Source organism: Mobula birostris, chromosome 10 (genome assembly GCF_030028105.1).
Source record: "Mobula birostris isolate sMobBir1 chromosome 10, sMobBir1.hap1, whole genome shotgun sequence".
Taxonomy (NCBI): domain Eukaryota; kingdom Metazoa; phylum Chordata; class Chondrichthyes; order Myliobatiformes; family Myliobatidae; genus Mobula; species Mobula birostris.
In genome coordinates, this window is record NC_092379.1 from 30,304,784 (window position 1) to 30,376,872 (window position 72,089).

Sequence of the window (72,089 nt, forward strand, 5' to 3'; positions counted from 1 at the left end):
GCCTAGAATCCGTTGGACGCCTTGAAAAATCGGTGACAATTGCCAAGCCAAGAGTACTTGCTGTGCTACGAGAGCTTAGGCGTTTTAATGGTAATTCCAGAAACACTTCCTTTCACGTTCAAAAAGTGGGTGTGACCAAAGTCCATTGGTAATTTAATGCATCATTTATCCATTTTTAAGAGTCGTCCCCGGAACGTTTGTTGTAGAGAATGTTACTGTATCAGAAAGTCGGTGTAATATTTTGACAACAATGCGAGGTTCGGAGTATCCAAATGCGTGCGTTTTACACGATGTTCCATCTCTTTATTACAATATTTGACCTGATTAATCAGCTCTTTATCGAGATTAGATGACTGACAATTGGATAAGGCCCCATATTCCAGCTACTTTATGAGCACGATCGTATTAGCTACCAATATTTCCCTGAGGAACTGTTGGAAACCTGGAAGTCAAACATTTTATAGTACTAGTTGTGTGTCATCGTACTTGTTGAAATCTCTCTTTTGGACCACTGTTGGACCAATGCTGTTATTGGGATTGCTGTTCTCGAAGTTCGAAAGGCAATTGAAGATTTTAACCCCATTCGACTTAAAGTAACCACTGGTAAATTACCTGAAGAGAGGTTATCACGTATCTACACAATCTTCAAAGGCTCGTTTACCATCTTCATTTTTTTCGTATACGACGTGTTTTGCTGCTACTATCAACTATTCGATCAATGCGTCCTCTCTTTACCATGCAGAAGATACTTCAGTCTAACAAGGTAGATAAAAACACAGTTTTTGTTTCAGTAATAGACGGTTCAATACAAAGAATGCGTTAAACTACATTTAAGACTCACATGGGATTTTTATAATATCACAGCTCTATTTATACCTTTAATATCTTTTTCCCGTTCTCGGGGTTCACCGACTGGCCGCTATTGGACATGCTAAGGGTTTGGCCTGAGAATCTCGATTGTGTTAGGAAGCCTAAGTTTACTTTAGTCAGAGGGTGGTAAATCTGTGAGATTTGTTGTCACGAGCGGCTGTGGATACCTAGTCATTGGGTGTATTTAAGGCAGAGATAGATAGGTTCTTGATTACCAGGGCATCAAAGGGTATAGGGTGAAAGCGAGGAGTACGGATCACGTGGTGAAGTGGATCAGCCCATGATCAGCGGTTTGTTGTTATGTCTCCCGCTCGTTGCGAACATAGGGAAAACCTCCCTTTTCCTTGCCAGGGAAAGAAATGCTCAGCACACACTTTGGCTTGGGTGATTGTACCGATGTGCGTGTTTTTTTGCTGGTGGGGGAAGGGACTTGTTGCTCGCTGCCGCTTACGCGCGGGAGGTGGGAGTGGGAAGCTGGGGATTCTGGGGTTCTCACGTTTAACTGTCGTTCATTCTTGGGGCACTTCTCTGTTTTCCTAGATATTTGCGAAGAAAAAGCACTTCATGATGTACAGTTGAAGTCAGAAGTTTACAGACACTTCGGTTGAAGTCATTAAAACTATTTGTTTAACCACTCCACAGATTTCATATTAGCAAACTATAGATTTGGCAAGACGATCAGGGCATCTACTTTGTGTATGACACGATTATTTTTTTCAACAATTATTTACCGACAGATTATTTCAGTTTTAATTGACTGTATCACAATTCCAGTGAGTCAGTTTCCAAACAAAATCAAAAGAAATCAGCCAAGGCTTCAGGAAAAAAAAATGTGGACCTCCACAAGTCTGGATCATCCTTGGGAGCAATTTCCAAACGCCTGAAGGTACCACGTTCATCTGTACACACAATAGTACGCAAGTATAAACACCATGGACCACGCAGCTACCATACCTCTCAGGAAGGAGACGCATTCTGTCTCCTAGAGATTGACGTACTCTGGCGCGAAAAGTGCAAATCAATCAATCTCAGAACAACAGCAAAGGACCTTGTGAAGATTCTGGAGAAAACAGGTCGACAAGAATCTATATCCACAGTAAAACGAGCCCTATATTGGCATAACCTGAACGGCTCTTAGAAAGGAAGAAACCACTGTTCCAAAACCGCCATAACAAGCCAGGCTACAGTTTGCAAGTGCACGTGGGGACAAAGATCTTACTTTCTGGAGGAATGTCCTCTGGCCTGATGAAATAAGAATTGAACTGCTTGGCCATAATTACCATCGTTACGTTGGGAGGAAATGGAGTGAGGCTTGCAAGCCGAAGAACACCATCCCAACCCAGAAGCATGGGGGTGGCAGCATCATGTTGTGGGGGTGCTTTGCTGTAGGACGGACTGGGGCACTTCAGGGAATAGATGGCATCATGAGGAAGAAAAATTATGTGGATATATTGAAGCAACATCTCAAGACATCAGCCAGGAATTTAAAGCTCGGTCGCACATGGTTCTTCCAAATGGACAATGATTCCAAGTGTACCTCCAAAGTTGTGGCAAAACTGCTTAAGGACAACAAAATCAAGGTATTGGAGTGGCCATCACAAAGTCCTGACCTCAATCCGATACAAAATTTGTGGGTGGAACCGAAAAAGCGTGTGCGGGCATGGAGCCCTACAAACCTGACTCAGTTATACCAGTTCTGTCTGGAGGAATGGAACAAAATTCTAGCAAATTATTGTGAGAAGTCTGTGGAAGGATATCCAAGACGTTTGACACAAGTAAAACAATTTAAAGGCAATGCTACCAAATACTAACAAAGTGTATGTAAACTTCTAACCAACTGGGAATATGATGAAAGAAATAAAAGGTGAAATAAATCATTCTCTCCACTATTATTCTGAAATTTCACATTCTTATGATAGTGTAATGACCCTAACTGACCTAAGACAGGAAATGTTTTCTAGAATTAAATGTCAGGAATTGTGAAAAACTGAGTTTAAATCTATTTGGCTAAGGTGTATGTAAACATTTGACTACAGCTGTATATTGTATATATTTCTCTGACACTAAATTTGACCTATGAACCCTTCAATATCTTGAATCCTGAAATATTATGAATTGCTTCGAAATTAAAAAAAAAATCCCAGAACACAAACAACACAACACAACACAACAGTAAACAGCACAAGGCTCCTTTTCATTGACTACAGCTCTGCCTTTAATGCCATGGTTCCAAATAAACTGATTCCTAAGCTCCGGAACCTGGGACTTAGCACTTAGATATGCAGTTGGATCTTGAAATTCCTCACAGACAGGACCCGGTCTGTAAAAATAGGGAAGAAGCTCTCCTCTACAATGACTCTGAGCACCGGTGCCCCACAAGGCTGTGTACTCAGCCCCCTACTGTACCCACTGTACACCTATGATTGTGTAGCCAAGTTTCCATCAAACTCAATATATAAGTTTGCTGATGACACAACAATTGTAGACCGTATTTCAGGTGATGTTAAGTTTGTGTACAGAGAAGAAATTAAGAACCTTGCGAAGACAACAACCTATCCCTCAACGTCAGCAAGACGAAGGAATCGGTTGTTGACTTCAGAAGGAGTAGCGGACCGCACGACCGAAATTACATCGGTAGTGCGCAAGTGGAACAGGTCAAAAGCTTTAAGCTCCTGGGGGTCAATATCACAAATGACCTGACTTGGTCCAACCAAGCAGAGTTCACTGCCAAGAAGGCCCACCAGCACCTTTACTTCCTGAGAAAACTAAAGAAATTTGGTTTGTCCCCTAAAACGCTCACTAATTTTTATAGATGCACCGTAGAAAGCATTCTTCTAGGGTGCATCACAACCTGGTATGGAATTTGTCCTGTCCAAGACCGAAGGTAGCTGTAGAAGATCGTGAACACTGCGCAGCACATCACACAAACCAATCTTCCGTCGGTGGACTCACTTTACACCGCACACTGTCGGAACAATCCTGCCACGATAATGAAGGACGCGACCAACCCAGCCAACAGACTTTTCGTCCCTCTTCCCCCCGGAAGAAGGTTCAGGAGCTTGAAGACTCGTACAGCCAGATTTCGGAACAGCCTGTTTCTAATTTTGATAAGACTGCTGACCGGACTCTGACCCAGATCTGGGCCATACCCTCCAAATATGCCTCTCGGTTTTTTGCAATGCCTTACTTCACATTTTTCTCTTTTCCATTTATGATTCATAATTTAAATTTTTAATATTTACTAATTTTAACTATTTTGAATATCTTTAATTTATTATATTTGTAATCCAGGGAGTCTGAAGCGCAGAATCAAATATCGCTGTGATAATTGTACGTTCTAGTACCAATTGTTTGGCGACAATAAAGTATAAAGTATAAATTTCCAAAATTTATTTCTTCAGCAGTTTGAACGGGGTTCGACTGCACACGCGCGTGGACGTCAGCCGGTAAAAACAGCGAGAGGGGTTTAAAAAGAAGACAGATTTATACAGCGGGCGTCGGAGGAGACGGCGGCGGAGTAGAGAGAGACAGAGTACGAAGGCTTTGGATCAACAGGGCTTCGAAGCTAAAGGGTCGAGGCGATGTAGCTTATCCGGGTAAAATGCAGACGTAACGTATGTGTTTTTTGCTCGGTGTCAGATGTGGAAGGTCCTGGAGACACCTGCATCTGCACCAAGTCCTGGAGACACCTGCATCTGCACCAGGGCCGTCGAGCTGCAGCTCCTTAAGGACACGCTAGGGAAATGGATATGCAGCTCGATGAACTTCGTTTGGTCACTGAAAGTGAGGAGGTGATAGAGAGGAGCTATAGGCAGGGAGTCACTCTGGGGCCAGGACAGACAGATAAGTGGGTAACAGTCAGGAGAGGGAAGGGAGGAATCAAAGGCTAGGGAGCATCACTGTGGCTGTACCCCTTGACAATAAGTTTCCTGCTTGAGTACTGTTCGGTGGAGGGGGGGGGGGGGGGTACCGTCTAACTGGTGGAAGAAGCAGTTGTCCCGCCTGTAGCTCAGAGTTGGCTCTGCGGTTCAGAATTGTAGGGAAAGGAAGTGGACGGCAGCAATGACAGGGGACCCTATAGTTAGGGATTCAGACTGGCGATTCTGTGGACGCAGGAAAGAAACGCGGATGGTAGTTTGCTTCTCATGTGCCAGGGTCCGGGTTGTTTCTGATCACGTCCATGATATCTTGAACTGGGAAGGAGAACAGCCAGAGGTTGTGGTGCATATTGGTACCACCGACGTAGTTAGGAAAAGTGATGAGGTCCTGAAGACAGATTACAGGGAGTAAGGAAGGAAGGACCTCAAAGGTAGAAATCTCGGGATGGCTGCCCGTGTCACGTGATGATGTGTATAGGAATAGAGTGAGGTGGAGGATAAATGCGTGGCTGAGGGAACAGAGCGATGGACAAAGATTGGAGATTTCTGTATCACGGGGACAGGTGTGACCTATACAAAAAAGAATGAGTTGCACTTGAATCCCAGGGGACCAATATCCTGGCGGGAAGGTTTGCTAAGGATATTCGTGAGCGTTCAAACTACGGTTTTCTGGGGTGGATCGAAACTGAAGTGACGAAAGAAAGGGGGGTTAGTTCACAAATAGAGAAAGCTTGGTAGGTGAAAGAGAACGGACGCGGTCAGGCCGATGGTTTGAGATTTGTCTATTTTAATGCAAGGAGCATTATGAACAAAGCGGATGAGCTTAGAGCGTGAATCAGCACTTGGAGCTATGATGCTGTGGCCATTATAGAGACTTGGATTGTGCAAGGGCAGAAATGGCTACTTCAACTGCTAGGCTTTAGATGCTTCAGAAAGGACAGGGACTGAGGCAAAATAAGTGTGGGTGCGGCACTGTTGATCAGGGACAGTGTCACGGCTGGAGAAAAGGAGGCAGTCATGGAGGGTTGTCTACGGAGTCTGTGTGGAAGAATCTTAGGAACGGGAAGGGGTCTATAACTCTACGGGGTGTTTTTTATAGACCACCCAATAGTAACATGGACACCGAGGAGCACAGAGGGAGGCAGGTTCTGTGAAGGTGTAGTAATTACAGGGTTATTGTGGTGGGAGATTTTAATTTCCCAAATATTGATTGGCATCATCAATGCGTGAGTTGTTTAGATCCGGTGGAGGTGGTTACGTGTAATCAGGAAGGTTTTATAAAACACAAAATTTAGATAAATCTACAAGAGGAAAGGCTGTACTTGATCTGCTTTTTGGAAAGGAACCCGGTTATGTGTCAGGTCTCTCAGTAGGACTGGATTTTGGAGATGGTGATCGCAATTCTATCTCCTTTACTATAGCAGGAGAGTGATAGAAACAGAAAAGTTATGGAAACGTTTAAGTGGAGTAGGAGGAAATATGAGGTTATCAGGCACGGACTTGGACACCTAAATTGGAAACAGATGCTCTCAGGGAAACGTAAGGAAGAAATGAGGCAAATATTCAGGGAATATTTCCGTGGCCTTCTGAAAAGGTACGTTCCAATGAGACAGGGAAAGGATGGCAGGATACAGGAACGGTGATGTACAAAGGCGGTTGTAAAGAAGTTGTCAAGAAGAAAAGAAGAGCTTAGGAAAGGTTAAAATATTGGGTAATCATAGAAATCTGGAAGATTATAAGGCTAGCAAGAAAGAGCTTAAGAATGAAATCAGGAGAACCAGAAAGGGCAATGAGAAGGTCTTTGCGGACAGGATTAAGGAAAACCCCAAGGCATTCTAGAAGAATGTGAAGAGGAAGATGATAAGACATGAAAGTAGAGGACCAATCAAGTATGAATTTGGAAAAGTGTGCATGGAGCCCGAGGAGACAGCAGAGGCACCTAATGAATACTTGATTCAGTATTCAATACGGAAAAGGATCTTGGCGATTGTAGGGATGACTTGAAGCGGACTGAAAAGCTTGAGCATGCAGATATTAAGGAATTAAGCTAGAAAACTTGCAAATTATCAAGTTGGCTGTCAGCGGGCCCAGACGGGATGTAACCCAGGCTACTATGGGAAACGAGGGTGGAGACTGCCGAGACTCTGGCGATGAACTTTGCATCATCTATGAGGACGGAAGAGGTTCTGGAGGATTGAAGGGTTGTGCAATTTGTTCCCTTGTTCAAGAAAGCGAGTAGAGTTAGCCCAGGAAATTATAGACCGGTGAGTCTTACTTCAGTGGTTGCAAAGTTGATGGACAATATCCTGAGAGGCAGGATTTATGAACATTTGCAGAGACATAATACGATTAGGAATATTCAACATGACTTTGTCAAAGGGACGTCGCGCCTTACGAGCCTGATTGAATTTTCTGAGGATGTGTCTAAACACACTGAGGAAGGTATAGCCGTAGATGTAGTGTATATGGATTTCAGCAAGCCATTTCATAAAGGACCCCATGCAAAGCTTATTGAGAAAGCAAGGAGACATGGGATACAAGGGGACATTGCTGTGTGGATACAGAACTGGCTTGCCACAGAAGGCTAAGAGCGGTTGTACGTAGGTCATATTGTGCATGGAGGTCGGTGTCCAGTGGTGTGCCTCAAGTATCTGTTCTGCGTCCACTACTCTTGGTAATTTTTATAAAAAGTGACCTGAATGAGAAAATGGCTGGACGGGTTAGTAAATTTTCTGATGACACAAAGGTTGGGGGTGCTTGGAGAGTGTGGAGTGCTGTCAGAGTTTACAGCGGGACATTGATAGGATGCAAAGCAGGGCTGAGGAGATGGATCCCAACCCAGAGAAGTGTGAGGTGGTTCATTTGGATTGGTCAAACGTAATGACAGAACATAGCTTTGATGGTAAGACTCTTGGCAGTAAGGAGGATCATAGGAACCTTGGGGTCCGAGTACATAGGACGCTCAAATCTGCTATGCAAGTTGGCTCTGTAGTTCAGAAGGCATACGATGCATTATCCTTCATCAACTATGGGATTGAGTTTAAGAGCCAAGAGGTAATGTTGCAGCTCTATAGAACCCTGGTCAGAACCCACTTGGAGTACTGTGCTCAGTTCTGTTCGCCTCACTACAGGAAGTGGAAACTACAGACACGGGTGCAAAGGAGCTTTACAAGAATGTTTCCTGGATTGGGGAGCATGCTTTATGAGAATAGATTGAGTGAACTGGGCGTTTTCTCTTTGGAGCGATGTACGATGACAGGTGAACTGAGAGAGGTGTACAAGGTAATGAGATGGATTGATCGCGTGGATCGTCAGAGGCTTTTACCCAGGGTTGAAATGGCTTAAACGAGAGGGCAGAGTTTTAAGGTGCCCGGAAGTAGGCACAAAGAAGATGTCAAGGATAAGTTTTGTTACGCAGAGAGTGGTGATTGCGTGGAATGGGCTGCCTGCGGCGTTGGTGGAGGCAGAAACGATAAAGCCTTTTAAGAGACTCCTGGATAGGTACATGGAGCCGTGAAAAAAAAACAGGGCTATGGGTAAATCTATGTAGTTCTAAGGTGAGGACATGTTCCGCACGGTTTTGTGGGCGGAACATGTCCTTACCTTAGAACTACCTAGACTTACCCATAGCCCTGTTTTTCTCTTTTTAGGTACAGCACAATAACTGCCTGTATTGTGCTGTAGGTTTACTATGTTTCTGTGTTTTAATGATTTGAGTACAGAAAGGATAAAGTAGATTGATAAAAAACACACATCAAAGTTGCTGGTGAATGCAGCAGGCCAGGCAGCATCTCTAGGAAGAGGTACAGTCGACGTTTCAGGCCGAGACCCTTCGGCAGGACTAACTGAAAGAAGAGTTAGTAAGAGATTTGAAAGTGGGAGGGGGAGGGGGAGATAAGAGATTTTCGAAAACAATGGTCCCATTCCTGAGAATACATACGTATTTATATATATATACAGCAAAGACACAGACAAACACGTTTGGAAACATCTTTTGGGAACATAGATATTCGCAATATACTAATATTTCAGTCAAACTAACTCTGTTGAGTTGAGACACTTTTTCTCCTATAAATATATCAGTTACTGGTGTTCGATATTATATTACGCATTTGTTCTACGATCATGCTTGAACGAAGACACTTACGAGTCTGTTTGTCTGAAATAACCAAAGTTAAACAGATCACTGCCTTATACTTTACTTATGCTTTAAAGCAAGTGCAGTGACTCTCAACAAATATACAGCTAATTTGCAAAATCGTTTTCCAAAGAGGGCTTTGATATCTGCCAGCTGCTACCCATTTACATTTTAAAAGCTGTAGACGGACTTCTATTTGAAACCACAAGTTACAGAATGCAATATAGTTCGAGTTTACTTACAACTTTCCAATGGCAGCTGCTATTGAGAAAGCAAGCTTAGCAAACTTGAGATAAAACAAATATTTTCCACGTCACATACTCCAATGGCATACATCATAGTTTCAGCCACATCTGCAGCTTTTGTGCTAAGGAATTATCTATAATTATTAGGGACATTGAGGACACAAACTATTGAGTAGGGAAATTGAAGTCCCAATGTTATCAACCATGCTATTTTGGCAAATTCCCAAAAACTACCTGCTTATCTGCTCATTCCTATCCCGGAGGGCACAAGGAGGTCTTTGGCAGCTCTGGTCGCCTCATTACAGGAATAATGTGGAAACTATAGAAAGGGTGCAGAGGAGATTTACAAGGACGTTGTCTGGATTAGGGAGCATGTCTTATGATACTAGGTCGAGTGAATGTGTTGTTCTATTCCAGTTCCCGACTTTTGCGCACAACGGTACATTTTAGGTCTCTTCACTATTTCCGACAGCATCAACGTTTCTGCACATATATTCAGATTCACAGTCTGAAACCTTGGGCCCTGAACCAAATCGTGAGCAATGCATTTACCTATGTTACAACTATATCCTTACCATTACCGGGGCATTCCACAAACTTCAATTAAGAGATTACTACTCACGAGATCCTCTGCTTACTTCCTTTCTCGTTAACCGCCTCCTCAATTCAGAACAACATCCTTTATCCAATTTATGCCGCTGCTGCTAATGCATATATGCTCTCTTTCTGATCCCACACGCCTCAAGAATGCAGTGTCATGGACCCAATATATCCCTGACCTGAGACCTGAGAGCAATATACTGTTTGGAAGATTCGTGACCGTTCATCGAATCTGTTCCCAGAACCAATGAATCGTCTAATACTGTTGGTCTTTCCTCTCGTATTTCCACTTAGCTACACAGCCGGAGTTAGTGCCAAAGACCTGACTACTATGATACTCCTCTATATGCTCGCGAAAGTTAAAATAACATGTTGAGCACACATTGTGATTATTGAGTGCTGTTACTTTATGGCGAAAGGAATAGAACAATCCATGAGCTGTCTCTGAAAATTATTTATTTTGTTTTTGTTGCACTTGTGCACTGGATGCCAGAAAACACGAAGAGAGTCGTGGTTAAAGAAACCGAACATGTGACATAATTCATGGAAAAAATGGACTTATGTGTGCATGTTATAAAGATTTAATGAATAACTGTAAAGTTGCAGTGATGAACATTCCAGCTTTTAAACAGGAATTCAGTCCATGGCTTTGCTAGCTTCAAATGGCGGTACATTCTTGCATGTTATCGCAGATGTGAATAGTTCAGTAAGAAAAATCCGCTCCTTCCTATTTTCGAGCGATCACTTCACCTGTGAATACAACAGAAATAGAGAAAACACAAATGCAGCAATGGCCTGAGATTTTAGCCCCCGCAAGATGTTAACGTCATCGACATTTAGTCATCATCTCCAAATGCAGGAAAAGATAAGTGAACTAAATGTTCTCACCTTCACTAAAGTTAGGGCAGCGCTGTAGGAAATACTCAGGAAGAATAAGATGATGAATGTGGAAGTAGTTGTCCATAAGTTCTTTGTGTCTTCCCCATAGTCTTCAATCCGGATGTCTTCTGCAAAATCTACCGAGAGCAGAAATGACATACATTCAGGTTGTTGTCCACTGCAAGATCTCATTTATTTCTTATTTTGCTTATTTTTCACACGATATAGTTGTATTTACACAATTAATTTCCCATGAAATTGCAGTATCAATGTAATCATTATTAAAAATTGTTAACAACAGTTATAAAGTGATATCTGAATTGCAGTGAAAATGCACGAGTTGTTAAATTTCCAAAGTTTATATTCTTGTATTTGTATAACATTGTGTATAAGAGTTAACTCCGGTTATTTGTGAGCTGTATTTGAAAGTAAATAATGTTGTGCGCAAGGGTTCATTGGTTTATTAAGTTTGATAATATTAGTTTTCAAAATGCACACCTGAGAAATCGTTGACACAATTTAATGGACAGAAATATAGAACGAAATAAGGCTGACAAAACCTTATGATTTAAAATAGATATCAGAGAGAATTTGTAAAATATTGCGACTTGGATAATTCATTTGCTAATATAAGTTAGTGAGATTTCATGTATACTATCAAATGTTTGTGTTGCTGCTGTAAGACTCAGTCCGAAATCCATCTGTCGGGAATTGCGCTGAAGTATTTATTTTAGTATAGGTTAATGTGAATATTGGCATTTTTTTCATAGAGTTGCATGCTTCCATATTTATTCACCGACATCTCTCTGTACGTGCGCATGTGCAACTACTGGCGGTCTTGTTTACGTGTTTCCAGACATGTCCGCTGAAGCGATAGACCCTCCAGCTTGATAATTTATGAATTTCCTCTCTAATTTATCTGTTGATTTACAACCGATGTGATAATTTTGGTTGTGTGTATGTTATAATTAAGAGATTACGGACACGATTATCTGTTGTATTAATGAAATTTTAAAATTAGGATTTCGGTAACCCTAATGCTGATATAAGCTTAAACATACTTATGTATATGTCTCAACTAATGTTTCTGTGCTTGCATTTTACTGAAGTTTCATTCATTAATGTGTAATAAAAGAGAATAGTGAAATAATGAATGATAGAAACCTATATAGGTATATTCTTTCTCCTACACTTGCGAGAAAATCATGTTAAAAGAAAAGTGGTCAATCAGACTAATCTAATCAGAGAGCTGATCTTATGTTGACCGAGTTGGTACTTGAATCTTACCCTAGATCCTTACTTAAGTTGCATATATTTTGCCTCCACGGATCCACTAATACTATGATACAGACGAGTACATTTACCTAGTAGAAAATTAAATGCGCAAGCTTGAAATTCCTCCCAGATAGGATCCCTCGACATTTTTTTCTCAACTATTGGCCCATTTTCTTTAATTTATATATCTTGGTTATATATTCATGAAAACGAATTGTCAATGGTTACTCTGCTCCAGACTTACATAGCAATGCCGTATATTCACTTTTATGCACAATTTAGGAATACAATATTCTCCCTGTTTATTGATAATTATGTATTTACGTGCTTGCTAGTGACTGCGTCCAAGTTCAGAGGTATCTGAGTGATGTGCAGGTGTACGTCGTTGACCTGCTCTTGAAACCACATATCTGCGACTGCCCAGTTGTGCATATATTTCAGTTGTTGTAAAGAGCATTTTGGGAAACGTTCGCCTCAAGAACTTGGCGCCCCTTTGAGTGTACTCTTTATAATCAGGCCAGGATGATCATTTATCTGATTCCGACCGTGTGTGCTTTTTTTTGAATCCAGAAGTGCCTTTCCATTCTATTGTATGTATGGGAAACTCGTCACTGTATAGTGCAAAAATTGTGAGCTCCTCTCGGGTAGCAAAATGTGTTACACTTTTTCCCAGGACCGATTTTCACTGCAAAGCTCAATGACTGACGCTATTCTACAGTTGTGAATCTCAATGGGACGCGAGAAAACGGGAATAGGTAGTCCCAGCACTCTAGATCTAAATCTGGAGAAATTGTGTTCTAACGTGTCTTGTAATCCTCTGATGACGGAGGTATAAATTGTCTTATAACACCTGGTGTATTAGGGTCCATGTTTAAAAAAACTCGAAACCCTCTAAGGTCTTATTTTTTCAAACTTCGGTAAACATTAGGTGCTCTTGGGGACAGTTCAAAATTTGCTGGAAAAAATATTTATTGATGTTTATTTAAACATTTAATTCAAGTAGTAAAATTATCAGTGACAATAATCGACAGTATCCAACAGTACAAGGGATACGTTGACAAAGCTGGGTTTACCACTGGACCGATTAATGGTTCTTGTGATGATCTTCATCGGGAGGGTTTCATGTGCTACAACACAGGAGAAAGAAGCACCTCGGGACCATTGTTCCGAACGAACAGACAACAGGCTGTACATGAAGAATGAATTGTTGCTCTTTTCTGCCGCAACTGCGGTATTCGTGTAGTTACGTGAATCCACCCGCGTGTCATCGACCGTCCACATGACGAAAATCTCCCGAGGCGAGAACCCTTTCACTAAGCAGGTGAGGATGACGGTTTTCTCTGTGGACTCTTCACTTGTTGGCGGAAGGAGGACAGAGACGGATGGTTCCTGAGGATGTGGAGCTGCATAAAAACGGGGAGAGGAATTATTATACCGGGAAAATGAGATGAAATGATGACAGTTTAGACGGGCAGAAATGGTGATTCGGCAGAAATATTAAAAGTATACAGCATTTCACTTCTGTGATGGTTTTCAGTATTCGAGCTTGTGTTTTGGGACTAGAAGAAGGGGTCACGAAAGACTGTATCCCTTTCCTGTATCAGGTTTTTGAAGTACCTGAGGCGCATTACGAGAGTATTTGACCCCTCAGATGAATATTAATCTTTCTACCACTTGGTTCTGTGCTGAGAGTTTAACCATATGCTTTAATAGCATTCTTTATCTTTTGGGACACGGGAATTAATCCCGGGGGAACCAATTTCCCCCGGGAGTAATGAAGTATGACTATGACTACGACTATGACTCTGGGAACCCTTCAGTTATCCAGGCCAGATGAATTAAACTTTCGCAGTTCCTTGATGTGTCACTGAACATATTCGCAAAGGGTAAAACTAAGTAAAGCTTTCACTGGAAGATTGTTCCTGCGACGTGGTGAAGGACAGCTAAGAGTTGGTGAAAGAGGAAGGTATCGGAGAAAGGAGTTTGGATATTCATGGAGTGGTAAGGTAAGCAAAGCAGATGTCAGCAAGTTCACTGTGATGTATCTGGTTTCCTGCACGTCTTACACACCGACTAAATAGCATGGAAGAACAGCTCATATTCCGACGATGGCGTCAGCAGATCAGACAGAGTCTACAGTGAGAAGTAAGAAGCCAGCATGGTTTGTCGAGACTCTCCAGCCGGGCTATTTTCCGCAGATATTGGCAACCTGCTGAGTGGTCTCCACCATTTGTTTTGATTAACCCAAAGAAAAAGTGAAGCAGTGCCGCCCCCTACCCCCCGCCCCAAATACATACGTTACCAACCCCAGCTTACGTTTTCCCTTGCGGATGTATGCTTTTTTTGGTGTCGGCATTTCCTCGTGGCTAACCACGCATTCGAATAAGTCCCCACTCAGCCAAGCTTGTGTCGAAATATTTAGTTGGCTGATCACGCTATGAGGGGGATCTTCTTGCTGGTGGGCAGTCTCTTTTTTCAACACATTCTCTCCTCGCCTCCAGGACACTTCGACGCCGTAAGGCGCATTGGTGATGACGCAGGTTAAGGTGACGCTCGCCTCCAGTAAGACCTGCTCCACTGGTGGTGGTTGAATTGTTACTTGTACTTCTTCGCATGTATCTATGGCAAATGAACATCAGTTAAGAATCCACAACTGAATCGAAAATATAACATTAATCTTCCGAGATTGAAATAGGGCAAGAACATTTCCGATCTCTCGATCTCTGGACTGTTCCCAGAGAGCGGCTGTGAACAACTCTAATGTCACTGATCAGATGCCTACATTATGAACAAAATAATATGCTGTTCTTTGTTTGTCCTAATGTCAATGAAGTTCTAACTTTGGACTGGTGTCGACACTGACAGTGACATGTAGACTTTCGCCGGAGAGGTCTCTTACCTGGAGGTTGGCTGATATTTCGGCTTTGCGTGTAATTCTTGTGCGTAACCTGGCAGGTATAGACAGAGTCTGCGAACCATTCCTTCGCCGTGAAATCCACCTGGCTTGTCGCTGAGAAGTTCCCATTCACCTCAAAAGCAGGGGAGGTGAGGACGCCGGAATTCACCGGCTGTCCATTTTTCAGCCAGGTCACGGTGAATTTCCCCGGTAGGAAGTCCGTCATAGAACAGATTGCGGTCCCTTTCCTGCTCCTCTTAATATCTTCAGGGGAGTTCACGGCGATAACGACGTTTGGATGATGCACCTTTATATCTTGAGGAAAATAAATGTATTTGAAATTAGTTTTAATATGTTAAACAGTTAATCATCGATGATTGCACAACACAAGAAAGAACGGAATTCAATTGAATTTTCCTTTCTTCCGACGCCATATCTGCACATGCCACGCCATATTCAAGTAAACAGCTGTAGTACAAATAGGTATTTAGTTGTGGAGAGTTGAAGATATTTTTCATACAATGCATTTTCCCGTCTCCATGATTGTGGGGTTCCCCCCACCCCAAGGCCCCTAAAGAGGACGCTTAAAATGTGCACTGAGCTAGACAGTTCAACATTTCAGTTATATTTGGTGAGATAATCTCGAGTCCCTACTGGTAAAGGGGTGGCCACAGAGGTGCCGCAGGGGATGGGTTGCAGATATGTGGAGAACTGAAATCTTTTACTGAAAATTTTGGACTGTACGAAAGGGAAGTGTTCAACCAGAAGTCATAGGGGTTTTTTTTTAGAGCTGTCGGTTTAGGTTAACTAATGTTCGCTGGGACTGGGCGGACAGAGATTAAAGAGACTATGGGAAAGATAGTCTGTTGAATAGGTTGAAAGGTAATGGATTCTCATGAAAAATTATCATATAATCTGATCATGTATCAGATCTTGGAAAAAAAGATGATGTTGCAATTACAGAAAGTAATCTGCCACGAGGGCAGAAATGGCAGAAAGGGAGAGAGACGGAGTTAAAAGAGGTGGGGGAGTAGCTTTGGTGATGAGGGATTTTATCACAGCTGCGTCTCGAATGAGGCCATGGAATGACCGTTTACTAAGATTTTGTGACAGAAGGCTTGAACAGAAATAATGTAATCACACTGTTGGATGTATTCTATTATCATCACCCAGAATGCAACAGAAGCACATGAGTGGGATGGGAGGCAGATTTTGAAAATGTGCAAACGTAACAGGCTTATTATCAGGCGCTCGAATGGAAGTTCTTAATATTGTTTGGGACTATCCCAGTATAATATAATTTGATGGAGCAGAATGTGATAGATATATCCATGATAGATTGGTGATATAGTTAGAAGACATGTCAACTAGAGGAGATGACGTATTGTCTGGAACCTGTTGCTAAACCTTTTTAAGTGACAGGTCTCCGGTTGGGTCAGCATTTAACAGGGCGCAACTATGATTCCCTGACCAGTAGCATAGAATTGGACAAATGTGAACAGTCAGTATATGAAAGTGTTGAACCGAAAGAGAGCTGATTCTGATGATGTTAAGAAGAACCTTAGGTCTGTAAATTGGGAAATGATTTACTCAGGGAAATATCGAATGGAGACATCTTGGTAGTTTAAAGAACATCTGTAAAAGAGCTGTGGAAGGCTTGTCACATCGAAGCAAGGAAAGGAAAAATGGGTAAGGGATCATGGATGATATGACGATGGACCATTCAGTAAAGAAAATGGTGAACACACACATCAACGTTTGGATGTAAAGTTCAGTTGAGGCTCTTGAGATTTCTAAAGTCTGCAGGATGCGATTAAAGAAGGGTCTTACGAGTGCCAGATTGAGACATGAGAATGCTAGCCGAGTGGGATTAACGAATCATCCAAGACGTTTTGCCCATATAGGAATGACAGGTGGCTGAGCAATTCGAGACTAGGCCGGTCACGTATGAAATAGGAAACAGATATGCAGTACCGGAGGAGGTGGAGCACCTATTTTAAAAAATCCTTTAGTGTTGACCGATAAAATGGAGAATGGCGAATGTGAAATCAGCATAGAATTGGCTAGTCTGCCAGATAATACTAAGTTTGAAAAATTCAGTGCTGAAACCAAAGAAACTGGACATATGAATCGGATGGGCTGGAGGGCTATGAAGGACAGGTATATACAATGTTACAAGAGGAATCCGTGGAAGATATAGCTACATTTTTGGCGGAGGACCGCCCCGTCTGCAAATGGAGTAGCAGTAATTTTATCCTGCTCTTAGTTTTCTTTCTCTCCCCCTGGATTAAACTTTGAATTTAAAATTTTTATTTGTTGACTCTTGAGGGGGAACAATATGTCTATGTCTACGAGAAGTAGGAAGAATTTACCTGAACCCAGTGATAAAAGTAATGGGAAAGGAAAGGTGCAAAAGGATGAGCTGATGAAATGCCATCGTGGGCTGAAGATATCGTTCGGACACTGAATTCAATTAAGGACCAGAATGAATCAATTATAGACCAACTGGAAAAGGATAGTAATGAAATGAAGTCATTTCTGGGAGAACTTAAAGACGTGGAAACTCAAGTTATTACACATGAAGAGGGATTGAAATAACTAAGCAAAACTTGTCTGAAGCTACAACTCGTTTGGAAAGATATCAAAATAATATTATAGACCTGGAAACTAGGTCTCGTCGAAAAAATATACCAATTGTTGGGCTGCAAGAAGGAGTTGAAGATGGAGATTTAAATGCTTACTTTGGTAAGCTTTTCCACACTTTATTTCCTAGCATTTTCTTAAAGCCGCCCGCTATGGAAAGGGCACATAGGGAGTTTACTGCGAAATTGAAGGATTCTAGTAAACCAAGATCTGTTCTGGTTTGCTTTCATCACTTTAAAATTAAAGATCAAATAATGCGACAGACAAGAAAACAGAGAGTTTTCAGATATTTATCTTCGGGAGGGTTTAATTACTTATGATATTATTAATTAGTATTTTTGAAAATTCAGCTGGGTCAAATATACTATGATTTTTTTTTCCTGTTTTATTATAGCTACACTTTTGGCAGTGGCCGTTATGTTCTCAATGGTCACAGGAGTACTACCAGAAAATTGTAGGCCAACGAATATTATTCCTTTGATGGTGAATGCTGATTGGGATCATTACCAACATTGTCAGCAGTGTTGTATGACGTGGGGAATGATTGTCCAAAATAATGATTCTTTTTTTCTTGAAAAAGACGGCATAAGTTGCTTGGGATTGCTTTCTACTGGCCAGTGACTTTACAATAGTACTGACACCAGCTATTATCAATACTCTTCAAAGTTTGTCAATCTGGCTTCAGTGGGCGCATAACCAGGACGTACGATGCACGAGTTGCTCATATATTAATCACCAATTGCTCTCACAGCTTCAGTTAACACTGATTGTGTGGCTAATCAGATGCTACATCTTTCCCAATGGTAGCATTTGGGACAGCGGAGGGAACTTGCGCCTTATATCTGCCTTGGTCGAGACTTTTCTCCAACCTACCTCCCGTCAAGTGAGGGGTAGGAAGGAAAATGTCTGAAGTACAGCGTTTGAAGGCCCTGGAAATTGTAGAGACAGATATATTGGAAGCATTTTAGAGAGTGTAATGCTCATGTATCAATAAAAATTGAGAGCTATATGGGATGAATGTGTTCGATTGATCTTGAAGTGGTTGAAAACCTCGGTGTAATAGGTAGGCCTATTCTGCGCTGTACTCATCTCTGTGTTATATTCTGTGTCCTTCTGTGGCCACATTTAGATCCCCTCCAGTTCGCCTACCAGTACCGACTAGGAGTTGAGGATGCCACCGTCTACCTGCTGAACCGTGTCTACGCCCACCTGGACAAGACAAGGAGCACTGTGAGGGTCATGTTTTTTGACTTCTCCAGTGCGTTCAACACCATCCGCCCTACTTTACTGGGGGAGAAGCTGACAGCGATGCAGGTGGATGCTGTCCTAGTGTCATGGATTCTTGATTACCTGACTGGCAGACCGCAGTACGTGTGCTTGCAACACTGTGTGTCCGACAGAGTGATCAGCAGCACTGGGGCTCCACAGGGGACTGTCTTGTCTCCCTTTCTCTTCACCATTTACACCTCGGACTTCGACTACTGCAAAGAGTCTTGTCATCTTCAGAAGTTTTCTGATGACTCTGCCATAGTTGGATGCATCAGCAAGGGAGATGAGGCTGAGTACAGGGCTACGGTAGGAAACTTTGTCACATGGTGTGAGCAGAATTGTTTGCAGCATAATGTCAAAAAGACTAAGGAGCTGGTGGTTGACCTGAGGAGAGATAAGGTACCGGCGACCACTGTTTCCATCCAGGGGGTCAGTGTGGACATGGTGGAGGATTACAAATATCAGGGATACGAATTGACAATTAACTGGACTGGTCAAAGAACACTGAGGCTGTCTACAAGAAGGGTCGGAGCCGTCTCTATTTCCTGTGGAGACTGAGGTCCTTCAACATCTGCCGGACGATGCTGAGGATGTTCTACAAGCCTGTGATGGCCAGTGCGATCATGTTTCCTGTTGTGTGCTGGGGCAGCAGACTGAGGGTGGCAGACACCAATGGAATCAACAAACTCATTCGTAGGGCCAGTGATGTTGTGGGGAAGGAACTGGACTCTCTGACGGTGGTGTCTGAAAAGAGGATGCTGTCCAAGTTGCATGCCATCTTGGACAATGTCTCCCATCCACTACATAATGTACTGGTTGGGCACAGAAGTACATTCAGCCAGAGACTCATTCCACCGAGATGGAACACAGAGAATCATAGGAAGTCATTCCTGCCTGTGGCCATCAAACTTTGCAACTCCTCCCTTGGAGGGTCAGACACCCTGAGCCCATAGGCTGGTCCTGGACTTATTTCCTGGCATAATTTACATATTACTATTTAACTATTTATGGTTTTATTACTAGTTAATTATTTGTGGTGCAACTGTAACGAAAACCAATTTCCCCCGGGATCAATAAAGTATGACTATGACTATTTTGAATAAATGGAAAGTGTCAGTAATTAAATTTATTGATGCTCACTTGTTTTTGAACACTGCACAGAGAGAAAAAAAATTATTTAAAGGTTTTTTGAAATTCACGAAGCGCTTCGCAATTGCTGGCACAGTTCTTATTACTTTAGAGAGAGAAGCAAAGTATAACGAGTTTCTCAAACTTCCTGGGTTGCTGGCATACGTTTGTTCTGAGAAAAAAAAAACCTCACAGTTAAAAGCCTCTCTTTACAGTGGAGGTTCAAGCAACTAGGTGTTATGTAAGAAGAGAGCTAAGATAATGACAAATGAACTGCAAATGTGTGCCACCCATTGTAATACATCTGTGGAAATAGGATCTAAATGTACGTTACAAAATGGTATCTGGTGCTCCAAAGGCATCCTGCAGATTGAATGTGGCTTGGAGAATAGAATCTTCAGAAGACGTTAATTTTATATACTTTCAGTACAGTTAAAACATATCTTGTCTTATTTTTGAACCTTACATTCTCTACTTGACTTCTACCCACAGTTTATCCCAACACTAACCTGGAAATGGGACTTCCTTAGTTGAACCTTGATGCTGAACGACGCAATAGATGGTGCTGCTCCCTGCTTGCGTCTCGGTGACAGTTAATTGGCTGCTGCGTGTGTAAGTTCCTTCCTTGTTGAACACAGCCGGATAGGTGTTCACTCCTCTTGTGATTGTCCCTTCATCTGTCTTCCAGGAGACGATGATACCCACCGGGGAGTAATTCGTTGCCAAGCAGCCGAAGGTGACCGTTTCAGTGGCACTGGATTGCTCACATGAAAGGAGAGGGTAGAGGGTGGGGTGGGTCTCGGCCGCTGAAAGAACACGATGACATAAAAAAATTAAACGTTGTATTTTTGGCTTATTCGATACTCAAATAAATAGAACGTTTAGTACTCAGGAAATAAATTTCCAGGTTTGTGTTTGCCGACACCGCCATTACCTTATACTGCACTAAACAATCGACACTGCCTTCAAATTTGTTCCAATCATAGCGAAATACAAATAGTATATACATACTTTGATGTGCTTGCCACAACTAAATACTCAAAGCATTCTCTGATCAACAAGGCAGGATAGATCTCCGTGTCAGAATCAAGTCAATTTCAGCTGTATAGGCCCGAGCTCCCGTCATCATCGGAGGAATACACCTTTTCACTTCATTTTGTTTTTGTTCCTTCCTTCACCGATTCAGTGGACACCAGCTGTAACGATGCCTGCACAATACACAGCACAACGAACGGACATACAGATATGTTGCAAATTTGGAGAATAGAATCGTGGATTCAGCCATTTTAGAATGTTATGCTTTTAGTGTCAGTCAGCCATTTGAAAGTGAGAGATTATTTGGAAAAAAGTCGTAATTTAAGTGAAGAACACCACTTTGAGTGGCGACGATTTTGCCTTCCCTGTAATTCCGTGACGTGAAACGCCGGAGCGCGCTGCAGCTTTAACTTTCGTAATGAGATTAAATTCGATTCCGATGAATATTATTGATAATATTAATCTTTTCAAAACATGCAGGCAAATCAAAAAAAAAAGTCGCTAAGTGCTAAGGTGCTATTCCACGCAATTCAGCGTAGCATTGATCTAGAATGACCGTTGTCTCAATTAGTTAACTTTAAGGACATTCTCCAAACTTGGATATTTCACACAATGCAATCCTGTGCACAAGTTTACTCAATGGATTTGTAGTATTCACGAAATTCACTTACTTATGTCTTCAGAGCCTTCCAAACATTTTTTTGGGAAAGATCAGATGATACTAGTCGAGGGAATGTTGCTAAAAGTTTCCCAGTTATAGGCATCCGTTAGTCTGGTGAGACCATGGATTTGCGCCTTGGGAGGCTTTCCAGGGCGCAGGCCTGGGCAAGGTTGTAGGGAAGACCGGCAGTCACCCATGCTGCAAGTCTCCCCTCTCCACGCCAATGACGTTGTCCAACGGAAGGGCACTAGGGCCGATACAGCTTGGCACCGGTTTCGTCGCAGAGCAATGTGTGGTTAAGTGCTTTGCTCAAGGACACAGCACGTTGCCTCAGCTGAGGCTCGAACTAGTGACCTTCAGATCAATAGACCGACGCCTTAAGAACTTGGCCGCGCGCCAACATGTTTCCGAGCTAAATCATATATTTATAAAACTGGCACACAGTTTGCATAGATTGCAATTGTGAGATTTAAATGAACACTCTCACAACAGTATGCAACAGAGAACTATGAAGATTGCAAACTTTCTCAGAAAGCATCCTGCACAAGTAAATCCGTTAGCAAATGTTCACGTTATCAAATCGTACAGAGCACGACAGCAGACTGCGCCGCAGTTACACGGATTCGAGACCGGAGCTACTCCTCTCGAAGTCCAGTGCGGATGTCACTACACCTGCGGTCGGCACAGTCACACCGTATTAGAATAACATAGATATTCCTACAGATGTCAATGACGAAGTTTCGGTTTGTCGATTTGAATTGTAATGGTTTATACACAGAGTGGTATGTCCGTGGATTACTCTACCAATTGAAATGGGAAAGACAAATACATGAGCGACATTTAATAAACTATTAGATACCACATAGATAGAGAAAAATCTCCAGAGCTGTACAGCAGTTTAGGTTGATTGGAGAGCAGGTGAAGAAGTCTGCACAATTTTGTGGGCCGAATGGCCTGCACTGTGCCGTAGTACTCAAATTTCCTAGTCTTATATATTTGAAGTATTTCGGGTAAACCAATAGACTTTAAGTTTTAGCTTAAAGACCCTTAAGTCACACCTCCAATCAAAGTATTGTCAAGATGAAATACCAAAAATGTTTCTCCCTCCGTCCATGTTGCATGATCCACATAGTTAAAAAATGACATGCTTCATTTAGTCTTACACATTTACTTTCTGCAGTTTTAAATGTTCATACATAAGCTAATATTTTAAATAGGAATATTTAAATCAACAACATATGGACAATATATTAATTGTGTTTTTGCGGTAATCATGTGACAATTTATAAAGTAGAAACACTTGCTGCTTCTCTTATAGAATGATCAAAACCCGCAATAGAATCCACAACACTACTCGCAGTTATTAAACAATGGCACACATGACCAGATATTAAAATTGAACCTTCGAAACAATTTCATTGCAATGACCTTGAGAAGATTATTTATTCAATATCACTGATTTGTCTGCAGTTTACAACTTGTTAAAATAGCCCATAGTATCACAATAAGAATTTGATTTCATGGGCTATAATTAACACTATAATGCCGTACTGGCATTCCTACGGTATTGGTTAAGGTTTCCATGTCACATGATTTGAAATTAATAGTAATGATTTTCCTAGTTTGTGGTTGATGAAACCCGGATTTTTTTCCCATATGTGATTAACTTAATATATGCTGTTGTTTGAATCAATGGCTAGCAATACGATTCCGCCGTATAACTTATACTTTTCAAAATGTAGCTATTTTAACTACAATTTGTCGTGTTTCTTTTTGTCCTCTCGGTGCAAAAATAGATCAATACAAATTACCCACATCTGATGAAAACAACACCAAAAAAATACATATGCTTCAAATTAATCAATAGGATCATATGATCATTAGGTGCATCAAATGTTTCAGATTATTTGGGCCATAGCTTCTGCATTGCCTATCGATTTTGCTATTTTAAGCCCATTTTACTCCGTCCTCATAATCCTCAGTTACACTATTCCTCAGGCGACGCGAGCAACCCGATATAACAACTGATTTCTCAGAATCCATATTTCATACAGAAAGAAACTACTACTCATTCATGATCTTGTGGTCTTATTGTCTAATTTCAAATCCAATGATGCGGCCTTTTAACTATCGGATACGAGTTTTTCCTCCATGTGAAAACATGTTCTGCACATCGATTTTAATAGAACATAGAACATAGAATAGTACAGCACAGTACAGGCTCTTCGGCCCACAATGTTGTGCCGACCCTCAAACCCTGCTTCCCATATAAGCCCCCACCTTAGATTCCTCCATATACCTGTCTAGTAGTCTCTTAAACTTCACTAGTGTATCTGTCTCCACTACTGACTCAGGCAGTGCATTCCACGCACCAACCACTCTCTGAGTAAAAAACCTTCTTCTAATATCCCCCTTGAACTTCCCACTCCTTACCTTAAAACCATGCCCTCTTGTATTGAGCAGTGGTGGCCTGGGGAAGAGGCTTTGGCTATCCACTCTATCTATTCCTCTTATTATCTTGTACACCTCTATCATGTCTCCTCTCATCCTCCTTCTCTCCAAAGAGTAAAGCCCTAGCTCCCTTAATCTCTGATCACAATGCATACTTTCTAAACCAGGCAGCATCCTGGTAAATCTCCTCTGTACCCTTTCCAATGCTTCCACATCCTTCCTATAGTGAGCTGACCAGAACTGGACACAGTACTCCAAGTGTGGCCGAACCAGAGTTTTATAGTGCTGCATCATTACATCGGGACTCTTAAACTCTGTCCCTCGACTTATGAAAGCTAACACCCCATAAGCTTTCTTAACTACCCTATCCACCTGTGAGGCAACTTTCAGGGATCTGTGGAAATGTACCCCGAGATCCCCCTGCTCCTCCACACTACAAGGATGCCAAGTATCCTGCCATTTACTTTGTACTCTGCCTGATCCAGGCCTTTGCAAACAAAGAATGTCAAACAGCTTAATAAGCCTCATGGCAGTGAGCGGAACGAGAAAACGCATTCCCTGAGAAAACGCTAAATATCCGGCAATACTCGTATTGTTATTCCATGGATCGCTCATAAATATCATGATTTTGTTCTTACTGTGATATTACTTCTCGTTGCAACACCACGATAAATCAATTGAGATAGATGCATACATTTTCGAGTCTGTGATTCTTGAAGTTCTGCAGTTGTTGGTTAGAAAAAAAAGACAACTTCCCCTCAGCAAGCCATGTTGGGAGCTGGTCCACTGGTCGATAATGCAGTTCCACTAATGAATGCATATTTTCGTAAACGAGGTTCAATTATACTCTCATTCGTGTTCTGCTTTATTCTCCGTAGATAGGAGAAATAGATTGAAATGGAATGTCTTCCATTGTACAGGATGGACATATATTGTTCAGGTTTATCAAAGCTGCAATTCCAAATAAACTGAGACCATCGGGGTGTTGAAAAGGAGACAGGTCATTGTTTAATTCAGCAAATGAATACTAAATCACGAATATTTTAGTATTTTAAGCTGAATTCCACAATCTCTTTGCGACAAAATCACAAATTATTTCACAAAGAGACATTAATCGCGGGTTCAATTGAAGGCAAAACATAATCAAAGGAAAGAGTAATCAAAATCACAAACTAAATATGGAATTAAATTTCAGTTGGAACACTTTTTGAAACAAAAAGCACAAAATGTTGCTTCTTACCGGCTGTCACCATCAACATGGTGCCTCCTCCCCAGTAATCAAGATTGTCACAGTGTTACATTCTCTGGTCTGCATCACACAATTACCAGCTCTGTAAATAAGAGACAAAAGTTGGACAATTGTGCATATATTCATAATCCAAAAAAAATGAAAATAGTTTTGATTATTAGAAAACTTGAGTTCTTAAAAAAAAGTTTTTCACCGATAGAAGATAAAGTAATACTGTATTTCAGACCTGCTGCCGAAATATCACGAGACTTCATGACAGATAAGTGATGAACATATCGAGGCTAGTTGATTCGGACTAATTAGTGTTTTGTGCACAAGTAGAACAAATACATCAAGACTTATACAGAAATATCGAATGAAAGAAGAAAAAAAACAACGAAAGCACACAATTAGCGATCAGAAGGTTTTTGTATTGGAGGCACACACTGTGCCAGCCAGTATACACAGTGAGACAAACCGTGACAAATAATCTGCAGCTTGTCCGCTGATGTTGTCCTTTCGCATTCTATCCATAGGTGACTTCGCTTTCATGGAACATCACGACAATTTTTTTTTTGATTTTGTTGTTTTTTTTTAACGATATATATAAATGTCTACATCGATTTATTTCAATGTCCATTCGGCAGCCTCTCCTGTTGTGCTGGTGTGGTCAAAAAGCAGTAGACTACCTATCCAGGTTTTTGTACGGGAAATGCGCTGTTTACAGCACAGTGTCCCCACTGTATACGCACAGTGAGACAGACCGTAACAAAAAACAGCAGACACTAAAACGCGCAAGTTTCTCTTGAAATAGGCTTTGAATCTATTTTACATTATCCAACAGTTTTCAAGGAGGATCGAATTTAATACAACCCATCCTTTCTCTCTCTCTTCACCGTTCACATTGGATCAGATAAAGTGTCCTACTCCACAATTATGAACAGCTAATGTCAAAGAGGAGTAACAGGAATATAATGCCACATCAGTGTATTTGATATTAAGTGTGATACTGCGAATAAATCACTGAGGAACATGTGTGCACATTTATGTCCTGCTACTGTTGCAAATAGAATAATTAATCACTGATAGTTTATGATAGAAAACACAGTGTTTCATCTCACCGTTGTTGTACAGGCTAGACTCTTGTTCGCCGCACTGTGGCTCTCGCACAGTAATAGACAGCGGTATCGTCCGTTTGTAGCTGGGTCACATGAACGGTGAAAATATTGTTTGTGGTGTCTTTGGACGGAGTGAATCTCTTCCGGATTCCCGGGGCGTAATACTGGTATGAAGAACTGTAGTATGCAAGGAGCCATTCCAGCCCCTGCCCGGTGACCTGACGGACCAAGTTCATATAGTAGCTACTGAGATCAAACCCGCTGGTTTTACAGGTGAACCTCACTGATCCTCCGGGTCTGGCAGTCTCCGACGGGGGCTGAGTTAACACGACATCGGAATGGACACCTGTATGTTAAATACAAAGAAAGAAACTTGAAAATCAATTTTGAGACACTGACTCTTGTCTTTAGAATTTATAAGGTCAAACTCCAGAGACTGAATGCAATGGAAAATTGACTGAATCAGAGAAAGTGAGAAATGTTTCCAATCCAAATTACGCACGGGTTAATAAAGCCAGGAGCGCGCCGACTGCAGCCAGCGATTTCATCCTACTGACGATTTCAAACGAAGCGACTCTGCACAGCACCTGATGGCATCCGACTGCGGGGAATTTGAACTGTGGAGCGATGGCTGATATTTAAGCAACCAAGTACATGGGCGCGACTGTGGGCGGAGCCTATAGGCTGTGAGGTCTATTTGCTTAAGCGATGTTCCACCACCCACAGCACAACCAGCTTGAGTCATACCTTCAAAGCTGGTAGCAATTAAAAATAAACGCAACTACACTTAACATTTCACAGCGTTCTGCCACGCGATTCACGGATCTCATGATCATTATCCCACTTATTGATATAAATATCAATGTTCCAGATCATGAATAGAACAACGTTTTTGAAAAAGATCAGTCCACTGTGATTTTCAAGTTCAGAACATTTCTCAGTAATTTCGAGTTACTGATGCTGAAAGTTATTCTGAGTAAAGTAAACATGAATGCCCAAAATATGTGATAGGTGATGGCGAATTAATTTGTTATGTTTGCCCCGAGTGGAAAATGAAATAAATGCAGACGCATTGCAACCGCTATTCTTTTTTTGTTATTTCCCTTCTTCATCTACATGTTAATGATGTGGCTCAAATCTGCAAATATCTCATACCCGACTGTAAGACAGTTTAGATTTACTTAAGATCAGACCTAATTAGGTAACATATAGATCATGTCAACTGTGCTTTCTTTGCGCAGCAAGGTATTTGTAAAGATATACTTTGATTCATACCTCCTACAGACCTTAAGACGTTTTGTCCACTTTTAAATGCTACTTAATAAACTCCAATGGCTAAAAATGTCATTGTCAAAGATGCAATTTCAATGATCTTGGGGTGTCTAACACGAGCACTTGCAGAAGTGACTGCATGGACGGACCTCGGTTCGAAAGTCAATGGTTACGGGAAATTAATGGTTAGGCGAGAAAAACATAGTATATTTTTTCGCAGTTGGCTGTTTGTATGAATGGCAGTTTAAATCGTTGAGGTGATAGAGAGCATCTACTTTGAATTGCATGCAAAAACCAACGTACCTGGATCATTTTATGTTCTGCAGATGTGTTAAGATATTTCTAAAACCTGCATAAAAGCGAATGGTGAAAACTACGGATGTGACAAAAACACAAACTGTAGATGTTTCCAATAAACTACAGGCACAGGGAGTCACAAGCACAGAGACAGGGAGATAAGTAAATATATAGATAGATAAATAGATAGATAGATAGATAGATAGATAGGCAGGTAGATAGATTGATAGATAGAGCCAGTCAGAGAGACCTACAATTATGTATGTGGTTATGCAAATATAAATGGCATTCTGGCTACCAAAGATGAATACTGAAACGTTGGAGTCTTATACTTATTGCTCCGTCATTCTCTTGTGTTTCTATTCATCCATATGTATTGACTTTATTAAATTTTACTACTTTCACTCAAACTCTGTCCATTCAACGTCTGCTCAGTCTAACCTATACAGTGCATCAGCGATAAATTATAGACCAATTCAAGCATAAAAAGAAAAAAAAACAAATAAACATGTAGTCTGCTCTCAATGTATCGAAGAAAGTTCATTCGGTAGCACTATCTTGGAGTCTAGAAATCACTGAATTCGAATTAATCGAGGACAGTGGAAGCAGACAGACGGTTCTTTCTTCCTCCCGCATGCTTTGTGATGAAGTCAGCCATTTTGTGAAAACGCTCTATTTTCCATTTTGTCCGCTTGAAGTGCTTGGCTTGGTCGATATTTTGAAGATGACCCAATTGTGCTCCAGGTAAACTGCTGGACTAGATTTCAATTGCCAAAAAAAAAAAAAAAAAAAACATTGTATGATACTCTTCTGTTGCATAAAACATGCAAACGTGTGAGTTTGGTTTGGTGCTTGCTTGCAGTTATTCGAACTGGTTGCTGATTGAGTTCAAAGAGACCTATATCATCCAGTGTTTTTGATGGTAAGAGAACAATAAATGGGTGCTGGATTGAAGCATAGCAATAACAAGGAGTTAAAAGACAGGCACATAACCTATGACCAATGACACAGGAATGCAATATTTGATTTGATAAAGAATCGATGTAAATGTGGACGCATCCTGTATAATGTCAAAGGTAAGCTCGAACAATTACCATCGCAGAGGCAAGTGTGAGCAACTCTGCTTGGAATACGTTGTGAATAAATCGAGACTACGCGGAACGCGTGGACAGCGGAGATCCCTTTGCCCAAGTAATCCTCTGGTATTCTATGACTATTCAGAAGAGTCAAGGAAACTGAGTGGGCGTGAACATAAGATATTTATTGTGTGAATTCACGCACTGCTTACTTTAAGTAATAAAGGTTTCATGTCGGTAAATACGGACCTGTCTGTGCCTCACTGACCATTGTTATAAGGAGTGACTCTTACAACAGGATAGTATCACTGATACCATAGATATATTCAAAGAAATATTGTGTATAGGTTTAAACGAAAACGTGGAGCAGCGAGAGTAACTTTAGAAATACACAATCGCCTGGATTAAAATATGAAAACAGCATGACTGACTGTTCTATGGAAGATGCCATTCGTGATATTTGTACTTCATCGGAAAATGATGCTAGTAGCTACCTGTGTTGTTGTAAAACATGAAATTTAAAACGTTTCCTAATCAAAGATAAAAGTAGTGGAGCAAGATGTATTGAGACTACTGTGTGGCCTTCTTTTACTATTTTTTTTTTGGCCAGAAATGATCATTAAAATATGAAATATCTCTGAAGCTTGTTGACGAATAAGTTTGCATTTTTCTCAAGTTGTTTATGCTGTATTCTGTTAGGGAAACGTCTATTAAGTATCTGTCCCTCAGGTATTGCACTTGGGTCTAATGCTGGCACTTTTGGTGCTTATGGAAATCAGCTCATCATGGTTTTCCCCCTATGTTAATTAGAGTGTGAAAGAGAGAGTCAGAGAGAGAGAGAGAGAGAGAGAGAGAGAGAGAGACAGACAGAGAGAGGGAGGGAGGGGTGGGGAGAGATTGAGTTAACGCATCAAACGAGTTCTTTCAACGGGGAAATTAGTTATTTTAGATATACTGGCACTTAGTGGAATATGAGCGGAAATTTTAAGCGTATTCCGTAGATTTATTTTTGTTCAAAAGACATTCGTTTATTTATTCCTCTTAGCGTATATATTTCATTGCAAATCGCTTTTCGATAAGTACGTTATTGTAATCGATGAGATAACTCCCTATGTACCAAAACGAATCTCCATTTGAAGGAAGGATTTTCAGGTACAATTACAGACTTGACTGGAGGACGAATTCCGATAAATATAATTCAATTAATGTTTTAGATCGCTGGGTCGCAGACCGCTTCGACAGCGGTCCTACAAATTCTTCAGAGCCCAACTGACTTACTAATCTTCCCTGGCAGCGCTCTCAAGGCACCTAGCATCATTATCTATGAAACAACAACAACAACAAAAAGCTTGACACACCCAACTCCTTAAACAAAATATCTCTAAAGTTAGTTGTATACACTCTCGTACTAAAGATGGAAACACAGATAAAAGAGTGTAATTTTTTCTGTCCATTACGGCCTTCAATAATATTATACCCTTCTATCAGGAGTCGACTGAGGCTTCGCAGTTTCAGTGGAAAGAAACTGCAACCAAGCTCGTTCAGGCTGATAGCACATACACTTTATTCTAGCAGGGTCCTTATATCTCAGTATTGAATCTACACGTAGTCTCCACAACCTGCCTATACTCTTGGGACAAGTATTAGCTCATGCAACATCGATGTAGGACAATATAATACAGCATTGGTCATTCGGCACAAGATGGTGAGATTTTGACCTGCTCTAGGAATAATCTAACTTGCCCTCATACATAGTTCTATGATTCATGAGCTGTCTAAGAGATTATTAAGTGTCCCTGCATCTACCACTACCATCACCCCTGGAGCTCTTTCCACGTGCTACCGCTCTCTGTTTATCTATTTCTTTACTTATTGACATTTAGCGTGAAATAGGCCTGACAGATATTCGACCCACACCGCTCAGAAATTCCCCAGTTTAACCCGAACCTATTCACAGGAAAATGTCCAATGACCAATTCACTTAACAACCGGTATGTCCTTGGACTGTGTTAGGAAATTGGAGCACTCCGAAGATAATATGCAGTCACGGGGAGAATGTGCAAAGTCCTTACAGGCAGTGGCGGGAATTGAACCCAGGCCGCTACCAACGTGAAGTATTTTGACAACTACTACGCTACAGTATCGTCCCACTACCTTGTTCATGCCTCCGATGCTTCCTTCCAATCGCCTTAAAGGCTCGGTATTTGCCATTAATCGGCTGGGAGAAAATGTCTCTCGCAGTCTACTCGATGTGTGTCACTTATCAACTTGTACACCTCTGTCAGGTCATCTCACATTTCCCTTCGTTCCTCAGAGAAAAGCCGAAGTCAACTAAACAGTCACCCACAAATATTGTCTGCAAAGCAGGCTGCATCCTGGGACATCTCGTTTCCCAAGTCTCTCAATCTTCTACGCAATTCCTATAATGAGTTGATCAGAACTGAACACAATATTGCCCATTTTATAGTGATGTTGCATTACCTCGCGGCTCATGATACCAGAATAAATGCAAATACATTAAAAAGAAAATCTCCAGATGGGGACTATGTAGATATAATAAAAACTGCAACATCAGCTCGAGACTCATAAACTCAAAAGCACGAAGAATAAAGTCAAATATATGTTTATGAAGGGAAATATATATTTATCCTTTAACAATATATCTTGCGTCTGTGTGTGTGTGTGTGTGTGTGTGTGTGTGTGTGTGTGTGTGCGCGCGCGTCTGTCTGTCTGTGTGTTATGTGTGTATGTGTGTGTACATGCGCAGAATGAAGATGGTCTAAGCACCAACAAACTCCGTCATGTTTTTGTCAATAATTTGTTGTATGTACAATCATGATTTGGGATCATCTCCAATTTAATGTTATTTCATCGAGCAGCCTTACATTTTAGTTTATCTTAAAATGTCTGAATTCACTCGGCCCCCACTGTTGTCGCTATTCTGCATATCTGCTCCATTTAAAAATCATGTTGGAAAGCACCTATTCAGGAACTAGCCCGTAGCATATTCCTGCAGGCACATCTTGCCTTCCTCCACCCTTGTTTCGCCCACGCATGTCCGCCGTTAGCCTTCTACACTCGATTAATATATATAATACCTTGGGACACTGCCGCTATACTTGCTGAGAATTTACATGCATCCCTTCAGTCAAAGAAAAGAACAATAGATTTTGAAATTACGAAATGTAAATACGGACTATCTTGAAAAACGGTTTGTTGAATGCATTTAGTGTAAACTAAAGAAATATTTTAAGTATTTGCTATAAAAGAAGTTACAAAAAAGATATGTAAACAGAAACTGACATATAAACCTTGCAAAAAAAAAAAAAGAGAAATTGTGCAAATAAATACAGGAGAGCATGAGTAGTAAAAGCGCTTGATAGCGAATCTGTTGGGTGCAGAGTCTGTTCTGGATTCAAAGACAGCATGGATGGCATTGAGGTGATCTGGAAGCAATTTTTAAAATTATTTATTTGCATTGTTTTGCTTTGTAGAAGATAATGCCACTCAATTTTTGCCACTATTCTCAAGCATTGTTATGCGATTCAAATTTAGTCCAGAATTTCCACACTGTTGTGAAATGGTATTCTCTGCATTATATCTAGAACTGTTGAACACTCCTAGATAGACAGCTCTGTGCAGATTACTAAACTCTTATTTTATCTCTTAGTGATTTTGTTGGGATGACTCAGTGACGTTAGGAACGCTCTCGTAGACGAGTGCGTTTAAAACGTCCACAACACCCAGGACATATTCATTCAGATCCCCTGTTGAGTCATTGCACATGGCCTTGTCCATCGTTTTCAACCAGTTCCGCGGCGGTCCTGTAGCTTTCCTGACCTAGTCTTTACTGTCCTCACTTCCGGTGCTTTGCTCCTTACTCTTCTCCAATTTACAGGTGTGCAGAAAGATGGTCCATTTTCCTGAAGAATGGGCCGGTAGGCATCCTTAATGGCAGCAATGGTTGCATGTGTTCGGTTTTCATGTTTGTTGCAGATGTGCTGATGGCAGCTGGGTAGAGAATTATTTTTGATCGTCCTGTTGAATTTCGCCACAAGGAGGTTAACGTCGTCAGAGTAAGCCGTGTCTTGTTTGTTAATCGTGATGTTCACTCGGTCGAATTCTGGCGTGGCTTCTGCCTTTGGCGGCTCGTAGTCTGAATAATGTATCGCGACAGAATATTTTCTTGGTTCGTAAACGATCGGTAGTGTATCCTTCTATATTGCACATGCGTCCGAGCTCCACAGTGAGACATATGTCGCCTGATTTGCCCATTCCTAATGCCGCCTTCCTGTACGTAAGATTGATGGAAAACTCTTCTGGCTGGAGTGTCGTGTCCACAGTGTGCAGAGGAAACGTGCTTCAGTGAAACAGAGACATGGCCATCCATCAGTTACTCCGGCACAGCAATTTCGACCTTAGTTCCTCTGAGAAGCTGTGGCCGTGTTTACCATATATTAAATCTGGCCTGAACTATTTTACTTGTCATTCTACTTTATTTCCATCTTCATTATATTCCGCAGGCACTCAATGTGGTATCAGATTTCCAATCGTTGCTTCTCTTTCATCATTCTTTCGAACTGAACACACCATCTTTTCTGATATAAGACCACAAGATATTGGAGCAGAATCAAGCCATTCTGCCCACCAAGTCCTGTCGGAGATTCTATGCTGTCGGATTTATTATCGCTTATTATTGCTCTAAATATTTGACACACTTGCTAAAGAAGAATCAATTACATCCAACATGCAATCTAACATTCACAGCCGTCAGAGGCAATGAATTCCGCAGACTGCTGGCCCTGTAGCTAATTATATTCCTCCTTATCTCTATCTAAAGTGAAGCACTTCTAGACGGAAAGAGAAGATGGTGAAGCGACACAGTGCACGTAGCCTCTCCGGTGAAATGATATCGTATTTTTTGAATACGGGGCAATGCACAGATCTGATTTGATGGAAACAGCCGTGAGAAGCACAGAGGAACTTCTGGAGAAATTTCTGAAATGCCCGCTTCGCTGCCGCTGCCACTGTGAGATCGAGAATTTCCGGAGGGAAGGCCCCAAGTTCTCGGTCTTGCCTGCTGCTGGCGGCCGGGGCTGGAATCGAAGCGCTCGGCAGAGATGGTGCTCGGTGTTCAGTGTCGGAGGCCTGGTCGGAGGCTCGAAGTTTTCTGACGGCTCGGAGTCGGACTGTGGTCGGGCATGGCTGGGAGAGTTGTCTTCCTTCTCCCGTCTGCGTGAGAAGTGCGACTTTCGAGAGACTTCGAATTTATTTTACTGTGCACGGGGCCTGTTCTTCAGCAAGTTACGGTATTGCTTGCACTGTTTTAACTATATGTTATAATGTTGTGGTTTTTGTCAGTTTTTCAGTCTTGGTCTGTCTTTTGTTTCTGTGATATCACACTGGAGGAATATTGTCTCATTTCTTAATGCATTCATTAATAAATGACAATAAAAGAGGACTGCGTGTCCTCATAATTTAATCTAATGATGTAATCTATTTTGAGATTGTATTCGCCGATCCAAGATTGTCTAATCATTGGAAAATTCCTATTCGTGTGCACTGGATCTAGGCCTATTAATGTTCGGTAGCTTTCAATGAGATTTCACCATTTTTTTCGATTCTAGCCTTTAGTGGTCCACAGTCAACAAGCGATCCACAAACGCTTTGCTCTTGCTGCTCGAATTATACTGGTGAAATGCTCCGGAACCTCTCCATTGTCAGCTCATCCTTTCTAAGATATAGGGTCCAAAATTGCTTACAATTCTCAAGGTGTAGTCTAACCAATGCCTAACAAAAGCTTTAGCATTGCACACTTGTTTTTATATTCTCGTCCTCTCGAAATGAATACAATATTGCTACTTACTCCTGACAACTGACATAACTTGCACGATAACCTTTACTATTTCCAACACGAGGACTCACAACTCAATTCCAATTTATTAATTTCCCTCCACTTTAGATTATATTCTATCTGTTTATTCCTACTACAAAAGTGCCTGAAGATATCGGGCACTGCACTATAAAACATGGGCCACGTCGTTGACAATTCGCCTAATCTGTTTTCGTATTTCTTCCACCTTCACGTCTCCTGAACGCCCTAAATCGGTCAGTCCTGAAGAACGTTTGCTTCCTCTATTCTATCTTGCCTCATTCATCGCCACCTTCGCCTTATCTCAGTCACTCCTAAATGTGAAAGTTTTTCATGATTATTCCTTGAATCATTGTCAAACATTCCTTTCCGCCAATCCTACGTTCGCATGCTCGACCTAAATGATATAGCCATAGATATTAACTCTGCCATTTAAACACTTAAAATAACAGAAAAAAATGGAATTATAACATGTTCCATATCACTGCTGTATAAAGTATGCTCAGCACATTTGATATATCTCTCCACCTTCTACAACGCAGGCATAAAAACATTGCCACATACTGTGCCAGACTTATCACATTGAAGGAGGTGTCGATGATGGTGACTGGAGCGTCCCTCTACACAGCATATTGCAATTCTCTCTAACAGAGTATGCTTCATATGTCAATCATTTCTTCCCTTATTTCCCTGACGCCAATCATTATCTGATGCGATTTAGAGTAGGCTGTTAAACTATCAAATAAGTCATCTCAAACTGCACATTAAAAATGTATCATAGGGAGTTATACGGGACTAATCAATCGATCACGAGAGCAAATTAGTGTGTAGTTAAACGGAGTTGTTAGCCAACATTGGATCTGATGACTCTTACCTGAGTGTCATAAGGGAGGCACTTATGGAAATTAGAAATATGTGACAGACTGTCAGACGGTGCTGAAGCTTTGTGTATAGGGGTAAGGAACTGGCAGGGTAAACAGACCCTGATGGTCGTGGTGCACAGACCACCCCAAGCAGCAGTCAGCGTGTGTTCGAAAATCAGAACGGGAGATAGACATTACATGCTACAAGGGTAATATTACAATACACACGGGGGAATCCAATATGCAGGAATATTAGGAAGATCTATTAGTTCTGAATTCGAGCAAGGGGAGTTTCTACAGTGCCTACGAGATGGATCTTTCGACCACATCATGTCTGAACCCACGACGGGATCTGCCTTTCTGCTTTGTGTGCTTCGCAACGAACAGATTTATTGGAAACATCAAGGTTAAAGTAACCAACGAGACAGATGATTATAATATGGTTACATTGATCTTGAAAATTGAGAAGGAAAGACTGATGTATCAGTGTTTCAATGGAGTAAAGGGAATGACAGAAGTATCAAAAAGGAGTTGGACAGACATATTTAGAAATCACATTGCAGGGGCGACAGCAGAGAAGGAGTGTTTGGAATTTCTGGAAGATATTCGGAATGCACAGATTCAATGCATCACAAAGACGAATATATATTCTAATGTAAAGATGGCAGAAGGTTGGCTAACAACAGAAGTCATGGCCAACATACAAGTCAATCTTAGGGCATATATTGCAGAGAAAAACACAGTGCGTATTTAGAGGATTAGGAAACCGTAAGAAGATGCAACTGGGCCTGTGTGAACTCCGAATGATCTGGGACGTAGAGGGGCTTGCAGGTTGCATACTTAAATATGTAGTTATACCCACGGAGCAGGACCCAGGAAACTGGGTGATACTCGCGAAGGGAAAGGTGTTGAGGAGCCAGCGCAGAGAACTCCTTTGGCAATTCCCCTTTGGATTAGGTTCCGCTGGATGTCCTAACAGCGCAAAGTCAGAGTGTTCGGGTCTATATTACCTAGTCTTTCTCTAAGTTCAGGAAGGAAGGAGGGAGAACAGGAACGCAGTATCGATAGGGAAATCGTTATTTAGCTATACGGACAGTAGGTCGAGTGGACCGAAAAAACGATTCCCCAATAGCGTGGATCCTGCTGGGTGCCAGGGTCCGGGATATTCTTAAGTGGAAGAGTGAATACCCAGAAGACGTTGTTTAGGTACAGTAGGTTTCCATAAAATAGGCATGATGAGTGATGCGGTTCCGAATAGCAAGTTCAGGGATTTAGATTAGATTAGATTAGATTATGAGGACACGCAGTCCTCTTTTATTGTCATTTAGTAATGCATGCATTAAGAAATGATAGAATATTCCTCCAGAATGATATCACAGAAAACAAGACAAACCAAGACTGAAAAACTGTCAAAAAACACATAATTATAACATATAATTACAACAGTGCAAAGCAATACCGTAATTTGATAAAGAACAGACCATGGGCACGGTAAAAAAGTATCAGAGTCTCTCGAAAGTCCCACACTCTCACACAGACGGTAGAAGGAAGAAAAACTCTCCCTGCCATGAGCTTCCAGCGCCACAAACTTGCCGATGCAGCACCCCACCGATGCTTTGTCCCCGGCCCCGGCGACAGGCAATAGGCAAAGCCGAGGATTTGGGGCCTTCCCCTCCGGAGATTCTCGATCGCACAGTAGCAGCGGCAGCGAAGCGGGCATTTCAGAAGTTTCTCAACCTGTTCCTCCGTGCCTCTCACGTCTGTCTCCGTCAAATCAGGATTGTGAACTGTACCTACTTACAATTACGATATCATTTCGGAGCGGCTGCGCACGCTGCGTCGCGCCGCCATCTTCTTCACCCCCTCATTTAGGTGCAAAGTTAAGAGCAGGATCTCAGGTTTTGTGATCTCAGGATTGCTACACGTGCGACGTGCTAGTGAGGCCAGAACGGAGGAAAATATGAAGTTTAATCCTTGCTTCAGGAGTTGGCAATGGAAGGGTGGCATAAGATACTAAGATTATTTTGCTTTCTTCTTCGGAAGTTGAGACATTTTCAAGAGGGGCGGATTGCACCTGAACTGTAGTGGGCTAATATCATCGACGTATGTTTCTTCATGCTGCACTATGTGCTTTAAACTAGAGCTGCAAGGAGAATGAAACCCAGTGTAAGAACATATAGAGTAGACATTCTGGAGGCAGATGTCGCTCAGTCCTTTGAAAAAGTTAGAAATCGAAAGTTTGAGCATTGTGCAATTAGGGCCGAGCTCTCTTTCCTTGAAAGCAAGAAACATTGTAGGCATAGCGGACAACGGTGCTGCAGAGAGTTAACTGACTTGAAATCAAACAGATAAGGTGCAGTGTAAAGTACAGACAAAATCGAAAAGGATGAAATTGCAGTTCTGGAATGCGCGCAGCATACAGAATACAGAATAAGGTAGACGAACTTGCAGCACTGTTGCAGATAGGGAGTTATGATGTTCTCGGTATCACTGAATAGTATCTAAAAGATAGTAACTGGGAACTTAATGTCAAGGATACGCATTGTATCGAAACATTGGGCAAGAAGGTAAAGGGGGGAAGCGTTGTTCTGTCGGTATGAAATATAATTGAATTATTAAATTAAGGTAACAAAGGTTCAGAAGCTTTTAAATGGTTGGTCATACAGCTGAGAAACTGCAAGGGTAAAAACACTTTGATAGGAGTTGCATACAGACCCCTAAACGTTCGTATTCTTTTGGCCGACAAATTACAATTGGATACAGAACATGCATGCCAAAGAGCATTGTTACAATACTCGTGGGGGAGATTAAAGTGAGGGTAGATCAGGAAAATGAGGTTGCTTCCGAATTAAAAGAAAATAAATTTCAAAGGTGCCGACAAGATGAGTTCTTTTTTAGAGCAACTAATGGTTGAGCTCAGGAGAGGATCCGCTGTTCTGCATTGGCTGTTGTGCTATGAACCAGAATTGATTGGAGAATTAAAGGTAAAATCGGTCTTCGGGGCAAGTGATTATTATATTATAGAGATTACCCAGAAATTTAAGAAGGAGAGGTTCAAGCCAGATGGATGATATTCCAGTGTAGTAAAGGGAATTACAGAGGCATGAGGGGGGAATTGGGCAGAAATGGTTGGAAAAGAACACTGGTAGGTGTCCTGGAAGAGCAGCAATGGCTGTACTTTTACGGAACACTTGGGAGGAACAGGATACACACAGACACCAAGGAGAAAGATGCATTCTAAAGAAAAGATGACCAAAACAGAAATCAAAGTTGACGTAAAAATAAAGGCGAGGGCATGTCACACAGCAAAAACTGGTTTGAGGGTGGAGGATTGGATAGTGTTTTTTTTTTAAACGAAAAAAAACTAAAACGTTATCAATAAGGAGAAGAAAGAATGCGACAGTAAGCTGGCCAATAATATGAAAGAAGATACCAAAATTTTCTTCAAATGCCAGAATGGATATCAGAGTGCTGATTATCGAAGTGATTTAGAATAGAATTCACGGCGTCATTTAATAAAGAGCGCAATAATTGTATTTTATTTCACGTCAGGAAGGCCACGGGAGCTGCAAAGGGACGATATCTGTATCGTATGCTTTGGCATTTTTCGGGGAATTCTGGTGAATATGCGATATTCCCTTGTTGGTGACACTGCAGTGGTTTACCGTATGTTTTCCGGGCCTGACGTACAAGTTAAAGATTGCATCGTGTGGTGTAATAACATGGGACTTCCTGAGTGATGAACTAAATACAATATTTCGGATTCTACAATCGATTGTCCGCTGGATACGGTGAATAGTTCTCTTCAGACGTTGTCCAGAAGTAAGGAGCGATGCTTCACATCGAATCGACGCGGATGATAACGACGAATTTAATCATCTTCTTTCCAAGAGATATGATACTTTAGACTTCTATCTCGATGGAAGCTGAGAAGGAAACTCTCAATAAGTTCAACATGGAAATTTGTTGAAATTCAAATCATACGGGAGGTAATTGATACCGGATGTAATCGAAAAGTTGCACCAAGGCGAACACATTTTACACACAAAACGATGAAAAGTGAGAGACATTCCGAGAGGTGGACTGACCCACCTGAGAAGTTTTTATGAACGTTCGTGTGTTCGATCATTTCCATGGTGCGGTCTGCCTCGTTTAGACCCTGCAGCATTTTCTGCATGTTACTTCTATATTTTTCTGCTGTTGCAAGATAACGTACCATGCAGATATGATACCAGTCTTCTACGGCATCCTCAAGAAATTGAAATCACCTCAGGTGAAGTAAAATAAAATCATTGAGCCGTTTTTATAAATAATATCGGGCACTTTCTCCTTAATGACATGGTTCCAGATAGTTACTCACACGGTGTGGCGACATTCATGATTTAAATGCGGTGATGGGTAAGTATTATGAATGATTAAATGTTTAGATGGGGAACTTCATCGAAGCAGGGAGAATGAAGTAGCAGAAGACCATACGGCAGTTCGCAGCTGTCCCATCCTAGAATTTAATCATGGCTGATCGGACACATTTCATTAGTATTCCTGCTCCTCCAGATACCGTTCTGGAGAAACCTTTTGACCACACATTTTATGAAGCTACTTATTGATTTGATACTTGATTTTACTCCCGATCCAGCACACATCTCTCACACCACAGCGGCCTGCAGTCGACAACGTCAGGACGCAAGCATGATTTAAAAAAAAAATCAGAACGGTCAATCTGGCTAGCACTGTGACGCGTATTTACAATGCAATATGTGATTATCGGGGCAGATTTTGAAGTCGTTGGTTAGGAATGGCCTTGACAGGCATTCTTCCACTGATGGCTGTGCTGGAAGCAACTGTTTAAAACACAGAATGCACAGCTGTTTCCGTTCAGTTACATTGTCAACGTCTATTCGTGCCGGACTGTGAAATATGGTATTCTTCTGACAGAAAACCGGTAAAATGTGGAGTAAGAGATAACTGAAAATAAAATTTGTATATCCATTAATTTAAGTTGATGTATAAAGCAGTTTTATACTGTATATGAAGGAAGGTTAGAATGGCTGTGTGATGCAGCGTGTGGAATCCGCATAGGGAACTTATTTTGGAGGGTACCTCAAATTAAATTGGATGGTATCAATTGACTGATAGAATAGTTTAGAGGGACGATTAATCTGGCCGCAGTTTTAATCTTATGTTCCATTTCCTCAGTCATGGCAGTAGTACACCATGTGGTTGAAAGACTTTCCTTTAAGATTGCAAAGCAACACAATGTTAAAGATAAACTAATCTTTCATACATTGAATTCATCCTTTCGAATTAAACTGACCGTTTATTACTTCCATCAATATTGCACATTTGAATGCGATTGCAGGCGAAATGCATCAATGAAAGATTGACACTTATTGGAATTTTTGCATTTAATCTCCTTTCCGATCCACATGTAATCTACACCTCTCATTCAATTTCTGTGGCCGGAGTCCAACATTTGACTTTACTGAAATAACTGAAAGGAAACATCTGCATGTCCCATGCAACGAAAAACAAACTGGTTCCAGTCGGCTGCACAGAGACAGAAAGTAATTGGTTATGAAAAAGAACACTATGCGATCAACATCTTCCCAGCAACAGGTCTCACATACTGCCAGAAAATGGTCTTATTGGTCAGGCGGTGCAACATTCAGATTAAATCCAAATTTGGATTTATCTTTCACCGAATTACCAGGGAGCTGGAAAAGACTGGGATTCAGACATGAGGCATTAACGTTTCTTCCTTCTAATTGAAGTCTCAAGTTCTCAGAATAGTTCGCAACTCGCATACTGACCCCGTGGCAATATGGTGAATTCATATCCCGAAATGTAACTCTCTGAATGCAGTGGACTGTTTTTATATTCAAATTGTCAGACAGAACCCGACAGGATACTTCCCTGCGGCGACCATTCGTCATCAAGAAAATATGGGGATTTCGATTAACAGGGTAATATTGAGATAAGAGTATTGAAATGTTATGTCCCTCCATCGCTTCATCACCCCCGGTAACTCATTCAGTGCTGCGCGTGTACCTGGAAACTGTTCCATAACCCCATCCCCCACCGCCACTCGCATTTTAACGCCTGAATAGACCGAAATATATTTTTGCCTCAAAATGTGTGTTCATTTGCTCATTTGGTTCTCGTTCTTGGAATATCCGATCGTGTCAGATTGAAGACAGTGACATTCCTGCTGGAATGGAAAGGGACCACCAATACTACACCGCACCCTTAAGCAAGCCAGAGGAATCAGAACCATTGATTCTTAACAGAGAATCCCACAACATCATCCCATGGAAGGTGTCAGTAATGGATAGGTCTGAATACTACGTCAAAATCATTTGATCATTTCCAAGAAATGCCTCAGGGCCATATAATATCACTTCAAAACACACTAAAATTCCAAAACTCTGCATTTAAATGCGACCGACCAACTGAGAACATAATCCATTGAGGTTGAGATTATTACAATAAGATCTCCAAAAATGTGATCACGTTGGATCAACGAAATCTGCCCTTCCATAAAGTCTCGAACATCATTTTTATGGATCGTCTACCGTGTAAAGCCCCACATTCTGTCGCCGTGAATAATTCCCATGTTTGAGAAAAACCTTTCCTTTATATAATCCCTTCAAAAGTTCTCAGAGAACAACAACGTGAATCAGATTTTAGGTGTTTTGTTTTCTCGGTTCTAACGTCTGACCAAGGAGATCAACCTGGAGAATAGGGATGTTAGTGCTGAGATTATTAACATACATTTTGAAGTAAACGAGAAAATAGTGTTGGGTATCTTGAAGAGGTTTGACATCGATGTATCTAGACACTTTTCCTGGCGAAGGTACTGACGGTAATTAATATGGAGAGGATTTAAGAACATTTACAAATCCTTTTCCTGATTAATAAGAGCCTGTTGTAGTTTGTGCAGGCCCACCATGTCTTTCTAACGACGATTTTTGTTTGTAAAGGTGCCGATGGTAATTGAAGAAGGTAGAGCTGTGAATTTTGTCTAGATGAATTTTAGTCAAACATTCGTCAAGATCATTCACGGGACCTTATCAAAAATTAAGATGCATGAGATGAATGCTTCATTCGCCATTTTGCATTCTTAACTGGCTTGCCCAGGACAGAAAGAGCTGACGGTCGAAGGGGCTTATTTTAGCAGGAGTTATGTTATTAATAGTATTGCGCAGGGATATGTGCTGGGATCTCTGTTAATTGTGATATAGATAAGTTATAAAACTAACATATTAATGGGTGGGTTAGCATGCTTTGTGAAGATACAAAGTTTGCTGTTGTTGTGGATAGCGTAGACAATTCGTCAAAACACAGTGGAAAATTGAACTGTTGCAGATATGGTTGGTAAAAGGAAAATCGCATTCAGCCCTGCCAATTGTGTAGTACTGCAGGTTGGTAAGCTAAACGTAAAGATAAAATACACTATTGAGTTCGCTACCCTGAAGAGTGCAGACTAGCAGAAGGATAATATTCTAAAAAAAAACATATATGAGAGAAAGGACATCTAGGCCGATAAGAGGACGTATATGCAGAGGGCGAGTGATTCATTAAATCTCACCCGATCTGGACTCGGTATGTTAAGTTTCCCTGTGAGTTCGGGAAAAATATGCTGAACGATTTTGTTTAATACCAATTTTAATACAATGCAGCTGACAGAAGGATATCTGAAAGCTGAATCATTACTGCTACATTGTTTGATTATTTGCATATTTCTCCCCCTAAATAAGCACTGCGTTGGTGGGGAAAATTTGGTTCCATTTCTGTTCCTCCGCATTCTAACCTGGGGCTTGTATTTCTGAGAGTATTTATGTCAGCGCCAACCGCGAGTCCATCTGCGATTACTATAGATTTTAGAACATTAAATAAGCTGATAAGTAATTTCCCAAACTTGAGCATAAAGTTATTTGTTTGTTTGTGTGTTTTTTTTTTTTGTGACTACTTATACAACATGCACTGAGATTTCACGCGAATTAACACCAGTTTCGGCAAAGATCACAATCTATCACTGCAACCGACTGGATAACAGATACAATTTCAGTTCTGTTAAATAGAGGATGTCAAAAAAGGTGATAACCTGGCACAATATAAATAGTTGAACGATATATTCCTGCATTTTATCGTTCATACATGTTTCGTGTTCCGGTTTCATTTAAGTTAAGCCTGTCTTAACCGACTAATATTACATAGTAGCGCACCGGGTTGTGCCACGTTTAATATGCTGCAATGACATGGAAGCGCACAAGTTAGCACAACTCATTACAGCGGAAGATCTAAGTTAGGTGGCCTAATCCTGCTTTAGCATTTGATGATTTTCAACGATCACTCCGTGTCAACGTAGCTTTTGTCTGGTAACATCGTTTCTTTCAGATCCCTAAAATGTACGGGATAGACATACTTTGTACGCTCTAGAAATTTAGCGAGACTTGGTGATGTCGTGGGGAGAGTAGACGACTCGCCAAAAACTCAGTAGAAACTGTTGCAGATATGGGCGGTGAAGTGACGACTGTATTTCGCTCTGCCAACTGTGTCCTGATTCAGCTTGGTAAATGCAAAGATACAGTACACTGTTAAGTTCAATACCTTGAATAATACTGCTGAGCAGAAGGAACTTGTCGTGCAGGTTCATAGCTATCTGAAACTAGCTACATAGAAGTTGACAGTGTGGCTAAGAAGATACCAGGCATGCTTGCAGTTATTAGTCGTTGCATGAAACCCTAAAGTTAGGAAGCTATTTTGCTCGTTTACACATCTCTGGTTAAGAGCAGTTGGAATGTTGTATAATTTTCTGGTCACCGCAATATGGGAAATACGTCGGGGATTTTGGTTGGTGCAGAAGGTTTCGCGAGGATGCTGCCTGGATTTGAAGGCAACTGATACAACGAGAGGTTCGGTACGTTCCGTTTATTCTCTCTGGAGTGGCGGATGACACGGGGAGATGTACAGAACTTTATAAGATTATGAGAAGATTAGATAAAATCAGCGAACAACACCTTATCCTCATTTGTTGTTGTTTGTATTTTGTGTGTGTGCCTTTATATAATTACATATGTATTCGTGAGTATATTTCCCGAAATGCGCTGTTTGGGGTGGTGGTAGTGGCCTTCTGACAAAGCATTAGCACGATCAATAGCAAATCCAACTCCTTCAGTTTCTGCCCAGAACAACTTTTGATCGTGGGAAATGCATTAAAGGTGGACAACAACAACTCCAACAGACACTGCTCAGATCAACAATTCAGACCACGATTTATTTTATATGCTGATGATGATTAAATATTTTAAATTAAAATTAAATTAATATTAAAATATTTTATTTGTTCAGTACCTCTGTATAAACCCAGTTCTGAGGAATATATAAAAAAAGAACAATTAGGGCGATAACTGAACATAGATACAGACAGCGAGTGAGTTATGTAACTGCACTGGACCCGTAATCCCTGCGATTACGGGGGGGGGGGGGGGAGGGAAGACCCAGAATAATCCTGAATATTATCTCTATTTTAATACCCTCCAGCTGACAGAAGATTAACCATTACTGGTGGATCGTTTGACATTTGCATCTTTCTCTCTCAAAATATGTTATGCGTTGGTGGGGACAAATATGTTCCGTTTCTGTCCCTCTGCATTCTCATCTGGGACTGACGTTTCTGAGATTATTTATATCAAAATCTAGCTTGAGTCCATCTGTGATCACTACAGATATAAACACATTAATAACCTGGTTAACAACTTCTCACAGCTAACCAGAAAGTTCTTTATTGGATGATTACAATAAGCTTGTGCAACATTCACTCAGATGTGTTGGGCAGTCAGATCAATCTTTGCAAACATTGCAATCTATCACTTGCAACCAACTGGATGCCAGATGGCATTTCTGATCTGCAAATTCCGCAGAACAGCGCAGACTTGAGCTATTCTGTAGTGCCGGAAATGTGTTCATAATCCGCGAAAAGCAAATATTCACCTTATGTACAACAAACGCACTTAGACAGGAATGGTATATATAATTTAATGAATTATATACGCATGACAAAAGTTGCATGTCAAAATGAAGATAACTTGACAATAGGTGAGGGATAGAGGGAAAGGTTCTTTTCTCACTCTTACGTACCGATTTCGTGTCCCGGTTTAATTTAACTTAAGGCTGGCTTATCATGCTGATCTGGCATAGTAGCACATCAGGTTACACAACGTTCAATCTGCTGCAATGATATGGCAACTCACAAGTTTGCAGAACCCATTAAAGCAATAATTCTACGTTAGGAGGTCCATTCCCGCTGACGAATGTTATGATTTTGTAAGTTCTCCAGGTGGGCACTTAGTTTTCGTCTGGAATGTCGATTTCTTTCACATTCTGAAGAATGATGTGATAAGCATGCTATGTTGGCCCTGGGAATTATGCGGCCCTTACCAATCATATGGCTGTAAAACATTGGAAAAGAATAAGGTCATGCACCTCATCGATTCTCCTCCTCAATTCCATCATGGCTGATTTATTAACACTTAAAACCCCATTCCCCTGTCTTTTTTTCCCGCAAACTTGGCGCCCTAACTAATAAATAACATATCAAACACCACTTAAGTGCATTGTGTCACTTGGCTTCCGCAACCTTTTTTTTTTAGCACTACATTGCACAGAATCCCCTCCACTTCGATGAAGAAAATCCTCCTTCTTTCTGTTGTAAGTGGACATCGCTCCGTTCTGAGGCACTTCAGCAGCAGGAGAAAGCATATAGGTCTGGGCCGCATATTGAGATTCTAATTTGGAGAACGGCCAGTTGAGATGGTATCTCAAAGGATCAAGCAAGACTGAATCGAGACAGGTTGTTTATTGGCAAATGTGTACTTGTAAAGATACCAGGTGTAGGGAACCGTGATTTTCAAAAAAAATATTGTGTCCCTGGCTGAAAAAAAAACTGAATGTCAGCGTGCTGATGAGTGCGATAGAACAAATGGATAAACAGTGAGGTCGAAGGGAGATTTGATCGTAAAGAAAGTTTCTGGCACATTGGCCTTGATAAATCAAAATACTGAGTGTAGCAGTGAGGATGTTATGTGAAAGTTCGATAAAACACTGGTGAGGCTTAATCTGGATTATTGTCTGAAATTTTGTTCACTTAGTTGCACAAAAAAGTGTAAATAAAGTTGAAAGTGTGTAAACAATATTTGTAAGGGCCTGCCGCATCTGGAGGATCCCAGTTATAAGGAATGATTAAGTATTTCAGGACTCTTTTTCGTTGGAACGTAGAAAATAACATAGAGGAGATTTCATAGGGGTACATAGATTTAGGAGGTGTTCTCAGAAGGTAAATGCAACAGTATTTTTTTTTCCACCGAGTTTGCGTGGGACTAAAGATAATGTCGAAAAGTGTAAATGGAACATGAGGGGAATCTTCTTCAACGCGAGCTTCGAGGAAATGTGGAACAACTGGTGCACGCGAACTCTATTTCAATGTTTAATCAAAGCTTGGACAGGTACGTGGATGGGAGTGGTATGGAGGCAATGGGCCAGTTGTAGGTCAACTGGAGTAGGCCGTTTAAATAAGCTCAACATTAACCAGATGGTCTAGAGTGCCTGTTTCTGTGTTGTACTGTTCCATGACTGTACGACTTATGTCCGTCTATCGTATTCATATTAACACATGCGTCCATGCATTGCTTTTGATCCTGTGTTTATAAACTTTAACCTGTCTTGGTTCAAGTAATGTATCTATAGACAGAGTTAAGACTTCATTTTTATTCATCTTGACTCTGTTTGTCGTCATCATAAGAAATTTTGTGTTGGCTACATTTTACTGCGACTGAACTTTCAAATGTTCTCATTGATTGTCTTTATTTGCATTTACAAATGATTTTTAACTATCATTTTAATGTCCAATAGCAGCAACAATGAGACATCGCCCTCTTTTTTGTGGGTTGTTTCCCCCTTCTTTTTGTTTCCAGTCGATGTTGGAATTCAATAGATCTCAAAAAACTAACCCTAATATCTATACATCTCTGTATTGGATTTCATTCCATTTTATTCAAGTTAGTTCACTGTTACCAATTATATTCTACTGGTATGATGGAGTATGAGTGTTCTTCTTTCTTTATCTTAAGGCCTGGCTTAATTACATAATACCTGCTCTGAATTTTTCAGGCATTTGCTGCAGTAACGGATTCTGCCAATTTTCTTGAACAAAGCAATATTATATTTACAAACAATGCAGAGGATCCCTACATCTACTGCCCACCCACCCCACACGTATTGCCTGCTGATCAATGCAGGAGTTCGAGCTTTAAAATGAAGTTTGTGATCTATGTTCATCGAGGTTTATTTGGCCTTTTCTTTATTTTTAAAATTCCGGAACATGTGTAATTTCCCATGTAAGGGTAAGTGGCAGATGCTAGAGAGTACCCCAGTGGCTGTCCCCCGTAAGAATAAGTGCTCATGTTTGAGTACTGTTGGATGAGACGGCGTACCTAGGGGAAGCAACAGTGGCCACGCCTCGGGCATAGAGTTTGGGTCTATAGTTCAGAAGGGTAGGGAAAGGATGAGGATGGCAGCAGTGATAGGGGCTGTATAGTTATGGGGTCAGACGGTCGATTCTGTGGCGCAGCAATGAAACACAGATGGTAGTTTGCCTCCCAGGTGCCAGGGTCCGAGATGTTTCTCATCGCGTCCATGATATCCTGAAGTGGGAAGGGGAAAAGCCAGAGGTCGTGGTACATATTCATTCGTACCACCGACATAGGTAGGAACAAGGGAGGAGGGTCTGAAAGCAGACGACAGGGAGTTAGGAAGGAAGTTGAGAAGCAGGACCTCAAGAATAGCGATCTCGGGATTACTGCCTGTGCCACATGACAGTGAGCATAGGAATAGAATGAGGTGAAGGATTAGTCATAGTCATGGTCATACTTTATTGATCCTGGGGGAATTTGGTTTTCGTTACAGTTGCACCATAAATAATAAATAGTAATAAAACCATAAATAGTTAAATAGTAATATGTAAATTATGCCAGTAAATTATGAAATTAGTCCAGGATCAGCCTATTGGCTCAGAGTGTCTGACCCTCCAAGGGAGGAGTTGTAAAGTTTGATGGTCAAAGGCAGGAATAACTTCCTATGACGCTCTGTGTTGCATCTCGGTGGAATAAATCTCTGGCTGAATGTACTCCCGTGCACAACCAGTACATTATGTAGTGGATGGGAGACATTGTCCAAGATGGTATGCAACTTAGACAGCATCCTATTTTCAGACACCACCGTGAGAGAGTCCAGTTCCATCCCCACAACATTACTGGCCTTAGGAATGAGTTTGTTGATTCTGTTGGTGTCTGCTACCCTCAGCCTACTGCCCCAGCACACAACAGCAAACATGATAGCACTGGCCACCACAGACTCGTAGAACATCCTCAGCATCGTCCGGCAGATATTAAAGGACCTCAGTCTCCTCAGGAAATAGAGACGACTCTGACCCTTCTTGTACACAGCCTCAGTGTTCTTTGACCAGTCCAGTTCATTGTCAATTCGTATCCCCAGGTATTTGTAATCCTCCACAATGTCCACCCTGACCCCCTGGATGGAAACAGGGGTCACCGGTACCTTAGCTCTCCTCAGGGCAACCACCATCCTCCTTAGTCTTTTTCACATTAAGCTGCAGATAATTCTGCTCACACCATGTGATAAAGTTTCCTACCGTAGCCCTGTACTCAGTCTCATCTCCCTTGCTGATGCATCCAACTATGGCAGAGTCATTCGAAAACTTCTGAAGATGACAAGACTCTGTACAGTAGTTAAAGTCCGAGGTGTAAATGGTGAAGAGAAAGGCAGACAAGACCGTCCCCTGTGGAGCCCCAGTGCTGCTGATCACTCTGTCGGTCACACAGTGTTGCAAGCGCATGTACTGTGGTCTGGCAATCAGGTAATCAAGAATCCATGACACCAGGGAGGTATTCAGCTGCTTCGCTGTCAGCTTCTCCCCCAGCAGAGCAGGGTGGCTGGTGTTGAACGCACTGGAGAAGTCAAAAAACATGACCGTCACAGTGTTCAATGGCTTAGGGATTGCAGCAGAGTGCAGAGATTCAGATTTACGAATCATTGGGACCTTTTTTGTGGCAGGTGTGACATTTACAAGAAGGACGGGTTTCGCTTGAATCCGAAGGGGACAAATATCCCGGCGGGGAGGTTTGCAAAGACAGTTGGGGAGAGTTTAAACTAGAATTGCTGGGGGTTGGGAACCGAACTGAAGTAACGGAGGATGAGGCGGTTGGCTCACAAAGAGAGAAAGCCTTAAGACAGCGCGGGAGGGAGGATAGGCAGGAGATGGAGAAGGATGGCGCTCAGACCGGTTGTCTGAGATGTGTCTATTTTAATGCAAGGAATATAACCAACAAAGTGCATGAGCATAGAGCGTGGATCAGCACTTGGAGATATGATGTTGTGACCATTACAGACACATGGATCGCTCAGGGGCAGGAACGGTTTTTCGAGTGCCTAGATTTAAATGTTTTAGAAAGGACAAGGAGGGAGGAAAAAAGGTGGGGGCGTGGCACTGTTGATCAGAGATAGTGTCAAGGCGGCAGAAAAAGAGGAAGTTATGGAGGAATTATCTACGCAATCTCTGTTGTTGAAAGTTAGGACCAGGAAGGGGGTCAATTACCTAACTGGTTTTAGCCATTCACAGTAACATTAATTTTCTGCAGGGGTGCCCAAACTTTTGCATACCACTGCATTTCAGATCAGTTCCCAAATACAGTGGCATGCAAAAGTCTGGGCACCCCTGGTCAGGATTCTGTTGCTGTGAATGGCCAAGTGAGTAAAAGATGGACTGATTTCCAAAAAGCATAAAGCTAAAGATAACAAATTTCTTTAATATTTTAAGCAAGAAAACTTTTTTTGTTTCCATCTTTTACAGTTTCAAAATGACAAAAAAAGGAAAAGGGCCCGAAGCAAAAGTTTGGGAACCCTGCATGGAAGTACTTAGTAATACCCCCTTTGGCAAGTATCACATCTTATAAATGCTTTTTGTAGCCTGCTAAGAGTCTTTCAATTCTTGTTTGGGGGATTTTTGCCCATTCTTCCTTGCAAAAGGCTTCAAGTTCTGTGAGATTCTTGGGCCGTCTTGCATGCACTGCTCTTTTGAGGTCTATCCACAGATTCTCGATGATGTGAGGGGACTGTGAAAACCTTCAGCTTGCACCTCTTAAGGTAGTCCATTGTGGATTTTGAGGTGCTTTTAGGTTCATTATCCTTTTTAGAAGCCATCCTCATTTCATCTTCGGTGTTTTAGAGACGGTGTGTTGTTTGATTCCAGAATTTTCTAGTATTTAATAGACTTCATGGTTCCCTCGACCAGTAAATGTTCCCCGTACCACTGGTTGCAACAGAAGCCCAAAGCATGATCGATCCACCCCGTGCTTAACAGTTAGAGAGGGCTTCATTTCATGAAATTCTATAGCCTTTTCTCCAAACATACCTTTGTTCATTGCGGACAAAACGTACTATTCATATGGTTCAAAGGAACATCTAAACAAGCCTGATGCATTTTGGAAACAAGTCCTCTGCACTGGTGAAGTTAAAATAGAACTTTTTGTCTGCAGTGAGGAAAGATATGTTTGGAGAAAAAAGAGTGAATAATTTCCTGAAATTAACCTCCCCCCAACTGTGAAGCACAGGGGTCAATCTATCATGGTTTGGGCTCGTGTTGCAGCCAGTGGCACGGGCAACATTTGCTGGTAGAGGGAGGAATAAATTCAATTAAATACCAGCAAATTCTAGAAGCAAACATCACACCGACTGTAAAAGTAGCAGAAGATGAAAAGAGGATGGCTTCTACAACAGGATTATGATCCTAAACACACCTGAAAATCCACAATGGACTACCTCAAGAGGTGCAAGCTGAAGGAGTTGCCATGGCCCTCACAGTCCTCTGAACTAAACATCATTGAGAATCTGTGGATAGACCTCACAAGAGCAGTGCATGCAAGACGGTCCAAGAAACTCATAGAACTTGAAGTCTTTTGCAGGAATGAATGTGCGAAAATGCCCCACAGCAATTGAAAGACTCTTAGCTGCCTATAAAAAGCTCCTACAAGCTGTGCGACTAGCCAAACGGAGTGTTACTAGGTACTGAACATGCATGGTGCCCAAATTTTGCTTCAGGCCCTTTTCCTTGCTTTTTTTGTTATTTTGAAACTGTAAAAGATGGAAATAAAAGTTTTCTTGCGTAAAATATTTTAAAAAATGTGTCATCTACAACTTTATGCCTTTTGAAAATCAGTTCATCTTTTACTCGCTTAGATATTCACAGTAACAGAAATTTTGAACAGGGGCGCCCAAACCTTTACGTACCACTGTATATTACATCAGGTCCTGCGTAGCATGACATAAAATAAACCTGCATGTCTGTAAATAATAGATATCCAACCGTTTGGTCATACCTCGAAATATCACTAGGCGTTGATATCAAAGTACGCTTTGTCTCTCTGTATTATAGGTTGTATCAAGTTCCTGCCGATATTAATTGAAACTCGGCATTAGACCGAATCTGCAACCCGATTTAGTAACGTTGTTTGTATTTCTGCAGATGCTTCTCCGGCTTCTGAACAACTTTTGTTCTCATGTCACACTAGCAAGGTCTGGAGATAATTTAATTATAATCTTACTGAAGATCTTCTGGACCATTAGCATCTGGTCAGGCAGCGTCTGTGAAGGCAAAACGACCGTTCACGTTTCGAGTATATTTTTTAAAATCAAAATCCAAACTTGAAAGCCGTAATAGCAAGAGATAGAAGGAGTTTAGAGAGAGAGAGAGAAAAAAAAAGGTCACGATGAGCAGGGAAGCTCTAGGTACATACAGATGAGGAACTGTGTTTGGAAAATGGAACATATAAAAGGGAGGCTATTAATAACGTGGGTACATGGAGTTATTGAAAGTAGATAACTGCAGGTTCGTGAATACGGTATTTTAAAAAAACGTTGTGCAGGGTTCCAGAAAAGGTATGGAATCTGATCAGATGGGAGCATTTGGGAAAAGATATAGATTTGTTCTATGGTATAAGGGAAAAGTAAATCGATTAAGGTATTGAGTTGTAAGAAACCGGGAAACACGGGACTGAAGGTACTTTAAGTAAGAGATGTGCGGAAGCACTTTTGCGGATAAAGAGGAGAAAGAAATAAACAGGGAGTAAATTACATGACATCCGTGAATTGAATTTTCATAATGTCAGATCGTAGACGTCCTAGGCTATTTGGTAATTTGTAGTTAGAAGGAGAAGTGTTTCAATTCCTCCTGTTATTGGGGAGCTGCAGGAAATTAGAATTGTTGGTCGCAGATGATGTGAAATCTCATGCATCGCAGAAAGAGTTGCCACATAAAATGACGAAAAGAGCTTGGGAAAAACAGACTCAGTTTTCTGGATGAAGGAATTGCGAGACAATAAGACAGGATGAAAGCTGATGGCTTCGTTTGGTTGTTTGTCATGGCGGAATGCGCCAGGAGCGGATAAGTGTTTCATCAAACAGTGCAAGTTCGTAGAGGAGCATGTTTTAGTGAAAATAAAATCATTTCAGATATCCCGAGATGGAAGGTGTCTTCTGCAGCACAGACGTAGCCAGCAAACTGAAAGAACAAAATGTTATTTTTTAACGAGGCGGGAAAGGGCGAAGGTGAGGTTTGTAGGCCGTTCAGATATTAGTGAGTCTGTAAAATTATCGCTAATATCGACATTTCATAGTTTACCTCTAGAAAGACAAATCCTATATCAAGCAGTTATTCGGTCGACGCTGACGGTCTTAGATGAGCCTGGTAACGCTCATATGTGGCATGACATTTATTTTCTCCTCATTAAAGTAGTGAACTTGTGCTGATATGCTTTTCTACTTTACATCTCGCGGACCAGAAACTCAGGAGAGATCGGTGATAGTTTCAATTTGTCCTTACTAATATTAGGCTCAACCTCGGATGAAAGCTCCATGGAATATATAAATCATCTTCTGGTTACCTGGGTTCCAAACTGCTCCTGTCGACATAGTTATAGATCCGATGATACACATCCAGATAGAGTTTTTTCTTTCTTTCTTTCTTTCTTTATGGAATCCCTGCTGCATATGTCCATTCTGCACCAATCTGCAACGCAATTTCCTAATTGCTCTCCGAAGTTTACGTTGATATCCCTCCTCCATCATTAACAAATCAATTGACAAGTAGCACAGCTTCTCTTAATGCAATATGAGCTTTAGATGAATTTATTGCGTGTGTGTGTCTATTTTAATATAAACTCTGATATTCGATAAATAATTCGCCGCTTCCGACATGCATGGCAGACAGTACATTTCCGTCTTCGGGTTCTGAGGTCCAGGATCAAATGCAATTTGTCTATCGTCACAATTTGCCTACAGCAAATGCCAGTTCATTGGCTATACATGCGGCCTTGGATCACCTGCACCTGCACCTCCCTCTGTAATAGGATTCTCGACATGCACACTGGAAGACGACAGTCTCTGCCAATCGGAAATAAATTATTTACCTTGTTCATAATCAACGCTGGTGCACTTAAAGGATGTGTGTTTAGCACACTGCCCTACCTCTCTGCCGCCCCCCACCCCTCCACCCCTTCAATAACGGTATTACTCGGAATATCTTAAATGTCATCAAAAATATTGCTGACGACACAACTACTGTTTGCAAAATTTCACAAGCTAACGTGATGGCGTACAGGAGCGAAATGTCGACAATACAGCAATAAGATTATCAGTACAATTTGGCTCTTCCAGTCTGGCCTTCCATTTCATCATCGTTAAACTATTTTCCCCCTCAACCCTAAAGTTTCCTGCTCCCTGCATGCCTTCATGGCCCAAATAAACAAAAATCTCTCAACCACTGTCTTCAATACACATGAAGACCTGGCCTCCACAACTGCCTGTGACAAACAATTCTTCAGACTGAGCACTCTCTGGATAAACAGATACTTCCTCATTTCCTCAATCTATTCGTAGACTCTATCCTCCGGTTTTATACTTTCTCACCCTTGGAAACGTCCTCTCCATATTTACTCTATTACCGTTCGATAAATTGTAATGTCACACCTCATTCTTCAGAATGGTGTTGAATACATGCCAGAGAGTTCAAGATGAGGGGTCCACAACATCTCACGGTGTTCCAGTTGATGCCCCAGCAGTGTTTTATAAATTCTCAGCATCCCATGCAATACACTCAACATGCTGGAGGAACTCGGCAGGCCAGGGACCAACTTTGAAGAAAAATAAATACATTCGTCGTTTCGGGCTGAAACCATTCGTCCTGCTGAAAACCGCTTCTTTTTTTTTTCAAAGATACTGCCTGGCCTGCTTAGTTGGCCCAATATTTTGTGTGTGTTGTTTGGGTTTCTAGTATCTGCAGATTTTCTTTTGTTTCTCAACATTCGATACTTGCCTTTATATTGCAGTCCTCTTGAAATGAATGCCAGCATCGCATTTGCCTTCCTAACCACAGACTCAACCTCGGAATTAACCTGAAGGGAAACTGTCAAATCCATTTGTGGCGCAGGATTTCTACTGTTTGTACATTTTTAAAACAGGGAAACCTTTCATTTCTACTACCAACGTGCATTACCGTACGCATCCCAACACTGGTTTCCATTTGTACTTTTTGCCCTTTCTGCAAATCTGTCCAATTCCTTCTGTAGCCGCTTTAATTCCTCAAATATAACTGTCCTCCGCACTCCTTCTAGTCGTCTGTAATCTTTGTAAGAAATCCCTCAATTTCGTCGTCTAATTCATTGGCATACAATGTAAAAAGAAGCGGTCCCAACACAGACCCTGAGAAACACCACAGTCAGTGACAATCATCACCCAGAAAAGGCTCCACTTATTCCCACTCCTTGCTTTCTGCTAATTACCAACTATTTTATGCATTGCAGAATAATCCCTGATATACCTTGCGCTCTAGGTTTGCAAAGCCATGTTTGTCAGGCAAAATAACTCAGGCCTACTTCATCAAGTGCCTGCAAAAATCTTGAGATCACATCCTCAATAATGTTCTGTAACTCCTTCGTCAAAAGGGTCAAAGCTGAGATCAAATAAACTGTCCTATTGTTTCCTTTCTTTTTCACCTCTGCATTCTGGAAGAGTGCAATGATATTTGCTATATCACCGTATTCCAGACCTTTCCAGAGCCCAGTGGTTCTTGATTCCAGAGCTGAGATGAAGTAAATTGTCCCATTGTTTCCTTTTTTCTGCCTCTCTCCATTCTTGAAGAGAGCAGTGATATTTTCTATATCACCGTCTTCCAGAACATTCCAGAGCCCAGTGATTCTTGAAATATCATTGCTAATGCCGAAACAATATCTTAAGAGACCTCTTTTCAGAACCCTTGTGTGTATAGCATCTGGTCCAGGTGACATCTACCTTTAGTCTTTTCAGTTTCCCAAATAACTTCTCTCAGGTAATGGTAGCTTCACACAACTCATGACCGCTGACAGAAAAAAAAATTCCAACATTCTGTTGCAAGGTAGTGGCGGTGGAGCGAACCAAAGTGCTGAACACGGGCGTGGAGGCCGGGTCGGGAGGCGTTACGGTCGTAGCGAGCGTGGAATTCGTGCCCAAGAGAGTCTTCACCTGCAGTCTTGGTTTCAGTAAAGAATTCAGGAACGATGCTAGACTTAGAACTCATAGTCCTAAGAACCATGGAACGAGGTTACTCATACACGAGTGGACCAACGAACTGGCATCTCCTTGTTGTAATCACAGGGTCTTGATCCTGCAGTTTCTGATGGGAAGCAGGTGTGTGTAGTTAGTGGAATCTGGGAATGATTGGAAATTAAATGAGGTGATTGAGGCCCAATTCCTGAGTTAAATGGCAATGTAACCCATTACAACATCTCTAGTAACGCACATCAAAGTTGCTGCTGAACGCAGCAGGCCAGGCAGCATTTCTAGGAAGAGGTGCAGTCGACATTTCAGGCCGAGACCCTTCGTCAGGACTCATCTAGCATCTCTAGCATCGTTTTCCATCGGCCGGTGTCCATTCTCGCCTTTCGTTTAAAATTCTTATATCTTGAGAAATATAGTTTAAATTCTGCAATATTATTTCGCTAGTTTATGTTTATATTCCGCTTTACCGTCTCTCATCGTTCTGTAATTCTCTTTACTCAACCGTAATACTGATACTTATGACTTCTGTTTCGCTGTCTCAGGCAATCAGGTGAATTAGTTCATATCATGATGACTTTTCCCGAAAGGATCTACTACCGCAATCTGTCTGATGAAGTCTGGCTAATTGCACAAAACAAAATCCATAATAACTGATCCCCTAGTAGTCTCCACCACTATATCAGCTAGTTGAGTGATATTGCACCAACAATATTACACACATCGTCAGTAAGATCAAAGAATTGAACGTGGACTTCGGAATGTGTAAGACGAGTAAACACAAAGACGTCATCATTTACGGATCCGAACTGGAAAATGTGGAGTAATCGCAAACTCCTCTCTGTCATTATCTCTGAGAATCTATCCTGACCCAAGATCTCGATGCAGTCCGATCAGATTCTGTATGCTTTCAATGATACGCGCTAACGTCTACAGATGTATCAGGGACGCATTCTAGCTGAATATATCAACATAACTTATAATGGTAGGGGCACTGCAAATGATCGAAATAAGCTGCAGACATTTCGAAAGCCACTGAGTTCCATCGTGGGCGCTGGCCTCTATATCAGGCAGGACATCTTCGGGACTGATGCCTCAAAAAGGCAGCTTCCATCATTGAGTATCGGTATCGCACAGGACATGCTCTGTTGAAATTATTGCCATCAGGTAGGAGGTAAAGGTGCTTGAAGGCAAACACTAAAAAAATGATGAACACGTTATTCCGTCCCGCCATCAGATTTATCAATGGAAAATGAATCCATCAAAACTACATCACTACACATTATTCCCTTTCTTAATAATGTCCATGACATATACCGAAAAAGGAATTGACACCAAAATAACCCACTGTTGACCACTACGGGTTACCGGCTCCCAATATTCCCACGCATTGCCTCCTGCCAATCAGCCACTGCTTTAGCAATGCTGGAAACTTTCCGATAACACTATACAATCGTTCCTTTTTAGTAACCTGATGAGTGCCACCTTTTCCATCGCCTTCTCTAAATCGAAGTACACGATTATCCTTTGTCTATTCTGCTTTTGATGTGTTCAAATAATTTCAGCAGATGTGTCAGGCAAGATTTTCCTTTAAGAAAACCACGATGAATACCATTTATTTTATTATGCTCTGGTCAAACGGGTGCAACGCATTTGTTTCAAAGTTTGCAGATGATGTGAAGGTAGGTGGAGGAGCAGGTAGTCTTGAGGACGTTGAGAGGCTACACGAGGACTTAGATACGTTAGGATAATGGGCAAGGAAATGGTAGATGGAATATAGTGTCGGAAAGTGAATGCAAGACGAAATGAAATTGTTGATCACTTTCGAAATGGAAAGAAAATGCAAAAAAAAACCTGAGGTGCGAAAGAACTTTTTGATTCTTTGTGTAGGATTGCATAAAGGTGAATTTGCGTGTGAGTCTATGGTGAGGGAGGCAAATGTTAGCATTAATTTCAAGAGGACGAGAATATAAAAGCAAGGATGCCATGTTGACATTTATAAAGCACTGGTGAGGCCTCACTTGGAGTATTTTCAGCAGTTTTGGACCCCTGATCCTCGAAGAAAAATGTGCTGAAACTGGAGAGGGTTCAAAGGAACTTCACGAAAATGATCCCAGAATTGAATGGCTTGCCACATGACAAGCGTTTTCTGATTTAGGCCATATTCACTTGAATTCAGAAAGATGAGGGGTAGACCTCATTGTAACCAATCAAATGGTGAAATTTGACAGAGTGGATGCGAAGAGGATGCTTCCTATAATGGGAGAATCTAAGACCAGAGGACACAGCTTCATCTTAGAGGGAAGTTCTTGTAAAACGGAAATGAGGAGGCATTCCTTTAGCCAGAGAGTGGTGAATCTGTGAAATTCATCGCCACCGGCACCTGTTCAGCCCAAGTCTTCCTGTATATATAAGACAGAACTTGATCGGTTCTTGATTTGTCAGGCCATGAAGGGATATGGGGAGAAGGCAGGATTTTGGGGCTGAGAGGAAGATTGGTTTAGCCATGATGAAATGGCGGGCAGAAATGACCAAATTCCGAATTTTACTCTCAGACCGTATTGTCTTATAGTCATGGCCTTATAAGCGCTGGAAGAAACGCGGTGCTGGCATTGGTGCAGCAGAGCACCATGTTCTGATATGGACAGATCACAGTCAAAGTCAGGTCTGTCCCGAGCCTTTGTGGCCCAAGGTTTCTGTGACCTCCTACATCCGGGACAACTCCGTGGGCCGTCTTCGTCACAAGTTTAACTTAACCGCCCCCTGCCGACCCGGCAGCAAGACTACAAAGGCCGATGCTCTCTCGAGGCAGTTAAATCTGTCTCAAGACCAGGCCAATCCAAAGTCCATTGCTGTTTTGGTAATTTGGGCAATGGAGTCGGTGGAGAGGGCCTCCCAATAGCCGGATCCATGATCAGGTGAGGGGCCTCCGAACGAAGCGCACCCAGAATATTGAGAAAGAGTTACTCCTCTCCTCTGGTTGGCCACTGTGAATTCAAAGGATCCTGCAATTTATCAAGAGACGTTTATGGTGGCCACTTATGTACAAGAACATCCTCGACTTCGTCTCTGCCTGACGGTCTTGTGCCCAGCACTAGACATTATGGCAGCGCACTGCGGGTCTGCTATGTCCACGGCCTGTGCCTGCTGCCTCTGCCCCACCTCTTGACGGATTCCACCACCAGTCTGCCTCTATTTGATGGATGCGGTACCATTCTGCGGTCTTGAGCGATTCCCCAGTTTTGCTCAATTTTCGGCTCTGAAGCTCCTGTCGACTCGAGAGACTCCCAGCCTCATGGATCAGCATGTGTTCAGGCTGCAAGGATTCCCTCAGGACATAGTGACTGACCAAAGGCCACAGTTCACTTTCCGCTTTGGAAGGCCTTATGTTCGTTTGTGGGAGTCACAGCCGGGCCTCTCATCTGGTTTTCACTACCAACCTAACGGCAAGACTTAAGATTGAAGCAGGACCTGCAGACAACCCTGCGTTGCCTTGCCTCTTCTAATCCTACCTCCTGGAGCCCGTAATTGGTTTGGGCAGAGCTTGACCACTTTCAGCTCCTGCTCCTGACGTCACCCACTGGCATGTTCTCCTTTGAATGCCTGAAGGGATTCCAGCTACTCTTCTTCACAGGCCTAGGGACTGACGTCGTTGTTCCTGCTCCAAAACTGCTATCGAATGCTACATGATTATGTGTAAACGATAAAACCATTGGGTAATAAAACACAGGAGTAGAACTGAGCAATTCGACCCATCGGATCTGCTCGGCCATCTGATCGTGAACGATCACTTTCTCTATCAGTCCCATTCGCCTGCCTTCACTTCGTAATGTTTCAAACCCTAACTTATCAAGAATCAGCCTCCACCTTAAATACACTTAATGACCTGCCCTCTATAGCAAACTGTAGCAAATGAATTTCATATATTCACTATCGTATTATTAAAGAAATTCCTCCTCATTTTCTTCCTAAATGGATGCCCCCCATTCGGATCCCAGATTTCCCATTACAGGAAACATCCTATTCACAGCCCACTCCAGCTAGGCCTTTCAGCATTCGATAGGTATCAATGAGGCATTCGATAGGCATCACCGTCTGGTATGTGGGGATGGGGGCTACTGCGCAGGGTCAAAAGAGGCTACAGAAGATTGTACAATTAGTCAGCTCCACCTTGAGTACTAGCCTCCGTGGTATCTAAGACATCTTCAAAAGCAGTGTCCCAGAAAGGTGGCCTCCATCATTAAGGACCTCATCTGTCAGGACATGCCCACTTCTCATTGTTACCGCAAGAAAGGAGGTACAGAAGCCCGAAGCCACACACTCGGCGATTCAGGTACAGCTATTTTCCCCTCTGCCATTGCCATTATACCCATGAACACTGCCTTATTTTTAAAATATTATTTTTGTTTCTGCGCTATTTTTAATTTAATTGTTTAATTTTGTTAACCAGAAAGAACTACATTCCGCGAATCGGTAAATTCGAATTAATATAGGGTAGCAGAAACAGATGGACCAGTTGTCTTTTTTCCTGCCATGTTTCAATTCAGTAAGTAAATGGTGCCCTTATATTTTCATAATGTAAGTGATACACACCTGCTGGTATTGGAAAATGTAAACGCATACATTGTATTTTCTATGTATTACAGTATTTACAATATTTACTCAACAGTATTTCAGTATTTACTCAAATGCACATATTATATTTTCTATACTTACTATGTAACCACTGCTAGCTGAATAGAGGGTATTCACTATGTAGCCATGACTTTTGACCTAATCACTATTAATTCATGAAGAGAACTAGAATGAAACCAAGTAGGAATATAACGGTGGCGAGTAAGGTAATGAAATATGTGGCAGTATGTCAAAATAAGACCAATTAAGAAATAACTGTGGTTAGGGATGAGGGGACACCTGGTCTAAAAAGTAAACTAGGACATAATTAAATTGGGGAGTAAAACAATAGTGGAAGGTCAAGAGCGGATGTATTGATGATCTGTGATCACAGGCCGTCTGGATATGATAATGTAGCTAAGATAGGAGATTGCTATAAAAATGTTGTGTACAAACCTCGATGGGCAGTCAGCTACTAGTTTTCTGATTGTCTCAGCTTTGATTTGCAAATTAAAGTTTAAAACGTCTTGAAGGATTTTCTGCGTCTCCTTGTTGTTTGTAAGAAACGAGAAACCACGACAAAATTGGGGTCACGAACAGGATCGGATAGAGATCCGCGAGGAAGGGAACGGCAGATTGGGAACGGGGCTAACAGAATTAAGGGTGCACCCAAAGAAAAAAGTGAGCGCTTTTTGCGATAATTCGGACTAAGAATTCTGTTGGTTTTGGGGGGTCTCGGGGACTCAGAAGTGTGAAGCAACTGCAGAAAGGTCTCTCCGATCCAAAGAATCTGGCAGAATCGGGGATTAAAGGAGGCTCAGAGGATTAATCAAGAGCACGGCAGTGGGGGTAAGTACAAGTTAAGTAAGAAAATTCCACGTGGTGTTGGTAAGTCCCTGTGGATACCTCTTCGCACGGAAGGAAGGTCTGAACAGGCAGGGAAGGAGAACTAAAAATCCTCGTGAATACCGCCTTAAGAAGTGTAAGGGTCTGCATAGGCGAGGTGCAAATTAAAAATCCTCGTGAATACCGCCTTAAGAAGTGTAAGGGTCTGCATAGGCGAGATGTAAAAGGTTCTGTGGATACCGCCCTTAGTAGGGGTCTGCACGGGCAGAACGTAGTAAGAGACAAAGATAGTTTGATAGAGAATTCAGACGCTGGTGAGATAAACCATAAGGCTAGGCATAGAAATAGAGTTAGAAAAATAGTACTATTAGGTAGGCAAGTAGTGAGATTCTAAAAATACCATAATAGAAAAAGGAAAAAGAGAGCAACTTGACAGAGAAAGGAACAGCAGTAGAAATATTGAGCAGAAAATTCCCGGTGTGTCAAGGTAAGATCGCGGAAATTTTAGAAAAATTGGAAAAAAGAACTAAAGAACTGGTCACGAAATGGCCAAGAGAAGGAACGTTTGATGTAAGCTTATGTGAGGAAATGGAAGCGCTAATTAAAAATCACAAACCCAAAGATAAATCTAAGAAAAGAGAAGGAAAAAGGGAGCAAGAAATGGAAGTGTTAAAACTCTTTAGGATGGAGGGAGAAAGATTAAGAAAGACGGGAGGTATATTAATGGTAAGTAAAAAAGTCACTGAGAAACGAAACAAGCAGGCTGATAAAGAAAAGGAAAAGCATAACAAGGAGCCAGCTTCGGCTCTATACCCAGAGCTGAAAGACGTAGAAAAACCTCCTCTCTATTACGAGAGAAAAACCCTTAAGCAGTGTCCGATGATAACATGAAGAGTGGATCTAAATGGAGAAATTAAAGTCTGGGATACCGAGGAGGAAAGAAAGAATCACGAAAAGCAGCAGGAGAAACGGGAAATAGAAGAAGAGATCAAAGGGTTACAGGAATTAAAAGCGAAAAGGGATGAAGAGAAATCTTTGTCACATGGACACGGAGCTGAGCAGGCTAGAGCAGGAGGAAACTTGTCGGGTGGGCAAGCGTTAGGTAGCGAAAGAGAGGGTGCCGGAGAATGTAGGCAGAGGATAGGAGCCAGGAGCCTTGAAGGGGAAAAAGAGAGAGTGAAAAGGCAGATATTAGAAACAGAGGGAGAGATTAGGGAATTACAGCAGCGACTGAATTTCCAACGAGAGTTTGAGGATTTCGCATGGGCCAAAGCAAATGCTAGCTCAAGGCAGAAAGAAAGAACTCCACGAGGAGGCCAAGGGAGAAAGGAAACCCCGGAAAGAATCATGTGGCAGCCAGTGAAAACGTGCTCAGAAACAGATGGGGAGTCAGGCGAGGAGGAGAGACAGGAGATGTGGGAAAGGAAAGGGAGAATGATGCCGTTGTTAGTAAAAGGATTGGGACAAGTACAGTATATTCCTTGGGGATCCCAGGACCTGGAAGGGCTGAAAAACACCCTGCCCAGTCTACATGAGGGTGCAGGGAAATGAATTAGGGCATTTGAGGAAGAAACCACGGGACGAATGTTGGCTATGGGAGATTTGAAGGCGCTGCTGATAAGGCTGATGGGAACCTTCGGACTGCGAGAGCTGATGGAAGCGGCTGGTATACAGAATGCGGACAGCACACTGATTGACGGGGCCAGATTTGACACAGTGAGGCAGAGGGTATGGGGGCCCTCAGGGAGCTCTATCCACCCAAAATGGACCCCAAAGCCATGAAAGGGGATCCACTGGGAGACACTGAAAATCCAGTATCCTACATAGAAAATCAGTTGAAAAGGTGGAGACAGGAAATTGAACAAGAGGTGGAAGGCAACCCGTTTATGACCTGGATGTTCCGAAGTGCTGTTTTGGATGCGATGCCTTCCCAGGTTAAGTCCAAACTTGAGGAAGTGGCCGGACTGATGTCAATGACCCCACAGGAACTCAGGGACCACGTAACCCATACGGTCGAAAAATATCGAAAAGACAAACGAAAGTTGACTGAGCAGCAAGAAGCAAAGAAAGCTGATACAAACGCAGCTTGAAGAACTTAAAAATAAGGAAAAAGGAAAAGGCAAGAAGATGCAGCCAGCAATGACCGATTTAAGCACAGCCGTTGAAATGAATGAAATGCCATTATATGGAGGGACCGGTCGTGCCGGAAGACAGAATCCGGAAAACCCGATGCCAATAATAAACGTCTCTGGGGGAGCTTTTCCTGCAAATGCCCTATCAGGGACAGAATAAATTTAAACAGCAGCCCAGACAGGACTGGAAATCCCAAGGAAGGGGACAGAGAGATAACAGGCTAGATAGGTTAGCATCTATTCTGTGGTCACAACATGACACGGATGTAGGGAAAATAAGAACAACTAGTCCGGTAGAAATAAAGCTGAAAAAGGGAGCATTTTCACCCAGGAGACCACAATATCCCCTGAAACCAGAGGCAGAAGAGGGAATAGCGCCAACGATACAGGGGCTACTGGAGGCTGGAGTACTTAAGGACAGACAGCCCATGTAATACCCCGCTGTTACCTGTCCTTAAAACCGATAAATCTAAATGGAGACTGGTGCATGACTTGCGGGCGGTGAATGAGGTAATGGAGGACTGGCCAGCGGTAGTTCCCCACCCACACACGCTCTTGACTAATGTTCCACCAGAGGCAGACTATTTTTCGGTGATTGATTTGTGTTCGGCTTTTTTCAGCGTTCCCCTGGCAGATCAGTGTCAGTACCTATTTGCATTTACATGCAGAAACAACCAGTATACTTACACTAGAATGCCTTAAGGATTTAAACATTCACCACACGTATTTAATCAAGTGTTAAAGGCGGACCTAGAGGGCATATCGTTGGAAAGTACATTGATACAGTATGTGGATGATTTGTTGATTTGCTCCGAAAGTGAGGGACAGTGTGAAAAGGATACCATAACCCTTTTAGAGAGACTGCCGCATGGAGGGCATAAGGTATCTAGAAAGAAGCTGCAATTTTGCAAGCAACAGGTAGAATACCTAGGTAGAGTGATATCCAAGGGAGTGAAGGCGATTGCGCCGGATCAAATTGAGGCTATAACTAAAGCTCCCAAGCCCCAGACAGTGAGACAGATGATGACGTTTCTGGGACTGACAGGATATAGTTCAGATTGGATTGGGGAATATGCTGAAATTGTAACGCCACTAAGGAAAATAATGAAGGAAGCAGGACACAGAAGCTTGGGGAGTAATCTACAGTGTGGAAACAGAGAGGTTTTAAAAAGAGCAATGGAGTTCCCATACAGCACTGTCAGCAGATTTTAGATCTAATAAAAGCGCTGATGAAACCTAAAACACTGGCTATAGTAAAATGCCAGGCACATAAAAAAGGAAACGATGCAGTAACAAAGGGAAATCAAGCTGCAGATGAAGCAGCCACGAAAGCGTCAGGGTGTACATCCGTTGTCAGAGCACCCCAGGTAAGTCTAGAGCCGGAACCTATGGTAGAGGACCTAATTGAAATACAGGGAAAGGCAACTTTGGCAGAACAAACACTGTGGAGACGAGGGGGGGGGGGGCAAGCAAATCCCAGAAAGCCTATGAACCACGGAAGATGACCTACTGGTAGCTCCCACCCCTTTACTGACTATCCTGATCTCAGAAGCACATGGGATGGATCATTGTGCAAGGGGGGAAGTAATAAGAAAAATAAAAAAAGGATGGATTTTGGTCGCCTTATTTACAGGCTTCAGTAGACCATGTGTTGTCACAGTGCGAGGTATGGAATAATAATCGGAAAGGAATTACAACCCCAATAGGTCATATACCCGTACCTGAAGGACCATTTAAACACCTAGTGATTGACTATGTAGACATGATAAAAACAGTAAGAGGGAAAAGATACATGTTGATGGTAATCGACAGATTCAGCAGATGGGTAGAGCCAGTACCCTCGAAAGATCAAGTGGCAGGAACAGTGGTGAAATTCCTGACAAACGAAGTGATCCCAAGGTTTGGGATACCGACAGAAATTAGCTCAGACAATGGTTCAGCTTTCATTCAAAAAGTGGTCAAGTTAGTTCTGCGAGCACTGAGAATAAAGCAGAGATTTGGATGTGTGTATCACCCTCAGTCTCAGGGTATGGTGGAAAGAATTAACGGGACCTTAAAAACCAAACTAAACAAAATCTGTGCAGATACTAAACTTAATTGGGTCGATGCACTACCATTAGAATTAATGAGTTACCGCATGCAGACGAATCGGATGACGTGTCTAACACCGCATGAAATGCTGACCGGAAGGTCCATGCCAGTGCCCCGGTGGAGAGGACCATATAAAGGGCCTAGTTTGGAACAATTGGAATTGGAATTAAAACAATACATGCGGCAATTAACTATCATACATAAGTCTATTTATGTACCGGAAAAACAGAAAGAGCCAGAGACTGATCAAGGGGAAGGACCAATCAAGCTAGGCGATCAGGTCTACGTGCGAGCGTTTCGAAGAAAGTGGAACGAACCCAGAAGGGAAGGGCCCTTTATAGTAACCAAAGTAACACCCACCGCAGTTCAAGTGGAAGGACGCTCCACCTGGTATCATCTCAATCACTGCACTAGAGCAATCCCGCAGGTACAGTCAGGTGTGCCAACCGAGGTAAGTGGTGAAGAGGAACAAACAGTAGGGGGCAGGCAAGAGCAACAAGAATCTGACACTGAACCGCAGGAACTTGACCAAGTAATAAGGGAATTTTTTGGTCCTGAGGACAGGCCGGAAGATCCTAAGGATGCGGTTATGGATGGTAGTACTCTTTCAGATAATGGGGACGACTTGGGGGCGACCAGTCCCCCCCCCACCCCCCGGGAGGATACACTCAGATACTGTTGTGCAGATTTGGAGACCATTAATTTGGCATTGGACTGTTAGGATCCCACCAAACCTGAGAGAAAGGAGTAAGAGGAGCACAATGGTTACCTCCGTACCATGGTACCAGAACATGTGGTACCAATGGGCAAATTATACAGCAGGAATAATGAAGAGACAGAATTGTTATCTATGCTCAAGGGCAAGTCCAGTGCAATATGTAGTCCTCATGCCCTACAACTCTTCCACCTGCACACAATGGCGAAAGGAGCGGAGGGGGCAGTGTGCGCAGCAGTGTCCAAGTATAGTCAAGACCTGCAGTATGGGAACTTGTAGCGGGATAGATCCTTGTTATCAGAAATGTATTGATAACACACCAATGTGCCCTTATTGGTGTATGTTATACCAGGCTTCGTCGCAGTATGATCAAAACAAGCTTGCCTCTAACTGTAATTACAGCAGACCGTGGGCTATGAAAAAAAGAAGCCAGACACCCACTTTGGGGAAGCTCAAAGTGCAGGAGCATTTGAGTTATGAATGTTTCACACGGACGGGTGATCTCTTGGTTGGACATTTCAGTGGTAACTGTGCTGAGACTTGGGATGTAGCCCCAGGCCAGAGATACAAGACAGGTACCCCTCCGCCCGATGGTGCACTGGATGCCCAGACCATCCCGTTAGCAGATACCTGGTGGCTCTGTGGGAAGGAGGGAGGTCTGAGATCCACGCTCCCCCTCGGTTGGGCAGGTACATGTACACGGGTTATGCTGATTCAAGAAGTTGTAGTATCCCCTGAAGTACAATTTGACGCTCCGAAGCAGCAGATACTGCGGCAGAAGAGGCGAAAATATGAACCTGATCCAACAATCCAAATCGACAGTATAGGACAGCCGAGAGGTATACCAAACGAGTTTAATGCAAGACATGAGATTGCTGCGGGCTGGGAAGCACTTATACCTATAATAGGGGTTAGTAAAATGTTGAATGGATAAATTATATATATATTATAATCAACAGAGATTCATTAACTACACTGATGATGCACTAGAGGCCTTGGGGCAGCAGCTAGATGCAACCAGTAGAGTGGCGTGGCAGAATAGACAGGTACTAGACTGGCTATTGGCAGAGAAAGGAGGAGTTTGTGTAATGTTTGGGGAACAGTGCTGTACTTTTATACCAAATAACACTAGTCTGGAGGGATCGTTTACCAGAGCAATAAATGAACTGAAAAATAAATCTAAGAAAGGAAGTTAAACAAAATGCAGGGTTTGGACACCAGTTCTTTGACTGGTTAAACAATAAACTAAGAGGATGGGGAGCATGGCTGACCAAGATTGCAGTAACCATCGGTATTGTATTCCTAAGCTGTGCGGTCATTCTGTGCTGTTTTCTTCCATGCCTCAAGTCGCTTGTAGTGCGTGCTGCAATGGAACCGTTTCCGATGCTCCTGGAAATTGCTGGCTCGAGCCCTATGGAGAAGGAGGCACCGATGATGTATTTGTACAGTCTACAAGACACACAAGACGAACAGGAGAGAGATGAAATATGTAGGGATAAGGCTGTGAAGGCTCCTGAGTCTTTTTTTCCTGTCTCAGATACGAAGGGATGGGTCTTTGGCTCAGCGGCCTAGGGAGGTAGAGAGAGAACACTGTGAGTCTTAAGCGCAGGAAACTATAGTTTAACCCAAATTTGGGAGTAAATGCGTGGCTTTATTTGAGCTTTTGTGCATAGACTCTCAGTCCTCTCTCTCTCTGTATGAGACCCTGTGGGTCTCAAAGGGCGGATTATATTGGAAAATGTAAACCCATACATTGTATTTTCTATGTATTACAGTATTTACAATTTTAACTCAACAGTATTTCAGTATTTACTCAAATGCACACATTATATTTTCTATAGTTACTATGTAACCACTGCTAGCTGAATAGAGGGTATTCACTATGTAGCCATGACTTTTGACCTAATCACTATTAATTCATGAAGAGAACTAGAATGAAACCAAGTAGGAAGACAACGGTGGCGAGTAAGGTAATGAAATATGTGGCAGTATGTCAAAACAAGACCAATTAAGAAATAACTGTGGTTAGGGATGAGGGGACACCTGGTCTAAAAAGTAAACTAGGACATAATTAAATTGGGGAGTAAAACAATAGTGGAAGCTCGAGAGCGGATGTATTGATGATATGTGATCACAGGCCGTCTGGATATGATAATGTAGCTAAGATAGGAGATTGCTATAAAAAATGCTGTGTACAAGCCTCGATGGGCAGTCAGCTACTAGCTTTCTGATTGCCTCAGCTTTGATTTGCAAATTAAAGTTTAAAACGTCTTGAAAGATTTTCTGCGTCTCCTTCTTGTTTGTAAGCAACGAGAAACCACGACACTGGGGGTTCATTGCAGTCCGATAAGTTGTCAATGGAACAGAGGAAATAGTGATCCTAAGATGAATATTTTTGATCAAGAGGAGGGAGATATTGGCCAGAAAACTACAGCCTATGAATGGATAAATTCGAATGAATCAATGACCAGCTGTCTTTGTTCCTGCCATGTGTTTGGAGATTGAGGCTGCCATTTTGTGGAACTTTATATGTTCTCCATTTTGTGAGCTTAAGCTTCTTGATCAGTGTTTTAAAGAATGAACATTAAGGCCTCGGGTGAACGGCTGATCTTGAGATAATGTACAAATAAGACGTTATTTGTGAGGCGTTCTTTGGTTGGATATAACATGCAGATTTTTGAATATTGTTCTGTATCTGGTCTGTGTCATTCAAGGTGATTGAAAACAAGAGCCATAAATGACCAATTGCCACTTGCCAGGAAGACGCAATATCATGGACGCTGACCTGGAGCAGAGCTAATAAGGTGTTAAGGGTTAAAGGTCAGACGCATGACTTACAGCTAATGACGATGGTCTGCATTTTTGAATTGAAAAGAAATGAATATAAACACAGACGCTTCGAGTTGTCTGGCAGCGGTAACTCAGTATGAGAACAATTATGGTGGCCCTTAGGTGCCCACGGCCATGTGGATATTCGAAACAGAAATACGAGGAACATGTGGCCAGCAGCAGAAACGCCTTTGTAACTGGGAATAGCTCTCTTGTGTTTTGACTGCCAATAGAAAGTCAAGAAGACTTAGTTGGTGTGCACATAAGGCATTTAGTGTATGAGTTCACGTACTTGATATTTTAGACAATAAAGGTACTTATCGGTAATTACATCTCTCTGTGCTCCTCTCTGATCGTTATTGCAATTCCTGCGACAGAATTGGCGTTCCTGTTGTGAGCTTGGCAGTAAATATTTCCGCTGAAGCAGTGGGAGACTTGATTCGGGCCACGTGGTTGAGAAATAGCGAGATCTGGGGCTGGGTAATTTGTTAGCACAGACCCAGGTTGAAGATTTTAGGGAAGTCAGTAAGTTCGGACGACTGGGATTGTTTTGAGTGGAGAGGAACCGTACAGTAGTGTGTATTAGGGAAATGACCACAATATGGGGAGTATGCTGGACACACCAGCGGTAAAGGCAGTAAAGCTCTTTTCAAATTTGCCAGAGGGAAATTGCCAGAGAGGAAATTTACACAGCTACTGAAGCCAGTAGCAGCGGCCGGCCTCATGAGGATGTAAAAGGATATCGGCAAATGTTGATGCCGAGCAAGATAAGTTAGACGACGGAAACAGAAGGCTCCGAAAGGAGTGAGAAACTCTGAAGGGAAATATTATAGCTTTACAGGGGCAGAGAAGTGTGGATTTGGTGCACATGAATCAATTTCAGCTGAAATGTGTAAAATTAGTTAATGAAATTGGGAGGGGTGATTTTTGCTCGTTGCCACTTACGCGCGGGAGGGAGGGGAGCTGGGGGCAACTTTGAGTTTCATTCTTTGGGGCACTTCTCTGTTTTGGTGAACGTTTGCGAAGAAATAGCAGCTATAGGGGTAATACAGAAATCAATTTCCGAAAAGAGAAATAAGACTGGAGATCACACAAAGTGTAGTGCAACAAATGCAAACGCCGCAGAGCCAACTTGCTGCACAGATGAATAATTTAAGTGCTTTCGGATCTAAAAGAGGGAATGAGACTAAATACTGAAATATAGATTGACATGTTTTAGCAGATAAGGCGACCAGATATTGCCATGAGGAGCTCCATCTGGGGACAATCAAAATGACGACAAGATTGACTCCAAACAACAGGAATTCTGCACATGCTGGAAATTCAAGCAACACACATCAAAGTTGCTGGTGAACGCAGCAGGCCAGGCAGCATCTGTAGGAAGAGGTGCAGTCAACGTTTCAGGCCGAGACCCTTCGTCAGAACTAACTGAAGGAAGAGTGAGTAAGGGATTTGAAAGTTGGAGGGGGAGGAGGAGCCAAGAGCTGGACAGGTGATTGGCAAAAGGGGATACGAGAAGATCATGGGACAGGAGGTCCGGGAAGAAAGACAAGGGGGGGGGGGAGGACCCAGAGGATGGGCAAGAGGTATATTCAGAGGGACAGAGGGAGAAAAAGGACAGTGAGAGAAAGAATGTATGCATAAAAATAAGTAACAGATGGGGTACGAGGGGGAGGTGGGGCATAGCGGAAGTTAGAGAAGTCGATGTTCATGCCATCAGGTTGGAGGCTACCCAGACGGAATATAAGGTGTTGTTCCTCCAACCTGAGTGTGGCTTCATCTTTACAGTAGAGGAGGCCGTGGATAGACATGTCAGAATGGGAATGGGATGTGGAATTAAAATGTGTGGCCACTGGGAGATCCTGCTTTCTCTAGCGGACAGAGTGTAGATGTTCAGCAAAGCGGTCTCCCATTCTGCGTCGGGTCTCGCCAATATATAAAAGGCCACATCGGGAGCACCGGACTCAGTATATCACCCCAGTCGACTCACAGGTGAAGTGTTGCCTCACTTGGAAGGACTGTTTGGGGCCCTGAATGGTGGTAAGGGAGGAAGTGTAAGAGCATGTGTAGCACTTGTTCCGCTTACAAGGATAAGTGCCAGGGGGGAGATCAGTGGGGAGGGATGTGGGGGACGAATGGACAAGGGAGTTGTGTAGGGAGCGATCTCTGCGGAATGCAGAGAGAGGGGGGGAGGGAAAGATGTGCTTAGTGGTGGGATCCTGTTGGAGGTGGCGGAAGTTACGGAGAATAATATGTTGGACCCGAAGGCTGGTGGGGTGGTAGGTGACGACCAGGGGAACCCTATTCCTAGTGGGGTGGCGGGAGGATGGAGTGAGAGCAGATGTACGTGAAATGGGGGAGATGCGTTTAAGAGCAGATTTGATAGTGGAGGAAGGGAAGCCCCTTTCTTTAAAAAATGAAGACATCTCCCTCGTCCTAGAATGAAAAGCCTCATCCTGAGAGCAGATGCGGTGGAGACGGAGGAATTGCGAGAAGGGGATGGCGTT

At 42.1% G+C, this 72,089-nt stretch overlaps 2 gene segments (V, D, J or C); both read right to left on the reverse strand.

The window, feature by feature from the left end:
- Positions 1–10,392: 10,392 nt before the first annotated feature.
- On the reverse strand, positions 10,393–25,294 carry LOC140203560 (Ig heavy chain C region-like). The segment is given in 7 exon segments: positions 10,393–10,481; positions 10,620–10,802; positions 12,900–13,288; positions 14,202–14,504; positions 14,785–15,096; positions 20,331–20,627; positions 25,209–25,294. Coding segments are annotated over 7 exon segments (1,512 nt in total).
- Positions 25,295–26,331: 1,037 nt separating this feature from the next.
- LOC140203562 (Ig heavy chain V region-like) lies at positions 26,332–39,871 on the reverse strand. The segment is given in 2 exon segments: positions 26,332–26,660; positions 39,787–39,871. Coding segments are annotated over 2 exon segments (414 nt in total).
- Between the last annotated feature and the right edge of the window lie 32,218 nt (positions 39,872–72,089).